At 36.6% G+C, this 72,089-nt stretch overlaps 4 protein-coding genes and 1 non-coding gene across 6 annotated transcripts; 3 read left to right on the top strand and 2 right to left on the bottom strand.

The window, feature by feature from the left end:
- Positions 1-3,301: 3,301 nt before the first annotated feature.
- Positions 3,302-3,826, bottom strand: LOC139197279 (uncharacterized). Its single transcript, XM_070824267.1, has one exon. The coding sequence runs from the start codon at positions 3,824-3,826 to the stop codon at positions 3,302-3,304; it is 525 nt and encodes a 174-aa protein (XP_070680368.1).
- A 6,852-nt stretch (positions 3,827-10,678) lies between these two features.
- Positions 10,679-11,594, top strand: LOC103448553 (uncharacterized protein At5g65660-like). The gene is made up of 2 exons (XM_008387847.4): positions 10,679-11,073; positions 11,359-11,594. Exons 1-2 carry the CDS (start codon positions 10,843-10,845, stop codon positions 11,524-11,526), a joined length of 399 nt encoding a protein of 132 aa, XP_008386069.1. The 5' UTR covers positions 10,679-10,842; the 3' UTR covers positions 11,527-11,594.
- A 25,995-nt stretch (positions 11,595-37,589) lies between these two features.
- Positions 37,590-43,800, top strand: LOC103448314 (uncharacterized). Of its 2 annotated transcripts, XM_008387665.4 has the most exons (3): positions 37,590-38,016; positions 38,109-39,037; positions 42,858-43,800. In XM_008387665.4, exons 2-3 carry the CDS (start codon positions 38,168-38,170, stop codon positions 43,596-43,598), a joined length of 1,611 nt encoding a protein of 536 aa, XP_008385887.2. In that variant the 5' UTR covers positions 37,590-38,016; positions 38,109-38,167; the 3' UTR covers positions 43,599-43,800. The 2 variants fall into 2 exon arrangements, with proteins under 2 accessions (XP_008385887.2, XP_008385811.2); XM_008387589.4 differs by having other exon boundaries at positions 37,602-39,037.
- Positions 43,801-44,827: 1,027 nt separating this feature from the next.
- On the bottom strand, positions 44,828-46,896 carry LOC103448467 (transcription factor bHLH93). Its single transcript, XM_008387752.4, has 4 exons — positions 45,918-46,896; positions 45,482-45,652; positions 45,221-45,388; positions 44,828-45,133 (listed from the first exon to the last, which is right to left on the bottom strand). The coding sequence occupies exons 1-4, from the start codon at positions 46,623-46,625 to the stop codon at positions 45,047-45,049; spliced, it is 1,134 nt and encodes a 377-aa protein (XP_008385974.2). The 5' UTR covers positions 46,626-46,896; the 3' UTR covers positions 44,828-45,046.
- A 4,437-nt stretch (positions 46,897-51,333) lies between these two features.
- LOC114826868 (small nucleolar RNA Z107/R87) lies at positions 51,334-51,427 on the top strand. The gene has a single exon (XR_003775876.1). It is a non-coding gene; the product is annotated as a small nucleolar RNA Z107/R87 (small nucleolar RNA).
- Positions 51,428-72,089: the final 20,662 nt, after the last annotated feature.

Genomic DNA, 72,089 nt, shown 5'->3' with positions numbered 1-72,089 from the left:
CATATTTCTCTTTCCATAAATACCCTTCAATAATTAATTGTTTATTGTTTTACCAAATTAAATTATTGTTTATAGACGCCTAAATTAAAAAATTAAGATTAAAATAATGAAAATGCTGGTGGTGAAACTTGGTCGGAGTAGCATCATGAAACTGGCAGGAGTGCTTTCGCACGCTTGGGGGCACAAGCATTCATGTTTTGTGCATGCCACAAAATATTATCCATCATCACCCTAACATCACTCCCCACGTCACCTGCACCTACTACTACTGCTTCTTTGCATTTGCCTACCATTTCAACAAGGGCATATACCAAACCGGTTTATTGTGGCTTGACGTTCTGTATCAATAATGAATTATTACGTATAGTTTACTACCCTAAATTATTAGAATAGAACGTTACGATGCCAATGAATTTGTTTGTTTTGTGTAAGTCATGATTTGAATAATACATTCTTTCGTGTAAACTTTTTCTTATATAATAATACATTATTAATCTGAAATGCTACTAAATGAGTGAACTCGTTTGATGCCATTCAATTATTCATTATGATCTCTTTGCCCTTTTATTCTTGAATTTCTTGAATTTTATTTTTTAGTGTATTTGTTTTGCTGCGGTGTATTAATGGTTGTTTCTGCATGCACTAGTATATAGGCTCTGCAATGGCTATATGTAGGTGCTGTTTAATTAAGCAAACATGGGGTACTGTTACTGTTTGTGAAAAGGACAAAAACATGTTCATTGCTTGTTGGTATGGAGAAATTGTACGTGCCTGGAGGCCTTGTGGCCCTTGTCTGCATTTCCTAGTGAAATACTGCAATAGGAGCTTTGTGCTCTCTTCTCTTCTCACTCGCCTCATCTAATTGGATTGGATTGGATTTTTGTTTAAGATTGGGTGGATAAATTTTTGATCTAGTTTATGTTTGTTAGTTCATAAGGATCATTTTTGTACTACCAACTATGTATGTTTTGGTGAATGGTAGATTAGAACATTCGTCAATCCAGAGACTCGACCGATTTCTGATGTCATGACCTAAGGTTTGAACTCTACATTGAATAATCAGAGTTCAAGCTCTCAATCTTCGGCACAAGAATAGAACTTGAACCTCAAACCTCGAACCTAATGGTCACTATAAAACAAATTGACAATAGCCAATAAAACTTATTGTACCTAATGAAATTTAACAAAACCAATTAGTGACCAATGATGTGAGTAAATATATTACATATTCACCGCTTTACCCATTAATAAGGGTTTACTCACCTTAATATGTACAATTATTATTAGTGGTTATTGCAAAGTGATGGATTGCTCTTGTAGTTAGAGTCTTTTTTTTTAACCTACTGCGTCTTGTGTTCAAACTCTCCCCCTCATTTAATGTAGAATATCGCACACTTGTATTAAAAAATTGTGACTACGGGCGAGTTTTATCTTGATTTGGCTTCAGGATTCAATTTTCGAGTCCCCATTTCCAGGTTCACCGCTCGGAATATGAAACCTCGACTTAGCTCACATTAAAGAAAAATAAAATTGGATGTAAAACTGTAGGCCTAAAGTTTCACACCCCAGTCCAAATCCGGTTTACACACCTCAAAGATTGGGGCCCAAGTTTTACAGATCCCACTTTTGCATCTTGGCGAGTAAGTTGGGACTTTTACATGACCACCCAACAACAATCAAATTCCCTTTTCATCTAAAGGGTTTTCTGAAGAAACACCTACTAGATCAAGAAGCACTTTCAATTTGTTTCTATTAAGCGTTTTAATAAAAGTTCCAACGTTTTTAGTCAAAGCGCTTTCTAAGGGAAGCACTTGTAGTCAAAGCGCTTTCTAAGGGAAGCACTTGTAGTCAAAGCGCTTTCTAAGGGAAGCACTTGTGAACATAAATTCTTTCTACATAAGTAATTCAAATGCCCTTACTTAATGATAATACTACAACATATTACACATTAATTACATCATTTTTTATCCAATCGAAATAGGATTTGATTTATTTATATTTAAATAAATTTTTATTTTCATCTTCTTTGGAAGTATTAAACCCCTATTCATTTTCAAGATACAAGAGAGGACATGTGTTGTAGTATTAGGTCATCTCGAACTGACCCGGTCAAAAGGCTATAGGGTTAAAAATAGCTAAAAATGACATGAAAACTGTCTTCAACCGAGGGTTAGGCCAAAGAGCTCGTGGGCCCCACCGGACCAAAACTACCAAATCAGGCCAATCGGCTGGCCCAAATGAGCCAGCCAACGCCGGCCCCGCCCAGAATTACAAACCAAACGGCTAATTAGCATCAGCATGATGCCAGCTAACAACGGTTAGCTGACGTCAGGTTATTGTTGAATTTGAAAATTTTTATTATTTAAAAAAAATCTATTTTTTTTCATATAACTACCTAAGCCATTAAACAACATTAAACAAAATTAAACAACATTAAACAACGCAGTCTCCACCCTAGTACTACTTGGGGGAGTTATTCAAATTTAAACAACATGAAACTTAAACAACATTAAAAAAAACATTTAACAACATAAAACTTAAACGCCTACTCCATGCTTCTTTTGGCCCAAAGATGTGCAACAAGATCCTGTTGTAGGTACTTGTTTGTGGCATGCGAACGTATCATCCTATGGCACCTCATGTACTCATTTAAAAAGATATTACCAATTCTTGGATCAAAAGGCAAATTAGGCCCATCATATATTTTTGCACGAGCCTCCTTGACCTATTTGGATCATCTTGGTCATCATCAGACTTTCCATCAATATAGTCATCTCGCTCATCCTCCACAATCATGTTGTGTAATATGATGCACGACATCATGATGAAGTTCAATTTATCTTGACTCCACCCTCTTGCCGGTTCCTTAATGATCTTCCACCGTGCTTGTAGAATACCGAAAACTCATGCCTCTTGGTGTAAGGTAAACCACCTTTGGGAGCCATCCATAGGGTTTCCAATTGCTTGGACAAGTGCAACCCACTTCAGGTAGATGCGATCTATTAAGTAATACCCCATATTGTACTGACGCTTGTTGATATAGTAGTCAAGTTGAGGTGATTTACCTTCCGTCAGGTTATTGAAGAGGGGTGAACGCCAAAGTATTGTATTGTCATTTTGGGATCCTAGGACTCTAAAGAAAGCATGTCAGATCCATGTGTCAAACAAGGTAACCACCTCTAACACAATAGTTGGCTTTCTCGATTTTCCGTTAAAGCCTTTTTGCCATCCTGTGGGACAATTCTTCCACTGCCAATGCATGCAATCTAATGACCCTATCATGCCCGAAAAGCTATGGTCTTTAGCTTTTGCAAATGAGCCAATCCATATCTGCTTGATTTGGTTCACGGAGGTACTCCTCTTTGTAAATCTGAACAATTGTGTGACAGAATTCAACAAGATTATTAAGGCATGTAGACTTAGACATACCATATGTATCATCCATGGCATCAGCTGGGGATGCATAGGCCAACATTCGGAGTGCAATAGTAACCTTCTGATAAGGTGAGAAACCAAGGTGGCCTGCTCTATCCAGCTTCTGTCGAAAGTATGGATTGACATGTTGGACATCATGAAGTAAATGCTCAAAGACATAACGCCTCATTCGAAAACGACGTTTGAAATCGGGGTTGAAGTAGTTTTTCATCAGAGTCTCATGTGCCATCTTTCTATTTCGTGGTTTGTAAGAGAAACTAGCAACAAAGCCACCCAATTGAGGTTGTTCTTCAATTGCTTCACATGCCATGACCTCAACCATTGCTGCTATATATGTTATGTTGCGCCATGCTTCATCTTTTTCATCGAACTCCTCATATTCTCGTCTCATTTATACCCATTTATCTTCCAATTCATAATTGGATAAGGACTCCCAGTTGGAATGCGAAGAGGATTAAAAGTTGGAATTCATTGCAAACTTGAATTGAAAAAGATATTGTAGAGGGCAAAGATGAAGATGTGTGAATTATACCCCAATATCCACCCTATTTATGGATATTGGAAGCTGAAGATAAGAAGTGTCACGCATATAAGAATCCCATCTAAAATTTGCACAACCAATTACACCTCAACATGTGGCACTCGAAATACTATCTGAAAAATTATTAAGATTACATATCAACATGAAATCTGGAGAGTTACTCACATATCAACACGTGGCAATCAAAATCCTATTCGAAAAATTATTGAGATGACATATCGACAAGAAATCTGGAGAGTTACTCACATATCGACACGTAACACTCGAAATCCTATCCGAAAAATTATTGAGATTACGTATCGACAAGAAATATGGCTTACTCACTTTAGCGACACGTGTCACTCGAAATCCTATCCGAAAAATTATTTAGGTAGTTTAATTTAAGTAACCATATTAATGCAATTAAAATAATAAATTATGTTTGGCCTATGTCCCTTTGGCTCACTCGGTTGGAGATGGTAAGAAATATGGTCTGACATTGTTCATTAAAATATTAATTTCTTAGAGGGTTATAGGGCTAAAGGGAGCCCTTTGGCTCTCCTTCGATTGGAGATGGCCTTATTGGTCCATTGTAAAAAAAAAAAAAAAAATTAGGTTTTGAATGATTAGCATGCAAGTCTTGTCCAAAAGACTGGTTCCGAATTTTGATCACAATAATTTCAGTTTATTTGGGTTGGTATGAAAGTTTGAGAACGTGATTTGGAGATGGGCGTATCTTCAAAACACTGCACAAAGCCCTTCATTTTTCTCTTCTTTACGAACGAAAAAAAAAAAAAAAAACTACATCAAATTCATCTAAACTGCAAACAAGTGATTTGAATTTGAGTTTAGATGTTTAAGCACACTGCTATAATCAAATTGGTCAACCAAAGCCAAACCTGTGCACACTTCATTTGGGATGATGTTGTCTAGGGTAATTGGATTTCGAACTTTCTAACCCTTTGGAAAACCCTTTGTTACAAAAAGGAAAATAATACAAGGACATGGGCTAAATTACCATCCACACGTATAATATGACATGCTTTCACAACCTTTTTTTTGCCTACCATGTTTGTATGGATGAAATTTGTCTTGAAAGTGAAAGAAGGTAGGAACAAAAATGAAGTTACGAAGAAGTTGCGTCGATGTGAATCATCGATGCTTGCTCTCCAACAGAAAGGAGACTGCGTTTCTTGGGAAGCAAACCAGTTTCGTTAGGTCTGCAGCTCTCTGAAAGATAAAAGCCAAAAGCACAAATGAGATATGACATACACACTTTACATATGTAAGTCCCAGAATTAGCAGATAGCTGAGAGCTCATGGCTTCAAATGTTTTCCAGGTATACGTGAGGACTGGCACTTTGGACAAGAGAAAGGGGTGCCAACTTTCACTTGGTTCCAACAAGCAATAACAAACCTAGTTGCTGATGTTGTTTTTGTTATTGTTGGGTTTTGATTTAAGTGGTTCGGTCTAATAGCATGGTTGGATTAGCACTCTTAATTCAAAATGAACTGTCACTTAGTATTACGGTCTAATGATATTCATCTTAATTTGTAAGTAAGAAGTTTTAACTTCGACTCGTGTGAATGACGAATTTGATACCAATTTGTTAAAGCTAGACCCATATATGTGGTATAGCTCAAGTCTTTCACTTCTTCATCCTTAGACTAGGGTGGGCTCTAGCTCCGTGCAAGTTTTTCATAAACAGAAACTTAGTGCAAATTTTTAGCTTGTCTACTCCACTCACTAGAAATTTGTTCACCCCACAACAAAATCCCATGCATTCTGTCCAAGCAACTCTCAATGCAACGCCAGTTGACCACTCACACATAATAGAAAGAAGAAAAAATAATTATAGCTCACCTGAGTGAAACTTAATTCTACTTTTGAAGATCTCTAAAATGCCGAAATCATATATTTTGTTATCTAAATTTTACTCTCTCGATGTGAGATAATACTATGGTTAATTGTTAATTGAACCAAACTTAAAATTGCCAATATTACTTCATCTTTGTTTCATTTTCTTTCTTTTGAAATTGCATGAGTTCAATTCTTGCTTTTCTTTACTCTAATTCTTCTTTCTATAATGTTTTACAGTTTGCATTATGGGTGAGAAGAACTTGTAGATCAAGTGAACTTTTTTATGGCAAGTGGAGACACAATTATGGAATCAATTGGATTAAATTTTTTTAGCTTCATTTGCGTATTAAAAAGTCAACATCATGGAGAAAAAAATTGACGCAATTTCTCTCTGTGTGTGAGAGGTTTTCTCTCATTCTGAGAGTTTTTTCCACCATAGTGTGAGTGGTTTCCTTGCCATCTAATTATGTCGCCACCGGCCCTTGCTATGGTGGGGGTCGGTGGAAGATCTTTCGTTCTCTAAGTTTCATCTTTTTGTTCGTTTTGCTGCCTTCACCTCCTGCTATCCGTACCAATTTACCCTCTTCTTCAATTCTCATGGACGTCCATCTTCCTCGACCAATTTCATTCCGTTTTGCATTCAGTTTTCAACGCAATTTGTTGCGATCTTTCAAGAAGGTGTGTAGAGTTCCGATGATCACGCTAGCTCGGGTGTTTACAACACCACCTCCTTCTCTATGTATGCCTGTGTTGGCAGTGTTGTTTGTGGTAAATCCACGGACTTCTTTCAATTTTTGGCTGAGATCGGCACAACGTTTGTGGCTGGGTGATGGGATTTTCGTGTTTTTAATCTCTGTAGTGCTGCTTGGTAGGATTTATGGCGTCTGCTGGGGAATGCGAAAAGGATTGATCAGGAAATACTATTGTGGTGGTGGTAGCAGGACTCTAGAATTTTCTTTTGTTTCTGTTTCTAGCTTTGGACCATGGTTGGGCCCTTTTGAGTTTGTTGTGGTGTCCCTTGTTTTGTTTTGTTTTGTTTATATGTGTATATGAGCCTTTGGTTTGTAATTTAAGTTTGGAATAAAAATGTTGTTCATTTCTACGGAAAGGATTTACCGGAAAAAAATAGAGAAAAAAATTAGTACAGACGGATTTTGTTAGTCTTTGTCAAGAGAATAACGGTTTATTAGCAAAAATGTCTGCGCGATGTTGTTAGTTTTAAAACCGTGTAAAGCATGTAGAATGTTCTACATATGAATATGATAGTCAATATTATTTGCATGTGAAAATCTATTTACAACCCTATTTACAATAAGGAACAAAAAGCAACAGTTTCACAGATAAATTCAACTACAAATGAAAATAATAATCACATTCAAAACAAAAAATATGACAATTACAATGAAGATAGCATTAAATGAGGCAAAAATATGAGTAACACGGAAAACATGCTCTCCGATGATGGTCTTTCACGACATATCTCTGCTTCAGGCTAGGATGGTGACGGCGACGCCAAAACTGATGTCATGCTTTCTGGGTTCTGGGATTGGAGCATCGAAGCTCCATGGCTCACGGGGTCGGCTCGGTTAAGCATTGCAGCTCGGCTTCAGTGGCTCAGGCTACTGGCCTGGGTGCTGGTGGCTCAATGGCGCAGCTCGAAGCCACTGCTCGCTGGGTTAAATTTTTTTCTTTTCTTTCTTTCACAACATCAATCCACATAAGGGCAATATTATGAGTATAATGCATGCACAATTTATGTAAAATCTAAAATTTGTAAAATGTAAAGTTGAGTCATGCATTATGATAAAGGTTCATGCAAATAAGGTTGAAAAAATATCTAGATCGATTTTATATAGAGGTCTATAAAGTGATGAGTTTTTGTCTAGAAAATAAGTGTTGTAACTTGTAAGGGGTTAACTCTAAAGAACCATTTTCTTTACCCAATTGCTAATTATAGTCCAAACGATCCCTATAATAAACGGGAAATGATAAACAAACAACCCTTTTAGCGCTTCACACACCCTTTATTTAATCACGTTCGTTGTTTTTGTTTGGTTTATTCAATCTAATTATTGCCAAATGTAAAGAGTGGTGTGTGAAAGACTAAAAATAGTGTATGTAGTTAGCTCCCATAATAACCCCTTCCAATTACTCCATTAATTTAAACAGTAAAATTAGAGCTCAGGTTGAATTTGATTGAAGAGTCTTTGGTCAACAACTAAATTGGTGTTTTGAACCAATTTTTAAGCATTAACGACGCACAACACAAAATGTTCCGACAAGCTAAAAAAGAAACATAAAACGGATAACACACACGAAAAGAAGTATTAGTATAGGTTTGAGGCCTAACTGAGAGGTTCATAGCCAACATTTCAAACTTTCAACATCCGATCAAAAACCTATGAGCAGGCAAAGAAAATATACAATCATTTTGGCAGAATCCATGAAAACTTGATCCTGTTAATCATAACTTTAGTGTTTTTTCTTAACATACACTGAAGTACAATTTTACCTTTATGCTAACCAACTGCTCATCTACAAGACTACACAACACAAGCAACATTTTTCTTGACCTCCAAGAGTTGGGTGACACGTAGGGTGTGCAGCTTTGTATGCAAAAGTTGTATCAGTCTCATAATTGGGAAAACTCACCAACTCACCTACTTGTCAACTTTTGCTCAAAAAAGCTCACATATCATATCATAGTTGCCCGCCATTTTAGCCCAAAAAAGAAAAGCACCAAAGACTAAGTGTTTGCGAAATTATAAAAAATTATGATAAAAAATTTACAATAAAATAATATTGTTTTAATAAGTACTTAGATAATTAGGCTGAGGTGCATGTATTTCGCTCTTTTTAAAGAGATTCAAACCCAATGTGGTTTGACAAATTCCACGAATCGGTGCTACAATATATTCATTAACTTGTCCATTCCAAAATAGAAAAGCCCAACTGAATTGTCCTGTGGCTCAAAGTTATATGCACAAAAGGAAAAGTCCAAAGCTCGACCGCAAGGACATCCTTCTTTGGCCAGTAAGTGAAAACGGAAAAAATGGCAGAATGGAGAGAATAATTGTTGCAGAAGAAATTGAGTAGTGGGATAATAAATAAAAATGATGATGGAGAAAAGGCTACTAATTATAGATTTAGTATCACCCTTAGTGAATAGAGTAATAAAACACAAATTAACAAGAAAAGAGTTACAATAGTTACATAAAATGAAAGGCTAATAGACTCCACCTTATTTTTCCACTAACAACAAATAATGACGACCATAATTTACTCATTTATTTAAAATTAAGAATTCACCAACACTACAGTTCCACTGTCATACTTATATTGCAACAATAGGCTCTTTTAATTTAAATTTGAGCTGAATGTAAGAGGGTTTGTAATTTAAATGGCTAAGAACTCTTGCGCTTGGAATCTTGTTATCGATTGTCTTTTCTTTCATTATCTATCACCGACAAGAAAAATGAGAGAAAAAAAAAACTGTGGAAAGAATTAGCCACCAACCTCATGCATCAACGATTGGTGGAGTGAATTTTGGTTCCCCGTTAATGCTTTGCACATGTTAATCACCAAATCCTTGAGCCATATTAAAATGTGAGCTTTAATTATGAATGCATTATTTCTTCCTTCCACACAGTAACATGCAGCACAGCCAGCCATTCATGAACACAAAATTGAATGGTTTTGTGCAAAATATCAAGCACGCAATGCAGCCAGCTGAAGGGCAACTTTCTAACTTCTTTAATATTTTGATTCAATATTTCTCAACTTTTTATTTCCACCTTTTTTTTTTTTATCATTTTGTTTCTTTGTTTGGAAGGAAACAAACAAAAGCAAAAACGAAATGTTCTAAGTCCCGTTGGGATACAGGTTTTCTACAAATATTCACCGAAATTCGAAGCTAGTTGACTATTGAATTAAATGGTAGTCATATTAATCGGTTTATCAAATTTGGACCGTATTTGAATCATTAGATATGACTTGTCGATCCATATTTGATTAGCATTGGGTTCAAATTGAATACGATCCTTATCGAATCTAATTTACGACCTAAAAAGATTAAAATATCATTGCTAAAAATACAATATTTATTAATAAAATGAAGGTATAAGTTTATTTTATATTCATAATAGGCTTAAATTACTCACACAAATATGATAGTTATAAATAAAAATAAAATAAAATAATATGTCAGATCAGGTTATTATCAAATCGGATCACTCTTAATTTATATATGGATACATTTATAATCAAATTATCTAATTCGAATAATCGGATTAGAAATCTCCATCCATATTCTATTAATTCGGATTTACTATTGGTAAAAATCTGATCAATTGACAGATGACATCTCTATAATTGTACTATAATTGCTTCCACATTTAAATTCAACATTTTTTTTCCATATTTTTCATCATTTTGTTTCTAGAGGGAACAATATAAAAAATAAAATATGATTGTGCTCCACGATTAAGCGACTTCTAACATCAATTTGTTTCTTTATTACCAAGGACACAAGCAAAAGTAAGAAGCCAAGAGTTCAAATCCGCTCGTTATATGCTTGTGTGAAAGTATTTTTAAAATAAGTGGAAGTGCTTAATAAAAAATGCTAATAAATGTAGTAAAAGCACTTAAAATACTTTATATAAAAAAAGTACTTTAAGTATTTTTAAAACCTAAAAATATATTCTCTTAAAATATTTTCTACTATTTTAAAAATACTTTTCAAACAAGCTTATCTTTAGTAGCACCCAGTTTAACTAACCCCACCATCATTCCGTACCAAGGACCTGGGTGTATCTTTACACGTACTCACTCTCTCTCTCTCTCCGCACTTATTTTTTATAAATATATCCCTCATTTCCAAACGCCCAGACACCAAAACCAAAATCCCAATTCCTTAACCCTACAACTCTGGCTACTCTGGGTCCTCCTCAACACATGAGTGAAGGAAGAGGACAATCACCACCACCGTCACAGCCGCCACCGTTGTTGTTATCATCGGATTCAAGCGATGGAGAGCCCGGATTTTTCACCACCCCACGTGGATGCATCACGGCCGTCCTTGGGCTTCCCTCTTGGCACGGCTCTCCTCTTGATCATCATATTTAGCCTCAGTGGAATCTTCTCGTGCTGCTACCACTGGGACAAGCTCAGATCACTCCGTAGATCTTTCAACCAAGACGCTGACCCCGAGGCCGACGTCGAACCGCCATCTCCCGCCAAATCTAAACCTGCCCACATGGTAACTAATTAATTACTTTCAGTGGTTCAGTAATTTTACTTTATCATTGCTTCCCTCTCTCTCTCTCTCTCCCTCTCTCCCTGCTATGTTACGTTATTAAACTGTAAATTTAAATAATAATTTGGATTCAAGTCTTTCATCATAATACGTCGTAGTATACGTTGCCAGACCGTAAATATGAATTGTTTCTTTCAGAACATGTCGGATATAAAAAACAGAACGTTACCCTGTTTTTGTTTTCTTTTATATTGAAGAGATTAATGATGTTAGTTGTTTCTTAATTAGGATTTGAAGCAGAAGCAGAGGCAAAGCTTGCCAGTGATAATGGCAGGGGACCAGATTCCAAAGTTTATGGCATTGCCATGTCCTCGAGAACCTCCGAGAGATGACAAGATTGCAGTGAAGGTGCAGAAGCAGCCCAAGCCACCTCGATTTCCTGTGCCTCTGTATTAGCAAATTTGTTAATCATTTGGTGTCTTGTACATATTACATAATGATATATAATATCTACCATTCAATTACATTTGTAGCTCAGTTTTTTTTTTTATTAGACAGAGAGATTAATTACAAATTTTCCACTATCATTACTTGCTTTATTTTTATATTTAATAGCGATATTCTACACTAAGTAAAGAGGAAGATTTAAACTTGAAACACAACGGTTAAAAGAGAAAAGCCTTAGCCATAAGGCAATCCCCCACTTGCACCCATTACGGGTTTAATTTATTAGATTTGGCAAAGTCGAATACGATCGCCACTATTTGGCAAAGTAATCATTTTTTATGGTGCAAGTGTGTGTTAATTGAGTGCGTTGCTAATTGCTATACTTTCTTTTTCTGGGGCTTTCTAGCAAACTAGGCATATCCTTTTAAGTACTACGAATGTTGATTAACATTTTCGAAAGACCTAACTGATGGTGATTAAAATGGAAGTGGAACCATTCGGATTCGGCGCTGTAATGATATGCTGCCAAAATATCCAACTCAGACTTGGATTGCCAAGTGGAGTTAACTTGAAGAGGCAGCTTGGCAGGCTTGAAGTTGAAGGGAACACCAGCTTTTGGATTTGGAGAGTAATATGTTGCAGATTGATATACTATATGAATATATGGGAGGACAAAACTAAAATCAATCTACCATTCATACCATCCACCATACTATAATGGCTGTGTGGCGCTAGACTTTTTATTTCTACTAGTTTTAAAATCTTTAGTGTTTTTTTTTATTTTTTATTTTTTTAATACAAACGATATTATCTGCATTAAGGAGAGGGGATGGGTTAAATCTCACAATGAGCTAGCAATAATGTGATTCAAATTCGCTTTTGGAGAGAATCGAACCTAAAACCTCTCATTTACAAATGAAGACGAATACCACTAGACCATAGTACTAAGTGGCATTAGTGTTGCCTCTTAAGTACGGTTGGAATTTCAAACCGAAGGACCTCTTGAACCAACCGAACCGGCCGGAAGTCAAATATGTTCATAAGTTTTGAACCGGTAATGAAACCAAACCAACCAAATTTTAAAAATAAATCAAAGTAAGAGTGTGAGAAATATTTCAAAAGTAAGAGCCATCATTAGTTGGACCGCAAACCACTCTTACATAAGAGTTTAGCACCAAACCACTCACTTATATTCTTAGAGCATCTCTAGTGTATCGGAGATTTAGGACTTAAAGTTGGGAGTATTTTTGTTCACCACCCATTAACTTTGGTGAGTGTTTACCTCTCTTTGATAGCTTTTAATGGTGAGTGTTTACCTCTCTTTGATAGCTTGTCACGTGTTCTCTTACCAAATCATAGTTAAACTGTAATATTAACTGTTTCTAAAAGAATAATAAATTATTAAAAAAACGTTATTTCCCTTGCAATCTGTCAATCCTAATCCGTCATTCTCAAAAGCTCCACCACCGTCCCTAAACTAGGCTTCCGTGGTACATTGCTGGATTCATATCCACCCCAATCTTCTTCTCCTTCACCTTCATCAACTTTCGCGTCAGAGTGGCAGTGGGGAAGATCGCCAATCTCGGCAGCAACCATGCCATCAACGTCCGAATCTGCGGGATCGGTCATTTGGGTTTTACTTTATTGGAGATTTTTAACATGGGATCGACAAAGATCCCACCTTGGAATGTCTCTAGGACGAAAAAGTCGAAGTTTCACCATAAAACTAATTGACGATATAGAAAGTAGTCAAACTACTTATAAGAACATGCAAACCGAGGTGATATTTAGATCTAAGTTTAAGTTTCCGGCCAAAATGAGATTTAAGTTTGAGTTTAATATGAGATTTGAGTCTAAGGTGAAGGCTATGCCAAAAAAGAAACATATTCCACAACCAAGAAGAAAACCAAATTTCTCAAACTCAACACCTTTTTTGGACTCAAATATAAGAATATAAGTTTGAGATTTGAGTACGCTGGAGATGCTCTTAAATATATTTGGGTCTTAAAAGTGTTTTGCGTAATTTGATTCTCTCTTCCAATGTAAAGACTTATAACAAAAAAATGGAATCAACTCAAAATTATGCATTTGGAGGTCTTGGTTGAATAAAATTAATCCTAGTTGGCATAGGCTCCACCTTGACTCAAATCTCATATTGAAACTAAAATATGAGTCACTTTTGTGGGAAATTCAAATATGAATTTTTAAGAGTAACCTGCATTGGGGACATTTTTTTTCTCATATCTGAACTCAAATATGAGATTTTGAGTCCTAAATCCCTATGTTCTTTCTTAAGTGTGTATACAAAATATATTTAAAAGTAATCTAGTGAATATAACTTACAAATGGAATTAGTTGTAGGGCCTAGACCATATCGAACTTCAACGATCCGAACTGTTTATTTTAAAAGTCTCGATTCATGGATCATCTTTGCAAAATTTTAATTGAATCCGAAACCATTTGCCTATTTAATTGTCACGATGAAATTTTAATGTTTCTTAGAATATAGTGTTTATTAATTTCTTTGAAATTAATTAGATGCTTGGAATATTTCATATTTGGCTAATATTTTGTAAGGATAATCTATGAGGTGCAACTTGAAAAATAGGCGGTTTGGATCTTTGACGTTCGATGTCGTGTGAGCCCCACCACTAATTCCGTTTTTTTTAATTTGATTTTATTTTTTAATGGAGATATCTTCCATTAAGGGTTTTGTATATGTACATGTCCTGTAATGGAATGGATCACTATTTTTTGAAAAACAAAATGGAGATTAGTTGTGGGACTCAATCACATCGAATTTTAATGATCTAAACTGTTTATTTTGCAAGTCTCATCTTTACAAAAACTCAATTTAATCCAAAACCAGTTGCCCTTTTAATTGTTACGATAACATTTCAATGTTTCATAAAACATAGTGTTCGTCAATTTCTTTGAACTTAATTAGATGCCTCAAATATTTCCTCTTTGGCTAATATTTTTCAAGGATGATGTATGAGACGCAACTTGAAAAATTAACGGTTTAGATCGTTGAAGTTCATTTGAATAACGATAAATGTACATTGAGTGAGAGATTTTGACTAAGCCATACAATGAGACAATCATTTGATATCAAACTTAGCTATCCACATGAGTCGAACTTTGGACTTCTCAGTTACAAATAAAAAAAATCACTAAATCGTAGTATTAAGTTTCCAAAAAACTCTTTTCAAACTTGATGTGAAATGTATATTATTTGCATGAGTAGAGATCAAGTGGAGACAATTATATAAAATATATAAAAACCCATCTCATGATTAAAGTACATCCAGGAGGATCCTCTTTAGATCCTCTTTATGAGGATTTTGGAGATTCTTAAATCGTGTCCGTTCATTGTGTATCGTGCGATCAATTTTTATCAAGTGCTATTCATATTTAATTTAAAATAAAAATATTTAAAATGATTTCTGATCGCACGATATACGATAAATAGACACAATTTGAGGATTCTTAGGATCCTCTCCGGAGAGAATCCTCCTTCAAAGTACATATAACCACATTCCAGGTATAAATGATAGAAATGGCCGCTAAATAAGTATATTCGGCCAATTGAAGAATTCCATGTTCTTTGGAAGGTTTGCTTTGTTATTGGGAGCACGCCATGGTTAAATGTCAAGCATATTTGCCTTGTTAATGATGGCTGACAAGTGATAAGTACATCAAAATCTTTCAACGACTTGGTCTAGATGTACGAGGATTCTTTTCAGATTCTTTTTGTGAGGATCTTAGAGATTCTCAAATAGTGCCCGTTCATCGTAAATCGTACAGTCAGAAATTATTTTAAATATTTTTATTTAAAATTAAATATAAACAATACCTGCCAAAAACTGATTGTACAATGTACGATAAACGGACACAATTTAAAGATTTTCAGATCCTTACAAAGAGAATTCGGAAAGGATCCCCATACGGTCTAGATATCCTTCTAAGCATAAAGTACATTGGTGGTCTAATTAAATCTTACACAAAGGGGGAACAAATCAGTAGTTTACTTTTGTTTTCAGGACCAATATTTTACTCTTCAGTCACTCAATTTACATGGCTAGAGGCGACCGATTTTAAGCCGAAAATTGTATTTGTTGCACCATCGTAAAAGCACCCAATCAAGACCAACAAGCACCACTACCAGCTTATAAATAATAAACTAGACAAAGCATACAATTATGTTGCAATACAGGCTAATGTATAGTGACAATCTGAGAGGGCTCTCTCCAATTCGCTTTCTTCATGTCCTTGATTCTCTTGTTTTTTTTTGTCAAAGTCATTTAGGTATGGATCGATGTGATCTAGGGCTGGGCACGGGCCGGGGCGGGGCGGGCCGAACCGAAGTTTGTAGGAACCGGAGCTTAAACGAAACGGGCCGGGACGGGGCGGGGATTGGATTTTCTAGTATAGGAACCGCACATTACCCGGCCCGGTTGAAACGGGCCGATTCGGGCCGGGTCCACGGGTACCCTTTTCTTCAACTCGCTCATCGTCTCGTCCAAGCCCAGCCCGACCCAGATCCAGACCCGCTCCACCATCACCGTCGGATTTGCCATCACCACAACCTTCCTCTTGCACTTGTCGAGCACCTCGAAGCTCTCCACCCTCACATCTGCCGCATAAAACCTAACAATCATTTCATAAATACCACTACCACACTCACAAATTTAATCGAAGTATTCTAAAAACTCCAGAAAATAAATACTAAATCTCAGATAGAAACGTCAAAAAAACCCATAGGTTAAACGAAGAACCCTCAAAAGCTCAGAAATTTAAACGGATTTTTCACAAATTTGAATAAGATGTTCACATGCAATGGGCCTAGAAGGTACCTCGGGTGTTGATGAGTCATTTGAGACCACCATCGAGGCCTGACATCACCGGAATCGTCATTTGCAGCAGCATGCTTGATTTAGATTAAAGAAGTCAGCGGCAATGGTAGTGGTTTGTGAAATTGCGAGAATCCAGTAGTGCTTTGTGAAAATTGGGGAAGACGAGAGGAAGAAAGGGGTTCAGCTGGGTTTAAGGCGGGTGAGATGGGGGGGAGAGAGAGAGACTGTGGGAAAGAGAGAGAGAGATGGAGGAGATCGATAGAGATGAGATCGAGATGGAGGAGATCGAGAAGGATGAGATCAACAGAGAGGAGATCGAGATGGAGTGGATCGAGATGGAGGAGATCGGGAGGAGATCGAGATGGAACAGATCGAGAGAGATCGAGAGATGAGGGAGGAGATTCGGAGTGGACGGGGGATGAGACTCGAACAGATCGAGAGAGATCGAGAGATGAGGGAGGAGATCCAGCCAAATACACTAGATACGGTTCGGGCCGGGGGCCCGTGTCTTCAGGAATTAGGAACCGTCCCGCCCCGCTTTCTACTTGGACCCGGCCCGCCCCGCTTTCTACTTGGACCCGGCCCGCCCCGCCCCGTTGTGATATAAAAAAATATGTACCCGCCCCGAACCTGCCCCGAACCGCTAGTACCCGCCCCTACCTGCGGGTCCAGGACCCGTTTGCCCACCCCTAATGTGATCAGGGTTCAGTTTGAGACATAAACGTCCAACTGTACACATTAAAACACAAGGGATAATTATAGATACAGAAGTGTTCACTTGCGCATTTGGGTTGTGCATAGTTTGTGGCCGTGACTTGTATGTGTTCAACATATTAACAGTATAATAACAATATAATAACTATACACTATCTATATAATATTTATATGATGAGAATATGTTGTGAATACATTATCTACCCAAGCATGCGCAAACCACCCAAATTGAGCAAACACTACAACAAAACAGGGCTTTGGGTACAAAACTAAGGACACAAATGAAGAGTATGTGTCTCTATGAACACCAATACAATGGAACAGTGTCCATTCAATAAAGAGCACAATGCATTGTGCCCAATGTAAAAGAAAATGGACACAAACACATTAGGCTGACAACTTTTTGATAAAAAATACACACAAAGGGATATTTGTGTCCATACATAGACTTAAGCGCACAATTGTATGTGTCCTACTTTTATAATCGCATAAGTATATGTGTCTTACTAAATAAATCTGAACACAAAATCGTTTTAATATTATTTTGTATTGATCAAGGCCCACCACCGCACCCCACTCAACATTTTCACTCTCTTTCAATCTCTCTTCCACGGTTCCGCTTACCGTCCCTCTCTCGTCTTTCTCTTTTTCCCCTTCCTCTTACTCTCTGTCTCTCTCTCTGTCTCTCTTTTATCTATCCACTATCCCTTCCCCTACTTTCTTCTTCCGCTCCGCCTCCCTCAAACTCTCTCTCTCTCTCTCTCTCTCTCTCTCTCTCTCTCTCACCTATGTCTCTCTCTCCGACCCCTTTTCTCTCTCTACCTTCCCGGATTCATCCATCTCTCTTTTCCTTCTCTATCTGGTGGTTTTTGATGAACCAATCCCATATTTGGTCCATCTCGCTTCCCTTTCCCGATCTGGTGGTTTTTGATGAACCAATCCAAGGCTGCACATCAATAAAAATATCGTGGGTCGCAGGGGTGGGGCAAAAAAATCTCATCAATCCGCCACTTCGCCGCTAGATGGGTTTAGGCGGATGTTTTCTGTAAGTTTACAGGTTGTAATTAAGAGTAAGATCCTTCTTGGCACTCTCTTCTTCAAGTATTAGTTAATTTTTAAGTTTGAGTTTCTTTCGTGCTATTTAATTTTTGGGATTGTCTTCTTCAAGCTATTTTGATCTGGATTTGATGAATTCTTTGATGGATGGATCTGGGATTATATTTTGTATCTCTTTCTTGCTCTCAGTTTCCAGCCATAACCTCATATAGATGGGTATTTTTGAAACTTAAAGCTGCAATTATGATTTCAGATTTCTTTTATTCTATTTCTGAATATGTAGTTTACTTTTGGGGTGATTCTTTGGGTACAGTGCATGTTGATTCTAAAAGAAGATTTGAATATGTGAAGTGCAGGTCTCCGATTGCTCCATTTCCTCAGTGTAAGTACATCTCTGCATCTTTATTTAATCAATTATTTTTTATTTTGTTATATTGAGTTCCCAAATTACAGATCTTGCATTGACTTTTCGAGACTACTGAATTTGGAACATGCCAAACAACGTGTCCTGCATTTTTCAATTTGCAAAAATCCACACTAATGGTTTGGGGTTTGATAATCCTGGGTTAGTCTTTCAATCAATGTATTTTGATTATATGGTTATGTATACTGAGGAACAAAAATAAGGAAGCATTTATGATTCAGTTAATCACTAGATTAAGAGAACTGTTTGTATATTTTTCCAGGGTAGGGGCTGGTTTTAAAACAACTGAACCTTCTTATTATTTTCCGCTTCAAAATTATATTTTTATTTGGTTTGATACAAACAGCAACAACAACAAAGCTAGATAGCTTATGAAATTTATCATTTTTACACAAAAGAAATAGTAGCTTATTTGAGATAATTGCAAACTCATTTCACTTGTTACTTTCATAGCTTTTTTTTTTTATCTTACAATACAAGGTAAAAGTGTAAAATACATTAACGAATGGGAAAGGTTAATAAATATCCTTTTATTTCCCACTTGTACCTAAACATTTAATTAACTCATGTTGAGATTCAAATTTACTAGGATGATTAGTCTTTTAGCTCTCCCATATGTAGAATGAAAATAGCTAATATTAATTCGTTTTTGACAGAAATTTGCGATGGAAGAGTTTCTGATGTCAGAAAGTTTTACTTTATGACCTGGAGTTGAAGAGTGAGTTTCTGATTACATAAAATTTGATTGGATATATACTGAGTCTAAATTTCTTCTTGATATTTTTACCTTCTTCAAATATGCATATCTTAGACCAAACCCATTTGCAAAACCTCTTTATCTGTACTCATTTAGTCATTCCTGGCTCAGCTATACTTTTCAGAGTTTCCGAAATTTGAAAATAGCTCAAAACTATATAGAACATGGTATGAAAGTTTTTACCAGACCAACATTTGGTAATTCGGCTAAAGTGTTGCTAAAGAAATGATGTGACATCGAAGCTAGCTTGCTGTTATTTCATGTCAAATATACCAGACTTTTGTTCTCAGAAGTTTTGGCTTAGACTCTGCCTTAGTTTTGCTGGGAGTTTATTTTTGATAAATTTTCAGAAGTCTCTTGGTTGATAGTCTAGATGAACCAGTGATCCTAAATCTATATGAAGCCAGAAGTGATGAACCATGGACAAACACAAACAAGAAGACTAGAAATAATCAGTTGACTTCTAGTGGGATTTAATATGCATGTCAATGCATGTCAATGCCATGTTTAGTTGTATATCTTTCTTTGTGCTAATATATGTTTACTGATCTTTAATTTTACCTCAAAAATGTTATCACCCTTTACCCACTAGAATTTTAGTTATAAAACTCCTCAGACTAAGTATCTTGGTGGTTTCATAATTGGATTGCTGAACAGAAAGTTTGTGTGATCAAGCATGTATCACTGTAATTAGGAATTTGTGGCATGATACTGTTGTGTTCATGCAGTGTTTCAATGAATAAATTTTCCATGTCATTTCCATTATGATTAGAAACTAAAAGCATACATGATATTAATTTCAAATAGGGTCTTTAAAGTCTCTATTTTAGACTTGGGCAGTTATGATTTTGATTCACACTGAAATGATCCGAGTTTGTTGTATGTAGTTGAAAAATTAGACCTTTGATAGTAAGGTTTGTGTAATTGTTCTATTTATGTTTAGGTAAAATTGCTGAAATTAGTTTAGTTGCCTTGCAAGGTTGTGTTTATTTGGATTTCTGGTGGGTGAATTTTAGTTTTCAGCTCTTTGGGCACCAACACTAGCAGTTGCACCATTTGGTTATAATCTTTGGAAAACTAAGCATTGGGGTATTTGTGTTTTTGCAAGAAAAATTGAAACTTTTTGTTGAGGATGAAGATTGATACTGATTGAGAGAAGGATATACATTTTTATGGTCAAATTTTTGTTAGAGATTGCTATTTGAGATTACTATCAACTTAAATATTTGTTTTTCTTATGATTTCTAAGCTTATAGATTAAAAATGTCAGCTTCAATAACTTGTTATATGATCAGGTAGAAGATTGGGGTAATGGCAAATTTAATGTTTGCTTTCTACAGTTTTTTATATTGCTCCATTGTTTTAGGCTGTATATAAATTGTAAAGTGTTTATGCTTACTGAGTAAAATTAAGAAGTTAATTAGGTCCTCTTGAGGAATACAGGGAATAAGCCTATGTGGGTTAACTTAGGGGTGGTTTGGGAGTGAGGTGCTTAAAAAAAAAGCACCAATGAAAAAAAGCTGTGAGGGTTTTAAGTGTTTGGTAAACTGAAAAAAAGGGCTTATTTTGGAAGCTGCTGTGAGAATAAGCTGAAATCAAAGGAAAAAGCTGAAGCTGCTATTTGCAGCTTTGGAAAACTAGTTTTTTTTCAAAGCACATGGAGCTACAGTGCTCATTTAATGAAAAGACCCACTATCAGACTGTTTTTTTTCTTTCCAAAAGCACTTTTACAAAAAAGTTTACCAAACACTTTGCTGATTTATTTCACAGCCGCTTATTCTCACAGCAGTTTTTTTTCAAAACACAGCAATACCAAACCAGCCCTTAGTTCTTTGATTGTTTCTCAAATGATAACATCAAATTTGAATGTTTACATGCATCTGCAAAATATTTGATGTCATCTGCTAAGTACTAGGTTGCATTCAAGGAAGAAAATATCGGTAATATCGGAAATATCGGTAGTCCGAAAACACGGAAATATCGATGGAAATATCGGGATAATATCGATATCTATAAAAATTACATGGAAACCACGGAAATTGTAAGAAAAACTTGGAAATTTTTAATGAAACTTTGTAGGATGTTTATTTAGTCAATTATCTATTAGTTTATCACAAAAAATTGGAAGGAAATGCATTGCATGATGGATTTAACTGATTTAAGTTGATTATATAGCGAGCTGGCAAACATTGTGAGTGTAGAAAATATGTAGTAATTAATGAAAGAAGTTTAAACACACCATAATCATTTATATATAATTAATTAGTACAATATTTGGAGGTTTTATTTAGGATATTAAAAAAAAAGGGAAGTGAATAAAATGATGAAGAATAATGTGCCGAATTTGACACTTTAAATTTCTTACACATAAGAATAAGACTAAACTTTAATTTGGATACCGATTATGTTTTTTCAAGTTTATATAAAGTAAAAGAATTGAATTTTGGAAGCCAGGAGTGTGTCAATTGAATTTTGGCCGGCGTGCAAGGTATCAATCTCTTCGTCTCGTCGAGTAGTACAACTTTCCTTTTTGTTTCACTCAATTTCGTTGAGTATTGAAAAAGTTATACTCATTTGAATCTTACCCAGTTTCCGGCGACCTTAGTGGCTTTCGAGGAAAGTTCCGGCCAAACCACAATGAGTCAGAAGTCGTGTAAGGTACCATTCTCTTCGTCTCTTCGAGGGCTACTACTTTCCTTTTTGTTTCACTCAATGTCGTTGCGTATTGAAAAAGTTATACTCATTTGAATCTTACCCAATTTCCGGCGACCTCAGTGGCTTTTGAGGCAATTTCCAGCCAAACCACGGCGAGTTGGCCGGCGTGAAAGGTATCAATATCTTCGTCTTGTCGAGTAGTACAAATTTCCTTTTTGTTTCACTCAATTTCGTTGAGTATTAAAAAAGTTATACTCATTTGAATCTTACCCAGTTTCCGGCGATCTCAGTGACTTTCGAGGCATTTTCCGGCCAAAACACGACGATTCAGATATCGTGTGAGGTACCATTCTCTTCGTCGCTTCGAGGGCTACAACTTTCGTTTTTGTCTTGCTTGATTTCGTTGAGTTTTGACAAAGTTATGGCCGTTTAAAATGGGTGTAAATTTTCGGCCGAAATTCTGATTTTCTCCTATTGGGAGAGTCCCACATCGCCCCCGCTTGCTCACTACCCTCGCAATTTTTCCTATAAAACCCACATTCCCCTGCTCAATAAGCCAAATCTTGTTTGCCCTTTGGGCTATGATCAATTGAAGTATATGTTGAGTTTTCTCAACATAATTAAGTATTTTTTAGTATTATGTGGCGATATTATCGATAATATCCCGATATTTTGAAGAAAATTATTTGGATAGTTAAAAAAATATCGGATCTCTAAAAAAACGATAATGTCGGCGATATTTTGCCGATATTATCGATTTTTTCTTCCATGGTTGCATTGCATCTTTGAAAAATGATTAATCAGTGGACATATTAAATTTATTCATTAACTCTTGTTATCAAATTGTGAGTTCAACTGTAAACAAGTGCCAAACAGTAGAAGCAAAGATAACTGAAAACTCCAAAACAAGCCACCTAAAGATTAATAAATATATTAATTAGTTAAATTTGCAAGTATTATTTCTCTCAGCAACTGAAAAAATGGATGCGCCGGTATTACTATTTCGTTTTATTATATGGTATTTGAATTTATGTGTTTTTTTTAATATTTGACCTATTGGGCACAATAATAAAATTTGTGCTAACATTGGATGAGAAAGTACTCTCACAGCATTGTCAGAATTGAGGCACAAAAGACCCTTAATTTGTGCTTGCATCTTTAGCACAAAACACGGTATTGTGCCCTTTGACAAATGGTGACGCCCATAGAGGGCACAGACAATATTTTAGTTGATGCACTGTTGCTATTGGTCTATGGGCACAATTGTGGGTGCTCTTTGACCTCAAAGGGCACAGATAATTTATTGTCTGCAATGCCCATATTTGTTGTAGTGAAACCAATTGTAGATAAGCTACTTTGAATTTGCAGTAATCACAGTTTGTACACGAGTCAATGGTTTGATCGAGAAAAATGTTCTCTCCAAAACGCAATGAGCATGAATCTCACAAAAATATGCGTGGAACTTGTTGTTTAGGGTGGATCACACAGTGCATGAATATCCAATTGCTTAGGGCACAAGAATTCCCTTTTTTTTTCCTTTGTAAGTATTAAATTAGTGATTACGATTGAAGAATCTCTCCAACCGCGTTTGGTACGCGTTTTATGCTTTATAATTTTTTTTTCAGAGTACGATAGTTGAGTCACACTTACGAACTCCACCTATATTGTTAATATCTAATAAGATCTAGGCATATATGTGAGATTTCTCTTTACATCATTACTAGTATTTGGAATATGTGGTACAAATACATTAGTCTTATTCGTTATTTTAATGTGAGTAATGATATGCATGCCTAGCAATATATTAAATGTATGAATCATGATGCTTATAGTGGTTATTTTTTAAGAATAAACTCCACAACCAAGAGAAATTTGAAGGGGAAAAGATTTTCCACATTTTTTCTTCGTGCATTCTTATTTATTTCAGGCATTTGAATTTAATAAATCAAAAGAGAAATAAAAGACAAAATAAGCACAAATATGTGGAAAAGAGAAAAATGACGTGTTTGTTGCTGTCATATTAGATTAGTAATGTGATTGTATAAATCCTAGTAGATATGAGAATGTATCTTATATTCCTATTAGGAGTAGATTACCTATTAAATATTGTAATCTTAAAGGGTAAGAAATTAACCTTCCATACTACTATAAATAAAGGCACAATGGGATGGAATAACACACACATCAATTACACATCTCTCTCTTTCTCTCTATGTGCCGCACCCCTTCTCTCTCTATGGCCTCCATAATCGTTCAGTAAATTATGCCTACAACACGTTATCAGCACGCTCTTGACGCTGCACTACCAAGAGAGTTTGATCTTCAATCAGGAGAATATTACGCTTTAATCATTCTTTTTGTGATTAATTTATTATTTTGAATTGATCTACATGCTATTGATTCAATTTAATTTTTATGTGTTGAACGTGATACAACGCATTGGAGATGAAATTTTGGCTTTTCGAGATGGATCTTCTACAAATTCAAAGGCTTTTGTTGTTTTCTGCCAATCAGGTACAATTAAAATAAAGTAAGATATTTGAAACGACCATGAAGTATGAAAACATTCCCCATGATGCATGAACCCCCTATATTTATACTTTCCTTCCGATATATATATTGTATATGTTTATATATTTGTCAATACATATATTTGTTTCATGCATTGCACAATTAAATTGTTATGTGGAATATGTGAGTCAAAGTATAAAATTAAATTAGAAGCATATTTAGGGTTTCCTAAAACCTTAGGGGATTATGAAAAAAAATAGGGGAACTTGGACATGGTGCGGCACACCCACCGCACCACCGTGGCACTGTGTAAACAACCAGGCCGTGTGCCTGGTTTGGGTTCCTTCACCACGGGCTTGCAGCCCTGCCCACACTAGCGCCCGCAAGCCTTTATGCTTGCTGGACCTCGCTGTTGCCTCGGTCCACAGCCGATTCCACCAGCCCAGTCGGCTGGGACCTCTCCCACAAGCCTGCGTCAGCTAGCCCACGGGGTTGGGCCTTGTCCCACGTGCACAAAGCTTGCAACCCAGTTTTCCTGGGCCTGCCCGTGACCTCTACCCTTTTTTTTCGATCCAAACAAAGAACCCAGCTGCGGCTGAGTTTCCTCCCACTCCCGTAAGGACTTTGGGCCTATTTTTAATTGGACTTGTGGCATGTAGCCCACCCCCGAGGCCTTAGGGCCTTGCCTACTCACGACACCTATCCCAAATATTTTTGAGGCTATGTTTTCGACCTAATAATATTATTTAGCTTCTACAATCGATCCCGTATGACTCGATTTATTGAATTAATTAAAAGTGACCTGCAGTCCATTAATCTGATAATGGATCCAAAATTATTGACATGAATATCACTTTTGGATATTAACAATTCAATAATTTATTTTTATACTTTGAACCGTTGACTCACTTTCGCAGTCCCGAAGCACTCACACTTGAGTTTCTGAAGCAACCTAAATCCACTACACTTAAATTAGCATATTGCATTTTGTGTTCTTACATGAACCTTTCCTTTATGAACTAAACGTTCATAAACTAAATTGAACATGTAGTTTCAAATTTAGTGCCTTTGAAACCCGAAGTTTTCATAAAACAATACACCCATGAAAACTCGACGTTTTTTTCATGAAAACTATGTCTTAGAACTTGAATGTTCTAACTTTGATGCATATGGATGTTTCATTCCCATAGCACCAATCATAATCTTGTTCCTCCAATTCAGTGGATTGTTGAACCGACACAAGTTTGATTTTCCTGATTTAGACTTTTTCTAATAGAAACCACTTTATGTGGGGTACAAGATGTGAATCTCCACTTGACTATCAGGAAGCTAAGAAACCATTGTAGCCAACAATGGCATGGAAGAGCTGAATAAGCCTCCCCCATGATCTTCATTCGAAGACTTATACCCGAAGCATTATAAATGGAAGTACCACCTGTACGAGGATTCCATGGCTCTTTGGCTCGCTTCTATGGACTGTCTAATCATGAATGACATTGCCTAAAGCATACCATGATTACGTCCATGAATGAGTACAATCCGATCGAATTTTGACTGGAGAATACTTTTCTCATCCTTCTATGTTTTTAAAGCAACAAGTGTAGAAAATGGAAGTTTACCAAATTTTCGAATCTGATTACTACCACAAACATGAGAGAAAGGTATAGACCTAGTTTGGCTGGAGTCTACCGAACGGTATAGACTCAGTTCGGCTGGAGTCTACCTAATGGCTCGACCCAGTTCGGTCAAAGCCTAACCGAATGGTGATACACTGCTTTGGCAAGGATACACCGAATGGCATACTCTCTCACAATCCAATTTTGAGTTTTTTTTTACAACATATGGTAGAATCAGGGCCTGCCAAGGTATGGCATCATGCCCGAAGCATGATCCTTGGTACCTAAGACCTAAAACTTCAAGAATAAAGGATAATATTTCCAAACCTTAACCCTGCAGAATCTACTTCCGTCTCGATGGAATAAATCATTGGTTATGCACCTATTCATGCCCCTACCAATGTTGTTGAAGAGTACCATTCTAGTAGTCAATATGTGAGACTAATTTTGCTCCACCGAACATTGTTGGAAGAGCAGAATTTTGACATGGATGGCCTTGTTGGCCGAATCCCCTTAGTAAACCATTTACTTTGTGAACATTTTTCCATGTTCTTGGATTCAAGTTTGATGTATGTTTTACTTATGGATAATCTTATTGATATTATCCTCGAATATGAGTTAATTGAATCATGTTTCTTAATACATGTGACCAATTCAATTAAACACGTGATTAGGTAGGAATGTGGGAAAGTTAGTTGTTTGGATGAATGCGTACTGCGCACACCAACTTTACACCTAAATCACATATCTAACAATGACTTTAGGTCTAACCAACTTGATTAAGAGTATTGGCAAGCTCCTCGTTGTATGAATGGTACCGAATTACCATTTAAGGGACCTTAAATTCTCCATGTCGTTGAGTTTTAAGGATATTCGAGATGACAATGATCATAAATGAATCACTGAAGAAAATAGAGTGAAATATCTTTGCACCACCTCCAAAAATGAGTCTGAAGCTTTGATTTGGGGCCAATGGGTTGTCTCCCAATTGGGAATACACCACATATGGCCGGCCTTGAGCCTGGTGATTGAGCAGTTTACTTGCTTTGGGACGAACTTTTAGGACACTTAGATCGAACAATAATGCTACGACACATCTTTTTACTTAAAGTAAGGATCTTGTGCCTACAAGCACACTTTGCCAAGCTTGCTCATTAGGGAAATTGATTTTATAAATCATCTTTCGCAAAGATACGAAATCACCCTTCTTTTCATAGTAGATTCAAGAGAATATATGTGAACTAATCCAACCCAAATGCGGACCATATAAATACTTATGGTTTTGGTTGATGAATCAATAAACTGGTCACATGTGTGTCCACACACATTACTGCTAAACCCCCGGCCGATTAAGGGTTCACCACCTTACTTATCCTTTAAGGTTCGGGAGACTGGATAATGCCGGAGAGTTTATATCAACGATTTTTGATAAAGTATTGCTTGTATTTTGGGTTTATAATTGAACATCGAATTCCCATGTTCACCCTAAATAGCCTCGCCTAGCGATCATAAAACGCAATTTAAATGATCGCCCAAATTTTGGTAAGCGTACCAAGTTTTTGGTTTTTGCCTAGGGTTGTGCAATCTTGTACGCAGTTATGTTGGTCTGCCTTGAGGCCCATTACCACCCAACCTATATGACGTTACAGTTGGTTATTGGGTACGAACCTGATGATTTTCATATTTATGCATTTGGGTGTGCATTCTTTGTGCCAAGTTGCGCCGCCACAACGTACCAACATGGGTCCTCAAAGAAGGATGTGAATCTTTGTCGATTATGATTCTCCTTCACACTAGTTCTCTTCAAGCCCTTGCATGTGATCTCTTTACCACTCATTTGGTTGTCATTTTAATGAGACAGTCTTTCCGCCGTTAGGGGGAGATAAGAACGTCAACGTTCCTGTAGAACGACACGAATTTCGTGGACGTTTCCCACTATGTCTCATTTCGATCCCCATACCGCACAAGTGTGATAAGCAAGTGCGATGAATTCTTGCTTTTAGAATGTTGCTCCAGACACATTCCTCTGATCTAGTTAAAGTGACGAGATCATATACTAGTTGCAAACATGCTTGCAAGGATAGATGTACTTAACGGACGTCGAGTTAACATTCCTGGAGGGTGTGCCGCCCCTGTTGGGTGGTTTAGACACCCATGTTGGACGGTTCTGTACACTGGCGGATAGCCCATCAATCTGTCTTAGCCTGGAGCACAACAGATCACTCGGTTCGTAGGATTCACTTCCCTAGAAGAGGAAGACGCGGCACAATAATGAATCCATACTTGATCCCTGTCTCAAATCATTTCCATCTCATGAGATTAATCTGGATTATTCCCGAGACTTGAAGTTATTGGTCTAGTATACTAGTTTGGATGAGCTAAATGGAATTGAAATGAGATTACCATCGATGATGTTTTCACTTATATGGTAGCCACCGACAAAAATGAAAAGCAATGATATCGAACTGTGTTCAATTGATTAAGTGACAACGTAGAATTGATTGAACAATTGAAATTACAATCCAGGTTAAATTCCTTACCAAAGTGTGTTTGGACCTGTCGTTCCTACACTACCCAAGGTAACCCTTTTATGTTACAAATAGGAAAGGAAACGTTATGAGATGAATGAAATAGTGTAATATGACGCATGCTTTACGGCGCAAGGTTTCTCTCAAACGTCCTGTGATTGATAGTAGCATTATGAAATGTGGTTAGTGTTTTCTCCATGGAGATATAGATACGAAGATTTACATATAAGTTCTCGAAGAATTACATGGACTTGTTCAAATAGTTCCAAACCACGGAACACCCTCTTAACTTGTTTGAGGCATTCATTTACAATTCGATTGATATGGTACACCTGTCTAAGTGATTATTTGATCAGTCATGATATGAATTATGCCCTTGCGTGTTAAACTATGAAGTCTTATTCCGAATTGCTAGAGTTACATTTTATGTTGTTGACATGCACCTCACTAAGACTCTAACAGAGCTTGAGAAAACTACCTCGCACCTAAAAATGGAATTTGAGATTAAGGATATTAGGAAAACTCGTTTATGCTTTGACCTGAAGTTCAAGCGTTGTTCTGACGGTATTTTGGTCTACCAGTCGAACTACACCCAGAATGTGTTATCTTTAAGTATACCTATGATTGTCCATACATTATATGCAAATGAGACCCTTGAAGAGGTTATGGAATCCGAAATTCCATATCTAAGTTCAACTTTGTGCTTCGTTGTACTTAGCACATTGTATTTAGACATGACATCTCTTTCGCTGTTGATCTAGGTAAAGATGCAGCACCGCGCCTACACGCATCCACTGAATTAGTATTAAAGATGTACCCTGAAGGTACTATGAGGGAAAATCCCAACATAGCGGATCCAACCCCCTTGATCCTTGAAATGATGCTTGCCTTGCTTGTTATACTGACGCAGCTTACTTATCAAACCCTCACAAGGCAAAATCCCCAAATGGTTATGTCTTTACCGTTAGGGGTATCACAATATCTTGGAGGTCCACAATATGACCTTAGTTGCGAAATCTTCGAATCATTCCAAGACTCACCTTACTTCACTACGCCACAAGTGAGACATGGTTAGGAGTTCTTGTTGATCATATTTGAAACACTTGCTGTGTTTTCATCCATCGTTGAGTCTCGATGACGATCCATGAAGACTATGTCGCATATATCAACCCGACCAAGCCATGATACATCAACAAAGTCAACACCAAGACATATTGCGTCTACATCTACATCAGCAAAGCATCAGGAGATTGAAGTCATGCAAGCCGATCCCATACAACCTTGATGACCTCTACACGACGCCATAGCCGAAGTCAACCTTCCAGAAGCTTGTCCGAGGAATTGGTATGCCTAACTATTCATATGCAATGCTTGTAGTTCTCATTTGGAAGTTATGTCAAACTCAAGGAGAGTATCTAGAAGTATACTCACTTGATCTTAGTGTATTCTTTTTCCTTACTATTAGGAGCATTTTTCCCACTGGGTTTTTGCTACCTAACTAGATTTTAACGAGGCACCCATCCTGGGCTAATCATACCCTTGTGAGCTCTTCTACTTGCGTCCAAAAGACGTATAGTTTTGACTTAATGCAACTTCTCACTTTTCTCCTTAGACTATGGGTTTTTCTCCCACCTTGGGCTTTACCATAGCGAGGTTTTGTGAGTTTTACTTTTTATGCATTCTTCCATTGATATGAGACTCGTATTCGCTCATTGTGCCGACGACTTCATCAACTGTACTTACTTCATCGCTAAAGACCTGATGCGCCATTTACTTGAGTATTTACACACTCAAGGGGGAGTGTTGCAGTCCTATTAGATTAGGAATGTGATTGTGTAAATCCTAGTAGATATAAGACTGTATGTGCCACACCCTTTCTCTCTCCATGACCTCTATAATCGTTTAGTAAATTATGCCTACAACAATGTTAACATTGTTGAGAGTATGAATTTCACATCAGGAAAAAGAGGAACCTTGCGTGTGCTTATAAGTAACTGGGCTACTCCCATATTGCTAATTAATTTTATTGTGAAACGTCAACTTTCTTTATAGCATCAAAGCAGATTGTTTCATGTGTGAAATCCAAACAACCATGCGTGCCTCACGTAATTTGAGTTGACATGCAACATAAAGCGAGAAGTTTCAAGGAAATTAAACAATTTAATTCATTAGCCGATTAATTTGACGTCACGGAAAGTGATATTCCAAGACGCCAAAGATCATGATAACCAACAAAGACCATCTTACATTTCATTCTTCAACCACTCAACTTTTATTAGCCCCACACTGATCATCTTTTATTTTCATGTCCTAATTTCACTGTTTCCATGGACCATGGTGCTTTCGAACTTCAAATATATCCATAATATCCATGACAAACTCACGACCTTTTTCTTCTCTGTACTGAAGCTTTGTACACACACACACTCTCTCTCTCTCTCTTGTTGTTGTCGTCGTTATTGCCAGAGCCATCTCACTTTTCCAGTTCATTTCGATCTTTCAGCAACAGTGCCATTTTCAAGAGTGTTCGTCGCAATCACAAACAAGCTAGCTAGTGGGCAAATACTTGGTGTGTTGTGAAAAAAAACAATTCCATCACATTCTTTAGTCTTTACACAAACAACGTATCTCCACCCACATTCTCTCCCATAGGGCATAGGGGATTTTTGGGGCCCAAATAAAATATCTCTGCACCCGTACCATATGAGAAATATCACATTTTCCCACTCTTTTCTATATTTTTGAAATGTTGTGGATCCGTATATATTTGTCGTAAACTTGAGTCTCGTGTTTGATTCTCACTCGTCAGCAGTCAACTAATATATTTTGCAAATATTGTATCTTTGATCTTGTGTGCTGTTATGTCGTGGTGTGCTAATTTTGTGCTTATTAGTGCATGAATAATGTTTTACTAGAGATGAAACTTTCAAACCGCTTTGTAGCTTTGAAGAAAATGCACTCGGATCAAAACTCACCGTAAAACATGACTCCCACACATTTTTACATTATTACATATATAGTTTTGGTAAACTTTTTTATATGCCATGATGATCCAAGTGACTTCTTTCAAACCAACTGCTCAACACACCAATTTTTTTCTTAAGATATCTCATTTCAGATTTGTCCTTCCATACCACCAGATATATATACTCTCTCGAAGAAAATCAAGTGAAAAATAGTAGGGTTTTAAACGTACGGATGATAAGCAAGCTATATATATATATATGCATTCTCGGGTCCCAAATTGCACTAAAATCACATGGGGACAGTACATAGAAGCTTTTGATGGACAATTGTTAGTGGAATCCGTAGTGGTTTTATCTCAACAGTGCCTGCTGATGTAACGTGCATTTTTTGTTTTTGTTCTTATATATAGGCCATCACACATGAGATTAGCCATCTCCTGAATCAAATCTTTTGTAATCACTGCTTTAAACATGGTGGGAGTACTGGGAGATGGCATAATTGAGTCAATTGACGGAAAGGAAAAGGAAAAGATTAAAAGAATGGCTGATATATTCTTGGATTGGATTGGATCTCGTTAATGTCTGCTATTGTACAATTATCATAAGAAAACTAATGAAAAAGTTTAAAAACTTTGAGTTTTAACAATAAGGACAAAATAAAGAGTAAAGTAAATAGTATCAAGATCATGGACGGAGCCATTGAAGGCTCACTGGGGGCAGATGCCCCCACTCAAGTAAATCGTTTGTTTAGTTATAGACTACAATTATATAATATACACGGGTTATTTTTGAAGAAAATATATGTATCTAATATCCATATCAAATATTATATGAGCAATAATGCTCTTGTTTTGTCATTCAAACCAAAAAAACCCCATCCTGCTTATCATGTACTTATATTTTTCTCATCACTTTGTCATTTTCCACTACTATATTGAAATTTTTGTAACATTGGAATTGCGATATATCATCATTTGAAACTATTCTTAATATCATATTGCGTATAACCATACTATAATTAAGTTTCTTAGTTGTTTTCGGTTGACCCCACTAAAAAAAATTTATGGCTCTGTCCCTAATCATGATTGACTTTTTAATGTAAAAATATGATTTTTCATTAAAGTGAACAGTACCGGGAGCTTTGAAAGTTCCCATTATTATATAGTAAAACATGGTCCATGGAAATTAAGAGCTGCATGCATGTTTCACGACTACATGAATAAAGAAGTTGCTTCAGCAGTACATCCTTGAAATTAGTTCAAATTTGTATCTTGGTACAATCAACAAGATTAAGTAATCAAAATTAAGGAATTGAACTACATTCCTTCATGAACTCAAACGAGTCTTCCATGAATTAAAAAATCTCCTCATAAGGGGAACGGCACGGATCTCTTCTCACTCTTGAACGGTCTGAATTTCTCGATTTGTAAGTTCCGAACACAGAGGTCGGGAGTAAATCTTATTCCTAATTAATGCGCGTAAAGAATCGACAATTATTGATGCATGTTGAAGTTGAGTACAGTGAATATGAGCAACTAGCAACAGTTAAGACTTTTCCTTTTGACATTCATTTCATGCTAAATAACGCTCGCCTTTCTATTGCGAGGTTAAAAGTTGGATTTGAAAAGAAAATGAAAACAAGCCCTATTAGGACATCACTGCATCAAGAAAAAAGGGCAGAGAACATTACCATTTGGGAAAATTAGGTCATTGCTCCTTCAAGCTCAACTCAATAAGCTGATGTTGATGTAGTGGGGCACTGCAGGCACAAATAAACCATCATGGGCTGCTTTGTCCAAGGATCAGTAATAGTACTAATAGTGCAAGTCCATGTACAAAGTTAGGTTTTAGTCATAAAAAGAATGAACACTGAACGTTTTCTTTCTTTAATTTTCTCTCTTGCGATTTTTTTTTTCTTTTCGAAAGAGATGTGGATACCAACCAAAATGCTCTCCTGGCAGCTTCCAATCTGCTCTGGATATCTTATTTTACATGGGTTGCCCGGATGTTGACTTTACTACTATGCATCACTTGCTGCGAGTGTTTTAGTTGTTATAATTAATTTTCACAATTTTAGATATTCTACTTTTAATCTTTACTATTCATTTTCCGTATTACTCAGTACTACTTCCTATTAAAGAAAGTATGCATATTCTCATCAAATAATATTTTAATAAGAACTTATCAAGTTGCATGAGTGGGACACTTGGTCCTACATAGACATCCTCTAATTTCTTGAATCCGCTTGGATGAAGATTCTGAAAGTTGTACATCTTATACCTTTGTTTTCAACTCCCGTTTGAAGATGTACTCCCCATACTTTATTAACTCAACAAGTAATAAACTAATCACTTGCAAGTTTGGTGAGCAAATCCACATTATTTAGCCCTTACATCTGCCTTGTAATGGAGAGCATAATAAGGGTCCATCCAAATGGAGAATCTTAATCCTAAGATTTAGATGACATTATAAGATTAATGGTTTGTTTAAGTAACAAAGAAAATTTTTGACCCCGTTTTTTTTTCAAACGATAAGATTTCTACATTAAACTATGGGGAGGAGAATTCTAAAACACGGGACCTCGAATGTAAGGGTGAATGTTCTTAACCAACTAAGTTACAAACCATTTGCATTTTACCCCTCCTTTATAAAGGGTTTTTTTTTATTCAGGGAAGATTTTCAATGACATGAATTCGTGCACGATTTTTTTAGTTGATAAACTAGAAAATTCATGCACGAAAAGTTAAAGCATTCAAATTCACACTATCAAGTCGAGTCACATGTTCGAGCAACATTTAACATAATTTTTAACCGAGCACCAGCCACATCAAAAGATTGAAAACTTGCAAGTAGGGACAGACTTAGGATTTTAAAAGGTTGGGATAGATACCTTATGTTTGTACCATACTTGACCAATCCCGAAACTACTGAGCACCGATCAACGTTATACCGTCAAGGACCCATAAGACTTTCCTTCCAACCAGGAGGCCAATCACATTGCGACACGTGTCGACATCAGAAGCCAATCATAGCGCCACACGTGTCAACATCAGAAGCCAATCACAACACGACACGTGTCAATGTCAGAATGAAACTAGAAACTCTCTTATATAAATAGAGATCATTCTCTCACAATATTTCCTAATGTCATTTGTACTAAATCATTCACTAGTACTCTCTAAAGAAGAGCTTGAACCTATGTACTTGTGTAAACCCTTCACAATTAATGAGAACTCCTCTACTCCGTGGATGTAGCCAATCTAGGTGAACCACGTACATCTTATGTTTGCTTCCCTGTCGCTCCATTTACATACTTATCCACATTAGTGACCGGAGTAATCTAGCGAAGGTCACAAACTTAACACTTTCTGTTGTACCAAAGTCCTCACTAATTTTGTGCATCAACACCTTATATAAAAAAGTAGAAGAAAACTTGACGATACAAGTGAATTTGGAGCATCCTCACAACCTTAAGAGAGCGACAAGACATTGACGACTTTGACGATGGCCCGATTTGTGCAAGCCCGCAAGAATGTCCAACTCTAAACATATGGTGCTATAACACACCTTATAGTCGGCGATGCGTATGTGAGGCACCATTCCATGAGCCGTTCCACTTGCATATCAAATGAGGCTGGAGTTGGCAAGTGCCGGGCGACAGTGTCGGAGGTATAGGTCCCATGGTTGTACCTGTTGTGAGGGACTCATTTTCCTTTGAATTAGCTTCTCCTTGCAAATAGTTTTTGCAAAATCAAGGCCCGATTTGCATTTTGCTCCATCTGGACGGGATCTTGGGCATTTCAGCATCATCGAAACTCTTGGATCAAGCAAAAAATAGTTCATGGATAAAAATTGAGTTATATGGGCCCAAAATGAGGCGAATTGCTAGTTTTTATATACTAGATATCCACCACAGTCACTATGGATGCACTTCTCCATTGACATGTCTAAAGGAATCAATGTTGGACTTATAGGATCCTTAGCTTATCATTCAAAAATTGGTTATTGAGTGTCTCTTGAAAGCCCGTTTTGAGAGACAAAACGAAAAGTACGAATGCTTTATTTATCACCGATTAGAGGTGAATACTATATGGTAACAGTAGAAAATTGGCGTTGAATTGAGGTATTTAGAAGAATAGATTGTTCCAGCTCGATGCAGTCAAGAATTCTTGACTATTGAATGGGAACAAGTTCATATTCGAAGTATGTTTTCCTTCCAATATTCTTTCATTGGAGCTTACCTACATCGTCAAAGCTCTTGGACTCGGGCTAGACCTTGATAAGTGAAGGATAAATGAATTCCGTACCACCACATCATTGTTAACAGAAGAATTAACAGTCCAACTAACAGAAGCAAGGAAGTGATTAGAAAACTATAGTTTAAGTATATGATAGTGAGACAAAAAAAGATAGCAAAGTCTCTCTCCTCCTATGAGAGATATCCTCTCTTATTATGAGAGTATTTGTCACCGCCTCATGTGAGCAGTCCTCGGTTCTATCGCTCTGCGTCACCGCTGTCCCTAGCTATTGCTAGGGTCGGTGGCAGTCCCATGCCTCTCCTGTCTTTTCTTCATTTCTTTGCTTTTTTGGTAGCTTGCAATTTTCCCCGTCCATGCCTTTCACGATCTTCTCCTCCCTTTTCTCTTTTGGCCTTTAATCTTACAATTTTGAGCTCTAATTCCCAATCCTCATTTTCCTCAATCCTCCCCAACCCATTCCCCTTCAACATCTTAATCATCCCCTTTCATCCTTTCTCGGCCCATCCTCAATTCTGTTTGGGTACCATCTCTGTTTTTCGTGATTTGTCACAGATCTATGGGAGGGTGTGTAGAGCTTTGGCTCAGGTGTTCGCACCACCGCCCATGTTGGCTCTTGTTGGTCATTCCCGATGTTCACCTTTATTGGCGTTGTTGCTTATGGGTTATGTCTTTCTGTGTGCTTCTTTGGTTTCGTGATGGCGGTACTTGAGATGGTCCTTGGAGGATGTGGCGACTTTGTTCTTCACCACTTCTGGAGTTCTTGATGGCGTGATCCAAGGTGCTCGCGGGAGGCATCAGATTGTGAAGTTCGTTTTGCGGTTTTTGGTGATGGCGACAACGGTTGCAGCTGCAGGAATAATAGTTTTTTTAGGTTCTCTTGTATTGTTGTTTTTTGTGGGTTGGGCTCCAAGACTTGCCTTGTGGCTTTGTCTTTTGTGTGTTTGTGGCATTTTCTTTTGTTGTAATTAACTTGTGTGTGGGCCTTTATTGTACTTGTCTTATTTGGTAATGAATTTTACCATTTGACAAAAAAAAGGAATTTAACGAAAACTCTCGGTATTATTCATTTTAACGAAAAACCACATTTTTACACTAAAAATTCAATCCTGGTACTATTTATTTTACCATTTACTTTGTCCTTATCCTTAAAACTCAAAGTTTTCAAGTCATTTTTATTAGTTTTCCTAAAAAAAAAAAAAAAAAAAAAGCAAAGTCAAAATTTTAGATAATTTGAGGGGTAGTAAAGTAGGCGGTAATTTTTCTCCCACATGCTTTTTTTACAAATAAACTGTTAGGATTTAACTAAAAGATATTTATGACTTGTTTGGAAGTGTTTTTAAAATGATTGAAAACGTTTTTGGTGAAAATATTTTTAAAACCAATCCGTAGTAAAATTCCAAAATAGATCATAGAAAAACACTTTAAATGCTTTATGCAAAAAGCAAATATCTAGTACTTCTTCCAAAGTTGAAATCCAAAATTAATCTCATCAAAACGAGTTCTTAGTTAGATCTCAGCCATTTGTTGTTGTCAAATCATGCCCAGAAGAGAATAACTTGCAAAGTAGAACTTGGTCGGATCGTTTTAAGGTTTCTTGTTTCCGGCCCACTCTTTTTTAATACTTGTCGACTTGTCGACTTACCGGATAAGGCCAGTTTATAATATTTTCCCATTCGGTACTGTTTCTAAAGCCCATTTTTAAAGCCCATATTCAGTATTCTTCATTTCCTATGCAAGAAACCATTGCCCACAGAAACGATTCGTCCTACCCACCACTTCCACCGTCATTCCCAATCACTTGAACCACCACCACCATAGTCACCACCGTCATACCAGCGCCGTCAAACCAACCACCACCCATTGAAAACTAGAAACGTCACCGGAACCACCACAACCCACTTGAATCACTGTCACCACCATCACCCATACCCAATCAAACCACCACAACCACCAAATCGAACCATGGTCGTCAAACCCACTACCTCCCAACTGAACCAGCAGACGGCACTGGAACCACCAAAGACCCGATGAGGAGAGAGAGACCTGGATGGGTAGAGAGAGAGAGAATGAGAAAAGGAGAGCATGGCCTTGGACTCGATGAACTCGGACATGGACTCGAGCGACGACTGCTGAGTGATTTCGTAATGAGATAATGAGGTTCGGACTAAACCTGCCGAACAAGTTAAGAGTATTTTTCCTTTTATTTTCATTGAATACTTCATGAAAACGATTTCTATCGACGACTGCAGAACAGGGTAAAGGTTTGAATTTCAAATTCTCTTCCCTCTTAAAAAAGAAAGTCTCTTTTATGAAAAGAAAGCCCCACCAAGTGTTTGCGAAAATGCCCGTGAGAGCCTCCGTAGTCAAGACAGCACAACAGAGCACAACTGTCCGAAGATCTCCAAGATTTCTCCAACCCCAGAAAACTCAAGAAGCAGAGCCGTCCACAGCGATTCTCTGGAAATGTCAGAGACTTGTCCGCCCGGAAAAGAGCGCTGCGGAGTCTGAAAATCCGAAAACCCCCAAACCCACAGCCAGAAGCAACCGTGTCGTACGTCCTTCGAGTCTCCCACTCAGCTCTAAGAAATCGAGTGAATCCTACGATGGGTTGAGGAGATCTCCGAGATTGAACAATGGGGTTGAGGGGTTTCAGAGTCTTAGACGTTCTTCAAGGATTTTGAACAAGCAGCTCGTCCTCGTCCATGAAGGTAAGGGTCCCCCAAAGAAAATCTCGAAGAAATTGGGCGAATTGGAAAATGGGACGGCTAATTGCGGAAATTTGAGTTCTGGGTCAGAAAAATGTCGAAGAAAATCTGTCAGGTTGTGTATTGAGCAATCTGTTGTGGATCAATGCACTGATAAGGCAACTGGTTCTCGATCTAAGAGTGGAAACAACAGGTCGTTGAAGAAAGATGAGTTCTCAAGTGTTGGAAAAGATGGAGCTCGTATTGATTCATCAAAAAGAGTTCTGAAAAAGTGCAAAATGCAAGAGATAGACGGTGGAAATAAAGAAGCGACGGTTAGGAGGAAGAGAAAGAGGGAGGAGGAAGGGGGGAAGAGGGAGGAAGAAGGTGTTGGGGTTGTTCAAGGGTGGACAAAGGAACAAGAACTGGTATTGCAAAGAGCTTATTTGATAGCGAAGCCAACACCCCTCTTCTGGAAGAAGGTTTCTAAACTGGTGAGTTGCTATTCCTTCTATGATCCTTAAATTCTGAAAATCTTGTTTTCATGTCAAGCTGCTTAGTTTTGTTTCATATTACTAGCTATAAGAAGATTGAATTATGTTATGCCCAATTGTTCGGTTTTTGTAGTTTAATTTAAAGAAGCAACCTTATAGTTTGCTAAAGTTTTTAATATGGTCAAAATTACATTTCATCGTTGTTTGATGAAAAGGATGTTCCCCTGTATTTGCTAAGCTGGGAAAACTAATGTGACAGCAACATAGAACCACACCACACCACGATGAAGAAATTATCTTCCCCTTTTGATTGTTTTCTTAACGAATGTGATGGAAATGTATACTCTGGACAACATTCAAAACTTACCAAATTACAAGGTGAAAGTGGAGTCAGTCCTATACTATCGGGATCAAAGTGGAGTCTGGACATTAGAACCGTAAGATTAAAGTGGAGTCAGTCCTACGCTATCGGGATCAAAAGTAGAATTTAGCCTCTTAATATTAAAATTAAATTGAAAAAGAGTACTAATTTTGTGTGTGTCTTTAAGTATGATTTTTGAAGTCTGCAATCCGGATTATATTAATAAAAATGGTAAACTTTGTCACTGATATTGAGTCATTGACAATTACTCCTATGTTTTGTTGATATAGTGGGACTGGAAGTACACATCTTGTTTTTGTTTTTATCTCAACAAGTCTTTTGTTATCTAATTCAACTAAAGGCCAAAAGAGCGGAGGGAAAGATATTATACTGTTTGAAATTCATGTAGTTCAATTGTGGAACAAAACATCACTCTAACTTTCGAAAGGAGGATTTTTAAGATATAGGTAGATGATGCATTTCTTTTCCCAATGAGTGACAATGCTGGTAAGTTTGGTTGCATACTGGGAACTGGTCTTAAGCAGTTCTTCTCAAATTTGGTGCGGTTTTGGATATTTCAGATATATGGTTTGGAGCTGATACGGTAGTCCACCTTATAGAACTCAACAGTATTACTAGCCTGAGAAGGTTTTATGTATGATATTTTATGAAGGCTTATGATTATGCAAGTAGGTGATAGGCCTGGTTGATAGACTAATAGTCCTCTTAATTGTCAGGAAAGATTGTACTGGTGAATGGTGGTAGGCTAAAATTGGGCTTACTAAGAACTGAACTTTAGGTATGGCTTTTGAGAATGACCTGGTATGAAGTTTTTTACCTCAATTGACCTAAGCACTTACCTTGTAGACCCAAGCACTTGGGGTTTTTAATATTTGACTGTAATACAGACATGAGACTCAACCTGATAGAAGAATGCCTGTGTTCGCTAAGAACCATAACTTCTGTTGGGTAGGGGCTAGCCAAGAAGAGGACCCTTTTCGATATTCCTTGTTATGAACATCATAGCTTTCTTCTCTTGCTTGAGAGTTTAATGACCAAAATTTTCTCGAACAAAAAAACTGATAACAATAATAGCTACAAAGTCTCTAGGCAAAAGGTTATTTTTTCAAATGACATAGTACAAGCACAAACCAAGGAGAAATTTTTTAGGTTACTATAGTTTCTGAGTACAACCACTTCTCCCTCTTTAGCTAGGGGTATTAAGTTAATGAGTCATACAATGAAGCTCTAGCCTCTGGCAGAAAGTAATTGAGCATAGACTGAGGCAAGAGACACGGGTCTCAGACAACCAATTTGGGTTCATGCCAGGGCGCTCAACCATGGAGGCAATCTATCTTTTACGAAGATCGATGGAAATATATAGAGATATGAAAAAGGATTTGCACATGGTCTTTATAGATTTGGAAAAGGCGTATGATAAGGTTCCAAGGGACATTAGAGAAGAAAGGAGCACGAGTAGCATATATCCAAGCTATAAAGGATATGTATGATGGAGCAAGGACTGTCGTAAGAACTCATGAAGGACAAACCAAAAGCTTCCCCATAACTATAGGGTTACATTAAGGCTCATCTTTAAGTCCTTACCTTTTTGCATTGGTAATGGATGAGTTAACGGGACATATTCAAGATAATATTCCTTTGTGTATGCTTTTCACAGATGATATAGTGTTGATAGATGAAACTTAGGAAGGAGTAAATGCGAAGCTTAATCTTTGGTGAGAAGTGTTGGAATCTAAAGGTCTTCGCCTAAGTCGGTCAAAGACAAAGTATATGGAGTGCAAGTTCAGTGCAAACGGAGGCTCGAATGAGTTAGGAGTGAGGATTGGAGATTAAGAAGTGCCAAAAAGCAACCGCTTTCGCTACCTAGGATCTATATTGCAACAGAACGAAGAGTTAGAAGAAGACCTCAACCATAGAATACAAGCTTGATGGATGAAGTGGAATAGCGCATCCGACGTGTTGTGTGACCGTTGTATGCCACTGAAGCTCAAGGGAAAATTTTATAGGATGGCAATAAGGCCAACAATGCTTTATGGCATGGAATGTTGGGCGGTGAAGCATCAACACGTACATAAAATGGGTGTAGCAGAGATGACAATGTTTCGTTGGATGTGTGGGCACATGAGAAATGATATGATTAGGAATGAGGATATCTGAGGTAAAGTAGGAGTAGTCGAAATTGAAGGAAAGATGAGAGAAAATCGGTTACGGTGGTTTGGACATGTGAAACAAAGGCCTGCTGATGCTCCGGTTAGAAGATGTGATTACAGGACAGAGGTTCAGGGACCAAGGGATAGAGGAAGACCTAGGAAGACATTGGAAGAGACTCTAAGAAAAGACTTAGAGTACTTGGATCTCATGGAAGAAGTGACACAGAACCGAGCGCAATGGTGTTCTAGAAATATAGCTGACCCCACTTAGTGGGAAAAGGCTTTGTTGTTGTTGTTGTTGTGTATAGTTTTTGAGAAATTTGAGGGATGGAGAAAAGTAAAGAGGAGAAAGGTGCATGGAGATATCAAGGTAACAAAGCCTTTCAATAAAATTTATAGACGTCATACATCGAACCAAAAAGACTTGGAAATACTGAAGACTTATTATTTATTAAAGGCCAGAAAACTCTTTAAAAGCTAAAAGACAAGGTCAATAAGATTCTCTAAGAACCAAATAGAATGACTCTTAGTAACTGTAAGATATGTTTAAATTAGACCGAATGCCAAAAGGAATTTTAAATTTCTATGGTTGCCACACTCTTGATAATCATGGGCATTTCTCTTTCAACCAAATATTTCTTATTGATTAACTTCGGCAATGGTTTAGTTTTCGTTGAAGAAAGGATTCTTTTGTAACCAATCTTTTGATGTTGCTTAACATGGTTTTCACCTTATTGGGTCTCCTTAAGTTGTTTTTTCTTTGGCTGTTAAAGCATCATTCTGTTGTTTGAACTTTGAACACTCCATTTAATTTTTCATAACAAAAACCATATTACTTGCAGCAAAGTGTTTAGTAGGAGCAGTAAATTCATAAAATTAAGGATAGCTATCAGACTGACACCGCGTTCGTTTCCATTGGAGTCACTTATAAAATCTTAATGTTCTTCTGCTACATGATACAAATATGAGATAGGGATTACATTCAACCTTTAATTTTGCATGGATAACCTTAACAGTTGTTCATGTTCCTAAGTTGAAAAGCTTTTTAAACTTAACCTTTCGTTACTTACAACCAACTGCATATTTCTCTCCATTATTCTATCCTGAACAGTTGTTTGAATAGTTAGCTGGCAGTGAAGTTTTTAGCCATGAATCAATGCTTTGTTTTAAAGTTCCTTGTGCATTTAGCGGCCTCATTGGATTGGTTCTTGAGACAGTAACCATGTATCATTGTCGTTTGACATGCATATATCCATGATAACTTATGTTACCTACAAATTGATCTCAGGTGCCTGGAAAATCTGCACAGGAGTGCTTTGATAGAGTCCACTCTGAGCATAGAACTCCACCTCAACCTCGTACCCGGTCGAAGGCAAACACATTAACAAATTTGTCTCCCTTTGGACAGTTTTCACTCTCTGCAAGTAAACTGCTTAAACCCACTGAGCCAAAGTCTAAAAGGCCAGCTTGCAGTAAACAGAGGAGTCATCTTGCCCAGAAAACTGTCCGAAAGTTGTTACAAAAACATCAGCAAGTGTACCAAGATTACGAGGGAGATCTATTTTCAGTGCTTGAGCCCAGTCTAGGTTCATCTACCGAGAGTCAAGCGAGTGTTATACCTTCTACCCCAAAGAATTTACAGGTAAAAAAGGGAATTCTTCAAAACCGTAGTCAAAGATCTTCAGGTCATAAGAAGCTGCTGTCGAGATTTAGTAGCTCATGTGGCAGACCTCTCGTTAGCCCCCTGGTACTGAAGCAGGTCCGAAACAAGGTCTGGCATGAGAAATATATTGATCAATTACATACCAGGGAAGCAAAGAGAAAAGCTGCATCTACATGCACTCAACAATCCACTTCTGGAATTGATGAAGTGGATGTGGTAAGAACTGCAAAAATTGCCCTGGTTTCTGATGCAAGAGATGCTATCAATAAACTCCAACATCTGCAGGCCAATGTCGCCGGCGACTCTTCTGATTTCGACGATGATAGCATTGTAAGTGATGATGAGGAAGGTGAAGATGATACTTAGAAGTGCAACTCCTCTCTTTTCCTTAAAAATGTACCATATGAAGAGAGATGTAGCATTATTTTTCTGCAATTGCTGACTTCAGAACCTGTACTGTTGTAGTCTATCCTCCATATTTGGAAAGTTAGAAATTCTGTGAAATATTTACCTTTTTTTTCTTTCTAATCATAATCCAAGTTCTTGGATGATTTCATTATTTGTTTCATATCCTCGTGCAATTCGTTTAAAATTCATATCCAAGTTCTGTAAATTTTGAAGTTCTGCTATGCATTTAAAATTCGAGACTAGCGACAATACTTACAGGTATTTAGCACAATTACCATCTTACTGCCAGGTATAATTCATGTGACTCTGTATTTATACTAGGAGTCCATATCTGATCGTTAGACGGAGATTGTACTAAATACTTGTAAGCATCATCTAATTTTTAGTTTAGCTAACACATATCTTAGAAGTAACAGAATGGAAGACAGTGACGGTTGAGATATGTCGGCTAATATTTGACTAACATGAGCCTATCAATCTGATTTTGTGTATTTTTGCGTCAATTTGGGCTTAAATTCTGCTAATCTTTGTCATTCTAAGAAGGTTTGCCCGCCCTTGTATGATAGCAAAATTTCAACCTGTGAATCTAAATCGCACGTTCAAAACAAAAATGGTCGAGAAAACATGGTCCTTATCATGACACTCGTACCGACGAAACGAACCCTGATTGGTTTGATTGGGAGTAAGGGATTGCGTCCGATTAAGGCAATCGAAGGGATGTGAAGCAGATCCCGGCATACAAAAGTCCAAGCAAATGATCCGAATCCGAATCCGAATCCTTTGTTAATCTGTTCAACATGTACCATCCTCATTTCGTCACAACATCATGTCTAGTGAAAGAAAAAAAACCAAATGTTTTGGCCTTAAGCCTTGGACATGATGGGAAAAGAATATTTGATGACATCCTGTGAGCAAGATGTGTTTTTTTTCTTTTGTGTTGGTGAATGGAATTCTTAAGGTTGCTGTGGCTTGTGTGTAGTTTTATCATTGCTGGCGCTTTAGATATTCTTCGCATATTCTTTGGCCAAGAAGACAAGATTTGTTCACATGTGCCTTAATTAGCGAAAGTTTTACTATGCTCTGATGTATGACAAACATGATGAATAGAGCATTACATGTGCGGCCAATGATACAGCGGTCAAAAGATCCAACCACCGTAGATGTCACACTGATGCAATACGAGAAAATCCCCTAAATTGAAAGATATATACCTCAAATTGAGTAGATAATACAGAATAGGCTGCAAGATGGATCATTTGATAAATGCATAATTATTGGAAAATAGACAATGTTATTTGGAAAATCTCATGGAGTCATGTCAAAATCCATCTCCCTCCTAAGTCCTAGATCCACACCTTAATTCTAAGCAACCCCTTTTTTCCTTGTGCAATTTGCATCCCTCGTTCCTACAAACATCTTCCTCCATATCCTGCATTTCTGAACAATGCTTGCTTTATATCCTGAGGACTTAACAAATTTCTCTGCTCAGCTCCCTAAATATCATTAGAAACGCTTGATTAATTATTAAAAACCAAAGATTAGTGGAAAAAAATTGTAAAAAAATTAAGTTACGGACAAACCTCAGAACATGAAGCTTGCATTGAAAAATCATTGAAGCAACTTATAACACACTGTTTAATCTCAAGCCCTAATGCTTCTATAGTGTTCACTGTTGACAGCAGCAATCCTGGCTTGGCTGCACAGCATATGTCTATCCTGGTATCTCCATCTCTCCTCTCCACATCAAACTGTATATCCAATGAGGCAAAAGTTAGAGAGAGAGAGAGAGAGAGAGAGAGAGAAAGAGAGAGAGAGAGAGAGATTGAAGTAATGGATTTTACCTTTGGGGAATTTCTGACTAGTACCTCACTTGAGCTTAGGTCCTTGGAGGTGCCCATTAAGTTGATTTGATTGGTACCCTCTTCAGTTCCTTCTTCTTGCAACTTATTGATCCTTTCCAAAAGCTCTTTCATATAATCTATTGTGTCTCCAAGTATGGATGTTCTGTCCATCTGCCATTTTTCACAATAATTAACCCTTCAACAAAATTCTCAAAACTAGTAGGGAGAATTTGGGCAGCATCAGAAGCAGATAAAAAGTAAAGTTTAGTTAGTGATTTTCACGCTCTCATCTTTCAAAAAGATAAAAACGCGAGTGCAAAAATCATTTCCCGAAAGTTAACATGATTGAAACAACAAAAACAATGAAATGCCACCATTTTAAAACATAAAAATAAAAAGAAGATTGAAACTTGGACAAAGGCAAAAGTTGGATCACCTTGCTAATCTTTGGGACAATTGATCTGAGCATGGAAAGGCGGTCATTCAAGCGCTTCCTTCTTCTTCTCTCTGCCATAAGATTCTTTGAAGGCTGCCCTTCTAACTTCTTAGACTTACTGCTTCTCTTTTCACCACACAATCCCATGGAAAAAGCTGAAGGAATAATGTGATGATCTGCTGCTTGCTGGTCCATCTCAACTTTGCAAGTACCGAGATTATCTTTGTTCTTGCTTTCTTCCAACTCCAAGCAGCTGCTGTGGTTTTCACTCCCAAGAAAATTACCAAACTCTTCATCTTCCACCATTGGAGGGTAATCTTGATGATCTTGTGGTGGAAATGGAGGAGGGGTAGTAGTGCCATTGATCTCTGGGACTGCACAGAGCCCATCAACAACAAAAGGGTAGGAGGAGGAGGAGGCAGTAGTGGTGGTGGTGAAAGGGCATTCTTCAAAGCTTGATTGTGTGGAGAACCCAACAAATTGTGGATTAAGTGAGGAAACCAGAACTGGGTTCTCTTCAAAAGAATCTAAACTCCATCCATTGATGGGAAATAACTCATTCAATCCAGAGTTGAGGCTGCTCCAACCGTCTCTTCTTGGAGCGAGTAGCAGTTCCTCTAAGAAACCATGTTCGCTAAGCTCCATCTCTCTCTCCACACTGCTCAAGGAATAGTTACTAGGAAATCTAGAGAAGAGACTTAAGAACATGAACTAGTTGCACTTAAAAGTTGTAAGTATACACATATAAAAATATATATATATACACACATATATATTCCGAAAATAGCATATATACTCCTATGTTTCATTGGACACTACGTTCGTCAATTTTTTGCACTTAATTAAATGTCTCCAACGATTTGAATTAGGTAATATTTTATTAGAATAATTTATTAGGTGTAACATGACAAATAAACAATTCAAAATGTTTGAATTGATATAAAGTGAATCTCATAACTAATTTCTCTTAAAATAAAAATCTCTTTAAATTGGGTATGCGTATCCATATATATGTACATATGCATGTGCGTACTCATTCCACATCAAAGAGAGATTGTCATGGGTCGAGCTTGCCAGTACCGTGACGTTGTGGACTACTACTAACACCAAGCTACATATGTCTTTTAAAAATAATGTTATTGTGAAACAGAAATATTTCAAACTAGTAATAAAATTATGTATAAATCTTCTACCCATGACATTTTATTAATAACTTCAGATAATAACAAGTTACACGTAAACTTTACACACCAGAATGCATTATAAAAATATAATGCATTACATAGAGCTTAAGGCTATAGCCCTAAAGATTGAAATGGAATCTGCTTTTTCCTCTCTTCATTCTCCTTCTCTCTCTCCAACTCAAATCTCAAGGTGAATTTATGTCCTTTTCATCGAATTAATAATCAGACAAATTTATAATTTAAAAATCCAATACCCTGAAAGTTTGACCCACAAATCTGTCTGATTCGAAAAGAATGCATTAGCATCAGATTGTCAGGCGTTTATTTTTCTATAAGTTCTCAATAGGACTGGATGAACATGCAGATGGGTTACGCAACTTGTCATGGATAAATACGCATAATTGTCCCTAATTGAAATTAACAATTTAATTTGTCTGTTTGTTCAATTTGTTCTATGTGATTAGTGCAAGTAACCTAATTAATTATCTATCATGTCCTGGCTTAAGGAATAATCAAGGAAACAGGAAAGTAGGTTTGCATGCGCACACGTTTCCTCTTACGAAAATAAATATAGGGATATGATATCTACACATTCATTTTTTACTTTTCACACACCATTTTAATTTTCAGCCATCAAATCAAATGAATTGAAGAAAATCAGTGGACAAAAATTAATAAGAATGTGTAAAAAGTAAAATATAGTGTGTGGATAGCACATCCCATAATAAGTTCTTAGCCCCCTCATGTACCTTTTCCCTTTTCACATGATTTAATTGTGATCATTCAAATAAAAGAGAAGAAAGTGAAGAAAAAAAAAGGGGAGAGAATTTCACTTTAATATTTTAACGTTTGTTGGCTCTTTTGGTATGATTGGATTGGATACAACAAAGAAAAAGTTTTTATTTATTTTATTTTTATTCAGAGAGAGAAAGACTTGGCTCTTTAAGGATTAAGGAGAAACTCCTTTATAAAATATCTCGTAATTTATTTACAAAACTTTGTGTCTATGATCAGAACTGTTTATTTATATGAATTAGTTTATTATTAGGTCATTATTGCTAATCCCTCCTTTTGTACTACACCTACTCATAGGACGAGAAGAAGATAAGAAAACGCGAAGTGTTCTCTATGTAAAGATCATCTCAAAATGCAATTAAAACTAATATCATTTAGTCATCGAGTTTTATAAAAATAGATGAACAACTTTGGAAAATCATTATGAACTGTATATACATTTGTTACAATTGATTGACTAAACAATCTTAGTTTTAATTTATTTTTTACAAAAAGGATCTTCAGAGTGATTTATAATATGAATGGTTCTGAACATCAACACGAAGTTCTAAGAACAGGCTACGAAGTATTTTAAGGAGGAACTCCTCCTTAACCTTAAGGAGCCAAGCTCTTATCATATTAATACAGACAATACTAGAAGGGAAGTGTTATTGGCACTCCAAAAATCTCATTTTACATTCCTCACAAGTGTATTTTTCTTTCTAAATATAGAAAGTTCGAAGTGTAGAATGAGAATTTTGGAGCACCAAAACAATTCCCAGGATGAATTGTGTATAAGACTGCTAGTGCAAAAGCAAATGCTCTTGATCATGATTGACCATGCTTTAGTGGGTTGTCACACGTAACACCAATTCCATATCAATGACCCTATTTGATTTGATTTGGGTTCCAAAGATTTTTCAGGTTCAATGAGGTCTAGAGGCGGCCCATTATGATACCATGTCAGAGTTTTGATCGATTCACTACTAATCCATATCAACATTGTTCTTAACTTAATTAGATATGGTACAATTTAATAGGTGTAGGGTTTTGTACAAATAGTTCTCGATACAATTAGTAGAGGAACCATGAGATTCCAATTTTGTCATATATATTATGTGTGAATTTATGTACTTCAACACTACAAACCCCTGTGAAGTATTTGTTGAAAAATTAACTACATGTAATCGTGAAGTAGTACACAATTACCGCAAATCATATATAGCAAAGAATCATAGTTTGTTAGACAAAATAAAAGGTACAAAATCATCGCTTGTAACATGGGTAAGATCTGTTAATCTAAATGAAGGGTGCTAATATTGCTAATAGCCTTGCCCATCAATTTTTGGAATTAATCTAATTCTCCACCGATAGTCAGCAAATCAAGAATTTGGGACATAACATCCAATGTCAATACTTTTTTGAATTTGGTGGAAAACATAAATGGCAAATAGCCGAATACATACATTATTCTTTTTACGGGAAAACAGAATTCTTGCATGAACATGCATGTATTTCCTTTGCAAGCTGTACCTGTATATATAATATATGCGTATATCGATCCAAATTATAAAACGAATTGAAAACCTTAAGACTAGCTTAGGAATTGATTCTTTTCACTAATCAGCATAATAATTTTTTAACACTAGCACTGCGGCGCCGCCCCAATGTACATATAATTACGATAAGCACATGTCAAAACTGTAGGTTTATCATCCTGGACTGGAGACTACGTAATGGATTAATAATCATTAATCTTGTATTAAGAGTCAAAACTATTCTCTGGGGCGCATCTTTTGTCTTATGCTTTGTCTTAGGTATCAAGATTGGATGATCGTGTCCTTTAAGTATTTGTTAGAAATTAATGAGCATTAGTTAATTGTTAACCCACTAGGATTGTACGTTAATCTCACATATTAAATTTTGATTATAAATTTGATAACTGGCGTTTACATAAACGGTGGAAAACTAATTTACACGTTGCAGAGAGCAGACAGAGAATTCGACAATAATATTATTGAAGTTGGAGGGAAGGGGAAATGTAGCCGCGCCGTTTCGAGGAAACATCGACTAATCCTACCTTTAGTTGGCACTTGGCAGTGGCACATTCATTAGACTAGTGGTGTGTGTGTGTATATATCTATACTATTATTAAGAAAATCCTCGTCAACTTTTTGTCATTTTTTTTTCTTTTGTTCTCACCTTTGATACACACTATTTACATAAGAAGGACAAAACAGTAATTATGTAATATTAAAAAATATGCATTTATTAAGAGAAATTGTTCATACACACAAAATGTGTGCTCTCTGATATATATATAAGAATAAATCTGGAATTTCGTATGGTTGACATGGTAATGCCATTGTCTTAATTTAATTATTTATGCATGTTAAAGTTGTACGTGACACATTATTAATCTTTCCATTTGCGCTAACAAGAAAATATTATTATAGGAAATTTCATTTTAATCTTTGGCAAATATGACTTTTAAACTAAAATCATGAGTAAGATCAAAATCTAATTTTAATCCCTTGATACATTAATCACCTCATTTATTTCATTATAATTATAATTTTCATTTCATTCATCGTAATATATTTTTGTTGTAAACATTTAGATACATTAATTTTTATTTTACAATATATTTCAATATACTTTGTTTTTTTTTTCATTTAGGTACATTAAATTCATTATAATGCATTTCGATGCATACATTTAGGTACACACATTTTAGTATATACATTTCGATACAAACATTTAGGTACATTAGCTCAACATAATACATTTCGGTACATTAGTTTAATATAATACATTTCGGTACACACATTTAGGTACATTAGTTTAATATAATACATTTCAGTGCATATATTTGGGTACATACATTTCTTTACTAACATTTAAATACATTAATTCAAGGTTTTTTTTATTAGCACCCCACATAATGTTGAATGCACCCCACATTAAAATTTAATATTAAATAACTTATGTAACCTATTATGCAATAACAATTTCGACCTTATAAGGTTTAAAGAAAACAAGAAATTTCTAAATACACCCCAAATTACTTTTAACGTGTTATTTATCTTCTTCAACCATCAAATCCCCTCTCACCCTCCACTCCATTGTTGAATAAAATTCTAACTATTGAAATTATAAACACGTTGATTGAGATAAAAATTAACAAATGGAACACGATATCAATATTTCAGAAGTTTCACATGAGGTAAAATTTCATATTTGTAATTGTTTTAATTATTCAACGACATCGGTAATTATTTAAGCCCACTTATGCCTTCCACACTACCCAATTTCATAGGAGGCCAACCTTGCAATGCCCTTTCCATTTGTATTCATCTTCTGGGGTTTACTTTTGCTCTATTAGGTTCTCCCAGTTGCCATTTTTTAGCAGAAATCATTTTTTGTTAGCAAAAGGCTTAAGAGATAGAGAAAAGGAGATTGACTGTGATGACCTATTGAAACTCAAGCTCAACATACCGGATTGTAGACTTCTCTTTTTAGAGAATGTTAAGGTTTTAATCCTAAGTCAATTTAATTTATAAAAATTGAAAATAAGTATTATAAGATTTGAAGAATGTAACATCCCACATCGCCTAGGGGAGTGATCCTTAAATGTATATTCACATCCCTACCTAGTACGAAGCCTTTTGGGAGCTCACTGGCTTCGGGTTCCGTAGGAACTCCGAAGTTAAGCGAGAAAGAGGCTAGAGCACTCCCATGATGGGTGACCCACTGGGAAGTTACTCGTGAGTTCCCAAAAACAAAACCGTGAGGAAATGGTAAGTCCAAAGCAGATAATATCGTGCTACGGTGGTAGAGCGGACCTGAGATGTGGTGGACTCGGGCGGGGATGTGACAAAGAATGTGGGGTGTGTGTGTGGAAAATATTAGGTGTATGAGAATGTAGGGTGTAAGGGTATTATGATAAAGTATGTGTGGTGTATTAATATAATTTTGAATTGAAAAAGCAAATGTGGGGTGTATTAAGTATGTGGGGTTTAATCAACAATATGTGGGGCTGTTAATAGAATAAACCTAATTCAATATAATACATTTCGGTACTAACATTTAGATACATTAATTAAGTTTTTCGAGTTTGAAGAATGTTAAACAAAATTAATAAATTTAAAAAACTTTGGTTTGGTAAAAAACTATATTAAAATGTGTATATTAATAAATTTAAATATTTAATGGGAGACATTGAATAAAATACATATTAATTATTTTGAATTAAGGACACATCAAAGGACTATAATCAATATATAATCTAACACCAAATTTATTTTAAATTTCAATCACCTTCAAGGATTAAAGTTAGAAAATCCCATATTATTATTCTTACGATAACCTTTTAGGACACTGTTTTTGTGTAGTCTTTTCGTTGTCTTTCCTTCTGTTTATAGCATAGCAAACTCAAATAATGAAATCAATAGATGAGTCATTCAACTAGTACATAAAGAAATTCCATTATTTATTATATATAACGATGGAGACGCATTCGTGGCAATATTTTTTTTTTATGCAACTTTTGACACATATTTTTATAGAGCCCACTTAGAAGGTAGTATTGTATTTCAACAATTTGAATTATCTATCTTTTAGGTTTTTCTTCAAAGATTATGTCTACCAAAATCACCCAGATGTGGAAACCGTATGACCGCTGGATTAAAGGGTTTAGAATTTCTTTAAAAAACAATATTGTTTATTTTCTTTACTACAAATGAATGTTTTAATGATTTTGAATTGTATAATTTTTTGCAAGGATAATCTATTAATGATGTTTTAAAAAATAGACGCTTCAGACCGTCAAAATACATTATGGAGTAGGCCTTATAAAAACGTGTGTCAACAGTTGTGTAAAAGAAGTAGTATCACTATCTGCCTCATGTAACGATATATTAACACTAAAAGGATTTAATAGATATCGAACTTGCTATCTATGAAATTCAAATTTAAGACGTTTCACTTACAAGTGAAAATAAAGAGCACTGCATTGTAGTGAAGAGGAATACTACTACATTACAACTTGTGGAATATTCTTTCTAATATTGGAATTACTAAACCATCTGATGATATAAATTTGATTTCTTGTATCATGTCAATTTTGAATAATGTCTTCCTTTATTTAAAAAAAAATGTCATACAGTTTGCTGAAAAATATGGAATTTATGTAATAAAGTAATTTAAAATCAACAACCTAATATCAGGCTTATGTCCTACACATTAAGAGCTATTCCTTAGGTTATTGGCAAGCAAATAAAATCACTTTTAATAATTGGAAAAAGAAAAATATTCCTTCTATGGTTGGAAACCAGTTAATAATCATTGTTTTAAACTATTTCCTTTGATGATCAGTAAAAGCTAATGGTCAAGCTGCTGCGGGTTTTTTAGTAATAAAAATATAACCGTTACACCAAGAAACCCTCAGCTTTCCCCCTTGTACCAATTTTATTAATAAAAATATGTGAAATTAAATATATAATTGTAGCACTTCAACCATTTCTAAACATGACTAAGCATGGTAATATAGAAAACTCGATTGTACCTAAAGAGCCCAACATTATGGACGATTGAAAACAAACCAATTTTCGCCAAATTTCCACACGGGTGGTTGCCGGATCGTCTAGAAGGCAGAAAAAATGCATGTGAAAGTTCTTTGGAGACCCTCCGAAAATTTGATACAGGACTTTTTTTTGTGTCTATTAAGTGTTTGACGAAACGCCTTCTAAGAATATCTCGTTAACATTTGACAGGACATGTCGATAACGCTCGACATGGGTCAATATCACTTGTCAAATTGCTTTGGCATTTGTTGATATGATTGCATATGATGATAGGTTCACCAAGTGCTCAACAAATTTTCTCCCTCAAATTTTGGGCGTCATACAGAAAATGACCATTAGGAAAATATGTTTGTGTAATGCAGTGAATTATGTTTATAAAATGAAAATGACCTTTGGAAAAGTAAATTAACAAGGCCTCTAACATCACTCCGCCTATGCCACTTAGTATTATGGTCAAATGATATTTCACTTTACTTGTAAGTAAGAGATCTCAAGTTCGATTCTCGCAAAAATGAATTTGAACAATATTATTGCTAGTTTGTTGTGAGACTAAGCCCACCTCCTCCCTCTTGATATAGATAATATCGTTTGCTAAAAAAAAACATCACTCAGTCTATATGTTATCTCCTTCAACGTTTGGAAAAATACTATGAATTTATTGAATATTATTGAATATTCTTTAAACCCTAATAGCTGTAAAGCTGTGTTTAGCTAGGGTTTAGTGAGCTGTGTTATTCCCTCTTCTGTGTAAAGCTTGTTAATAAGCTGTAATGCATGTGTTAGAGAGTGTGGAGGTCATCATACTCTCATGCTTGCTTAGTTGACTTGCTTAGCTGCCATTGTCCCCTACTCTCCTCTCTCTTTCCCGATTATTCTTCTATTTATGCTTAATCTTGTAAACTGTTTGATATAATGAAATATACATTAAGGTTTTCTATATGGTATCAGAGCAGTGATCCATCGTGGACCTGCATCTGTGTTCTTCCGAAATCCTACCAAATTCAAACCAGTTAAAGCCATTATGGCAACATCATCAGAGAAAGTTTCAAAAAACGAAACTATGGATACCAACCCAATTCAACGTTTGAGCTCAGTGCTCCTAAACGAATTCAACTATCTGCCTTGGTCACGAGCTATTTCTCTCGCTCTTGGAGGACGTGGAAAGCTCCAGTTCATTCAAAAGGATGATATCATGCCCGAAACAACTTCACAAGATTATGCAGCATGGGTGTCCCAAGATCAACTTATCATGTCTTGGCTGTTGAATTCTATGGAACCAAAGATGGCTGAGATTTTCAGTTATTCAGTATCATCTCACCACATTTGGATTTCTGTACGAGACATGTATGGAGATCTAAACAATGCTGCACGAGTCTTCCAGCTGAAGAAAGATCTTACAGAATTACAACAGGGAAATCTCTCTTTTGTTCAACATCTTGGCAACTTGAAGGCCAAATGGAATGAATTGGATCTCTACAGACCTCATACCACGAACACAACCATTCTTTTAAAGCGTGCTGAAGAAGACAAAGTGTTCCAGTTGCTTGCCAGCATCGGACCAGAATATGAGGACCTTAAAAGTCATCTCCTGATGACACCTGAACTTCCCACCTTCCAGATGGTCTGCAACGTTATTCAACGCGAAGAAATAAGGAAGAAGGTCATGAATGCAGTCGTTGTCGTTGGAGAATCAGATCTTAGGCCATCAGAAGCAAGAGCCTTCACCTCTTTCAGACCATACAAGGGAAAACGACCAGACTTAAAGTGTTCTCACTGTGTGAAAATAGGTCGTCCAGGCATTGGACACATAAAAGAAAAGTGTTGGATTCTTCATCCAGAACTTAAACCCAAGTTCAATGATGATAGAAGAGCACCAAGAAACCAAATGAAGCTTGCCTACACTCCTCAAGGAAACCTTGTTTGCGACAATGTCTCCAAAAATGTGATGAACTCTTCTTCTAGTCCCATTACTCTCATAAATGAATTTGCTAACTTCTTGCAACAGAAACAAGGGACAACAAATCATGAAAATCCTGCAGCCATGCTCGGCAAGTTTGCTGGCTTCCTCGAACAATCAAGCTCAGTGTCACAAAATGATGTGCCAGGTATTGTTGCAACTATTTCCACTGCATTGGATCTTAGTAGTAGCCGTGGTTTTTGGATAGTCGACTCAGGAGCTTCTGATCACATGACTAACGATGCATCTTTACTAAATGATTTTCAAAACTTCTCCACTCCTTCTTTTGTCTCCGTAGCTAATGGCACCAAAGTTAGTATAGTAGGCATAGGAAAACTCAAAATCTTCTCAAGTAAAAAGGAATCCCTTGTCATGCATGTCCCTTCCTTTCCTTTCAAGTTGCTGTCAGTAGGAAGAATAACACAATTGCTAAATTGTCTTGCAATTTTTTCCACTCACTGTGTGATTTTCCAGGACCGAGTTTCGAAGGAAACAATTGGTAAAGGTTTCTTCCTCAATGGACTGTACTATGTCAACTTCTCTTCAAGTTTTCCAAAAGGTTTCTACGTAAACTCAAACACAGTAAACAAGGAGCAGCTGTGGCACATGAGATTAGCTCATCCTTCTTCCCATGTTATGTCTTTTATTTTTCCTAGTTTCTGTAAAGAGATTTCAGATTGTGAAGTTTGTCAAAAATCTAAGTCCACCAGGTTACCCTTTCCCCATTCTCTCTCTAGAGTTACCAAAGTTTTTGAAATTGTCCATTCCGACATTTGGGGACTTGCAACCTTAGAGTCTTTTGATGGCTACAGATTCTTTATATCTTTCATTGATGATTTCTCTAGAACTACCTTTGTGTATTTACTTAAATTCAAGCACGAAGCTTTCCAGTGTTTCAAAAATTTTCATAACTTAGTTCAAAATCATTTTAACTCTAATATTGGCATCTTAAGGTCTGATAATGGCTCTGAGTATACTTCCAAAATCATGACAACTTACTTAAGTGAGCATGGAATCTTGCAACAAACTAGTTGTGTAGGAACACCACAACAAAATGGCATTTCAGAAAGGAAGAACCGAGATTTGCTTGAGAAAACACAATCACTAATGTTACAAGCAAACCTTCCAAAGAAGTTCTGGTCTCAAGCTATACAAACCGCTGCATACATCATAAATCGACTTCCTAGCAGAATCTTGAAGTTTAAATCTCCTTGTCAAATTCTCAAGGGGAGAGATATTGACATAAGTCATCTCCGTGTGTTTGGATGTGTGTGCTATGTGCATATTCAAACTATTCACCGAGATAAACTTGATCCAAGGGCTATCAAGTGTGCATTCGTAGGCTACTCAACTTCCCAAAAGGGATACAAATGCTATGATTCTAAAACCAGAAAGGTATTTGTATCCAGGGATGTACGGTTTGATGAGACACACTTCTTCTTTCAGAAGCATGATGATGAACCTCAGGGGGAGCTCTCATATGAAGTGTTTCCCACTCCTCTCGTCCTTGATGATCCAAGACTGTCAACACCGCACAATGAAGCAATTGAGATAGAGCCAGCTCATGAAAATATGGAAGCAAATAATGAAGAAGTCCTCCACGAAAGGAGAGAGCCCCTTGAACAACCTACTCATCCACGAATGAATCCTTCTCGAAACAGACAACCTCCAGCCAGGCTTGATGATTTTGAAATCTACATGCCTAGATATCCTATTGGACAAATGGTTTTACATAGCAAGACATCCCCATCTCATGCAGCATTTGTCACTAAGTTATCTCAACACTCGGAGCCTCGATCCTTCGAAGAGGCAAACCAATCTCCTGTATGGAGATGTGCTATGCTTGAGGAACTGAAGGCACTCGAAGAAACTAAAACTTGGAGCATTGTTTCTCTGCCAAAAGATCAACGTGTGGTTGGGGCAAGATGGATTTACAAGACAAAATTTAACTCAGATGGAACCATCCAGCGGCACAAGGCAAGGTTAGTTGCAAGGGGCTTCACGCAAACCTACGGGGTAGATTACAAAGAAACCTTTGCCCCGGTGGCAAAGATGAACACAGTTAGAGTTCTTCTTTCGGTGGCTATCAATTCACAATGGTCTCTACATCAAATGGATGTAAAAAACGCTTTTCTTCATGGAGAGTTGGAAGAAGAAGTGTACATGCGCCTACCACCTGGTCATGAACGAGAGAAGGAACAAGGAGTAGTATGCAAGCTTCACAAGGCCATTTACGGTCTCAAACAATCTCCAAGGGCTTGGTACTCAAAACTAAGCTCTGTCCTTATGTCATCCGGTTTTAAAAGAAGCAATGCAGATTCTTCAATGTTCACTAGGCTTGGCACACATGGAAGATTGGTGGTACTTGTTTATGTTGATGATCTCATTGTCACAGGAGATAATCCAGAAGAAATCAATGCTCTCAAAGCCACCTTACATTCAACATTCTCAATCAAAGATCTCGGCAGACTTAGATACTTTCTCGGAATCGAAATGGATCAATCTCCAACGGGGTTGTTTCTAAATCAACACAAGTACGTTCTCGATCTTTTAGAAGAAGCCAATATGATGCACTGCAAACCTGCTAAAACACCTCTACCAACAAATTTCAAGCATGAAACCTCAGGCATCCAGCTTGAAAATGCATCGGAGTATCAAAGGTTGGTAGGAAAACTTATCTATTTGACTATAACTCGACCTGACATTGCTTATGCTGTTAGCTTTGTCAGCTAGTTCATGCATTCTCCCACATCTCATCATCTGCAACTAGTTAAAAGGATCCTTCGATACTTAAAAAGCTCAATGTCTACCGGGATTTTCATGCAAAACAACGGACACTTCACCATTGAAGGATACACAGACTCTGATTGGGCAGGCAACGTCCTTGATCGCAAGTCCACAACTGGTTACTGCACTCTTGTAGGTGGTAACCTCGTCACGTGGAAGAGCAAAAAGCAATCTGTTGTAGCACGGTCCAGCGCAGAAGCTGAGTACCGTGCAATGGCATCTACTGCATGCGAACTAATTTGGCTAAAGAGTTTGCTACATGATCTTGACATCATCTCTTCCAAGCCAATTCTCCTCCACTGTGACAATCAAGCAGCGATGCATATTGCTGCCAACCCCGTCTTTCATGAACGAACAAAGCATATCGAGGTTGACTGTCATTTCGTCCGCAACCAAGTCCAGTCCAAGCTGTTACAAACTGCATTTGTTCGCTCCAGTGATCAACTAGTCGATGTGTTCACCAAGCCCCTTCCTTCTTCTCAACTTGATCGTATTCTCTTCAAGCTTGGATCCAGAAAATCTCTCGATCCAGCTTGAGGGGGAGTATTGAATATTATTGAATATTCTTTAAACCCTAATAGCTGTAAAGCTGTGTTTAGCTAGGGTTTAGTGAGCTGTGTTATTCCCTCTTCTGTGTAAAGCTTGTTAATAAGCTGTAATGCATGTGTTAGAGAGTGTGGAGGTCATCATACTCTCATGCTTGCTTCGCTGACTTGCTTAGCTGCCATTGTCCCCTACTCTCCTCTCTCTTTCCCGATTATTCTTCTATTTATGCTTAATCTTGTAAACTGTTTGATATAATGAAATATACATTAAGGTTTTCTATAGAATTGACATTTTTTTTAAGAACTATTAATAACTAACATAGGATAAGCATGTCAAATGTGAACCTACGTGAATCTCAAGCAAATTTACCCATTAAAAAAAACAATTAAAATAAAGGTTATTTAGTCAATTAATTGTAGCAAATAAATAACGGTTCTGAATGTTTTTACCTAATCCGTCTATATGTTTTTATACAATTAGATGACTAACAATTTCATATTTTACTATTTTTGTGCAAAGATAATCTTTACAAAGTATATTATAATATGAATGATTTTGATCATGATAATGAAATTCACTAAATTGGCGACGTGGTGAATTAAAGATGAGCTCCTCCTTATTCATTGAGGAGCCAAATTAATTTCAACAATTCTTACGCTACATAATTTGACATATTATGTAGCTTATCAGTTATTTTGTTAGGTTGTAACATCTAACTTTAAAGAGAGAAATAATTATATAAACGGATGAGCAAATTTGACAGTTGGGAATATGTGTATATCCATAAAATTAATGAAGTACGGAAACAATTATGTGCATAGGATATATAGGTGGTAGGAATCGGGATTAATAGACGCATGAAACAATTTGTGTTGAGCGTTTTCCAAAAAACAATTTGTGTTGAGCTCGCATGGAACAATTTCTGTCGAGCTACAAAATCATCTAAAGAAAAGCGGTTTTGGTTGTGAGGAGTGACAGAAAGCGATGTTATTAGTTAGTGGTATTCGTACGTGATTGTGGCGTTTGCATTTGCATGAATTCAAGAATCCAACGTCGCCCACAATATCATCTCACTTTTTCTCAGTACGATACCAAAACCGCTTTTCGTTCACTTTTCCATTTTCTGCATGACCTTTCCAGGGTCCTACCCACAGACTCCTCTTTCCGCGAAGAATATCTGTATGGAATGAATTCATCGCAATCATCGCGTTTCATTCGAATAAATAATGACATGTGTAAATTTTTTATCCATGTTATTGTTTTAATGTGATATTTGATGTTAATATAAGTTGTTCTCCTCCTTCTGCATGTTGATTTTGCGCTGTATTCGAGAATTGTGCGAGAGCTCAGCTTATTAGCTGCTGAATGGCTGATGCACGTTTGGCATGAGAGTAGCTGTGTGTTGGGCTCATGAGTGGGTGACTCACTCTGAAAACATGTTAATCGTCCGGTGACACCTTAATTAGATAATATACAGATAAGTGGTGAGAAATTTACACGTTATATTATATCACTTAATGTTATGTTATTAGTGTGAAATATTACAGTTGCGAAGAACTCGTTTTATTTAATTTCACATCCACAGTCATTAAAAATTCATTCAGTGTGAGTGCATGATGCTAGAAAATGTATTGTTGTGTAGTCTAACTAAATCACTTAGATTATAAAATGTATATTTGTCATAAGTTATACATCGTTGACGCATAACAAAATTAACGTATAAATTAGTTATGCGACTTGATGGTATTCCAATCCATACAATTAATACACTTTTCTATGTCATTGTAGTTGGCTTTTCGTGAAATGAAATCAATGGATGCATGATAGGAAATGGGAAGCTCCATATTTCTCTCTCACTTTCTGTCACTCTAATCTTGCTTTTCTTTCCTATGTGATATGAAAGGTAGTAGTAGCACAGTACTCCTCTCTTCTATTCTACTTTCCAAACCGATCTTCGCATTCCAAAAGTTATGGTTGAAGATCATATATACTAGTTAGGGTGGGTTGGAAAAATCGAAAATCGAAAAAAACCGAACTGAACTGAAAGTTATTGGTTCGGTTTCGGTGATTCAAAAATCAAATTAGACCCAAGTTTCACTAGTAGAAAAAACAGCTTGCCCGACGAAACAAATTTTGTCGCCTAATTGGCACTTGCGCGACGAAAAAATATATTCGTCGCGTAAAAAAGGCCAGAAAGGAAAAAAATATATATATTTATGCGGCAAAATTATTCGTCACGCAAGAAAACGCGGGAAATTTTTTTTACCAAAAACTGTTTGCTCGACGAAAATTTCCACATATTCGTCGCGCAAAGTTTCACTGAATCGATCAATGCCTTCAAACGCTCCCATTTACTACGCATTTATGACGCATGTTGCGCGACAAATAAAGCAGTTTGCACGACGAAGGTGTTCGTCGCGCAAAGTGTTCCGAGTGCTATATAAACACAATTTCAGAATCCTAATTTTCAAAGATTTTGTTCAAAGGCATTGGCCGATTCGGGAGAAGGTTCTAGCAAAAAGAAAGTTGTAGTGTGAGTAGAGAGGTATCGATGTAAGTAAGTGCCCTACTTTGAAGACAAAAGTATGGCTGATGCGTATGCCAAACTTAGGTTTGAAATTGGGGGTTTGGTGCAGAGGGAATGTTCTGCCAAATTTGAGTCTTGGAAAAAGGTGCCTGAGGAGTTGAAGAAGTCCATGCTAGGGGAGTTATCGGTAAGTTTGTATTAAATAATGTATAATTATTTTTGTTAAAAAGTAGTATTTTTTAAATTACAAATTTATTGTTATTGGCATTAATGTAGGTTCATTGGGATGCTGATGAAACCAATGAGAAGCAGCGAAAGTATCTGGATAAGCTTTTCAAGAAGCATTTTTGGCAGTGGAAGTTTGATGTGCTGCAAGATGCGGAGCGAGGTCCTGCTGCCCCGGAGGAGAAAGATTGAAGTTGAATTGTATATTATTTTATTTTTTTATGAAATAAGATTTTTAGGACTTTATATTTGATTTTAATTAATAAATTTATGTTATGTGGATGACTATTAATATTTACATTAATTATAATATGTATTTGGGATAATAAATTAGTTTTGTTAATTAATTTGGTAATGTTTAATTAGGTTTGAGTTTTTTTTATTTAGATTAAAATAAAAATTAACATTAGATAAAAAGAAAACGGAAAATAAATAACTAAATAAAAAATATGCATTTTTCGCGACGAAAGTAGTATTTGTCGCGCAACTTGTTTAAATTAATAAATTAGAAAGTAAACGAAAAAAAATGTAAACTTGTGCAACGAAAATATATTAGTCGCGCAAAGTGTATTTGCGCGACAAATACAATATTTGTTGCACAAAATCATTCGTCCAAAAGTTAACTTTATAATCTGGTTCAGCTGCAGATGCTGAATCTGCAGTTTTACTACAGATTTTCTTCAATCCGACATCCATCACTTCGATTTTCTCTCAATTTCATCATCCAATACTCCTTCCATCTTCTTCTCTACGTTGATCAAGCTATCTCGCTGTGTCTGGTCAGCGTTTTTTTGTTAGGGTAAAAGTATTAATGTAAATTCATACTAACACCATGAAATTCGTTGTCTACAGGGATATTGCGTGTGATTAGCTATTTGTCACAGCCCGTCCCGAATGTTCTTATTATTTTATCTTTGATAGTGTGAAGTGACGGTTATGCCTTTAATCGTTGAGTTGTGTATGTGTGTATAGGCTAAGGTTTTGGACCAATTAGTTCTATTCCTAATTAATTGGACCCAATTAGAACTAAAAGACTTAAGGTCGTGTTCGATTGGCTGCAAACTGGACACACACACACCCACTCAACTCGTTGACCTCTTTCTCTCTCATTCTCTCTCGACTTCTATCCATTTTCCGTACGATTGTACGGATAAGATTTCAACCAACCATTTCAGTCACGGATCGACGTCGAAGAGGTGGTTTTTGTGTTCCTTGTGAGCTCAGGAGTCGAGTTGTAGTGTTGGTTGGACGTGAGACCCTCGAAAACCTAAGAAACCAAAAACCTCGATGAGGTGCATAGTGACCCCGTCGTGATCGCGGAGGTTTCATCGAGTTTTAAGGTTTTTGGGAGCTTTAGAATGTCTTTGCGAAGCTTAGGGAAGAAATTTAAAGTGTTTTAGACGTCAAGAAGCTCGAGCTAGTGAGTTGCAGAGGTGGTCGGACTATCGTGGGTTTTTCCGGCGAGTTTCAGGTGGATTTAAGACCTAAGAGTGGTAAGGTTTTGTTCCTCTCATCTCAAGCTTCATTTTGGTATAAAATTCGTGAATTCGGGTTAAGAATTGAAGAAGTTATAATGATTATAAGTTTTTCCAGAAATCGGCGATCGCAGCAGCGTTACGCTAGACTCCAGCGAACCAAGGAAGAAGAAGGAGAATATTCTGTCAAAGTTGACAGAATATTCTAACGGCGTCATGTATCTTTAATGACATATTCTATATTTTAACGGAATATTCCCTAACGCCATTAGGGATTCCGTCAGTGTGCCAGACATGTGCCTACGCGTGGGCAGCGTGTTTGGTCGTGCCTTGGCCGGCGCGTAATGGCGCGTGAGTGGTCGGAAAATTTTTCTAAAAGTATGAGGATGTTCCTGAGGTTGAGTAGGTCACAGTGGTATATTCAAATGCCCCAATTGAGCAATGTATGAGAAGTTATTACCTAGTTTGTTTATGTGCTTAAAAATAACATTTAAATAGTTGTTTCGCATATAGGTGAGACCTATCCTGAAGACGAGCGCAGTCAAGCAAGACTCGGGGGTTACGAATCTTCCACATATCAGTGAGTGGGCTTTTGGTTTTCAGTATATATCTATATACTTGATATTTTTCCCAGAAAACTTAATTAAATGGTTTGATACCTTGAAATGCCATGTCAAATGCTCTTTATGTTTAATTGTGCATTATTATGGTTATATATATATATTGTTGCTCGACGCTGTGGAGGCTCAGGTAAGTTTCAAGTGAGTATATTAATGGTAGTGAATACTTTAGTGGCGAGATATATTTCGAGATTTTTATCATGCACCTCGGTGTTAGTGCTCCGCCTGAGGACAATGCCTAGCCTTCACATGATCGTTCACCTCCTGCACCAGCAGAAATGGACCTCATGCCGGTTAATCCAGTTGATCCGGTTGATCTGGTTGGTCCCTGGGTATCCCAGGTGTCGACGTCATTAGCCTATTAAGTGGCGCTACCTATTAGCGCCAGGCGTGGTCACTGCCGCCCCCGTACGCCCGACACGACATTGACATCCACTACTGATGCCTTGGGATCACAATAAGGTAAAGTTAAATAACTCCCTTTTATTGCCTTGTGAATTTAGTTATTCATATATTAAGTGCAATCAAAATTTTTACATACTGCAACTGTGCGTTAGGTCCAAATTTGGCTTATTCAACTAATGTGATTGTTGTTGGATATCATATATTATTCATCACAATGTCCAGGGTTTGGGAATTGTTATAACTTTAGGGGAGGTTCTACTGAAATTTCAGTATAATTTGTAGTGTTTGTTTGACTGTTTTTTAATTTTTTTTTCAGCAAAGAAAAATACCAGGGGACCTTGTCTCCAGTTGAAGACGGCGAAGGTCACCCGGGTGACCAACGGACGTATCACGATCGGATATGACGACGGACATCAGGCTGCACCAATGCTGGAGCAGCATAGTGCATTGACCCACGACATTGGTCACGTCGTTCGGACCTATTACCCTATGCGCGCTTATTTGTCGGTAAGTATCTTGCCTTTTATTGCTTTTCCTTTAAATTTTATATATTTATATTAATTAATGTATGTAATTAATTTGTTACATTGCAGATGAACTACAATTTTGACGACATCAACGACGATATGTTGGCATACATTAACATGCTCTTCGTTGAATGGTACAAGTAGTGGAAGAGCGACATGCACCAATATTTTGAGACATTTGATGATCCGCATGTCACTTTTACTGAGGGTTGCTCGAAGGAGTTTGAGGATCGGGAAGGTAATTGGGGTGGCTTTGCAGTCATTTTCAGGAGCCTGACTATGTGGTACGTTTTTTATATTAAGTCTAAAAGTATTATGCGTTTCTTACTAATGTTTATTGATTTTTTTTATATTTCTATAACAGAAGAAGGCGAAAACCAACATGAACAACCGGGAGAAGAAGACTCTTCTCCACCATTTGGGTTCAAGTATCATGGTTATTATTTGAATGTTATTATTAATATTTCATGTTATATTACACAGGCGACGATGATGGAGAAGAGGCAGTTGGTTCTTCAGGAGTCTGCCTCCTAGCTTCCTCCCAAGACTCCACTTGAGTCTGTGGATCCTGCCGATGATGCGGGGGTTCAGATCCTTACAGACACCTTGGATCAGACTCTTGGACAAAGGCCGGGGACGTATTGTAGGGGAATGAGAATGCCCGGCGGCAAGAACCTAGACCCTCTTTATCCTCACAGTCGAAGGGCAAGGTGACAACTTTGAGAGCAGAGGTGGCTGACCTTAGGACTAAGCTCATCTCGTATAAGAGCCAAATGTCACTGATCATACAAGACTTCAGTCAGTCCAGTATTCGTCTTCCGAATATTCGTCCCTCGTCAACGTCTGAGCCCCTCAAACCCAAGCATGCCCAGAACTCCGCCCCTTCGACCTCTGAGCCCGTCCTCAACCCCAAGACCTTTTAGCCACCTGCGAATGATGACCCCGTAGATTATTCCACATTCTTTTCTTAGTTTTTTACTCCCTTACTTTTTAAACATTTTCCTTGTACATACATTTTATATTTATTTTAAATAAATTATCTTTCTCTTCATTACATTTTTTAATTGCAATTTTATTTTATTATTTTATTACAAAATTAAAACCAAAACAAAAAAATAAATGAAAAAATATATATTATTTTCTTTTTGTGCGACGAATACCTTCGTTTTGCATAATTTTTTGCAACTAATCCGTTTTCGTCACACAAGAATAACTTGTCATCACACAAAGTTTTTAGAGACGAAGATTAGTCGTCCCATGTATGTATCCTAGAATTTTGTGTGACAAATACATTCGTTCCTAAAAATTTTGTGCAACAAAGGCTAAACTGTCGCGCCTTATTCTTTGCGACCAATGCTATTATTCATCGCACCAAGTCTTTCTTCATGATCTTTGCGCGACAGATTCTACGTGACAAAATTTTCGTTGTGCTGACTGTTGTGCAACAGAAATATGCTTTGTGCGACTAATTTGTGTTCGTCGTGCTAATAGTTAAACGTGGTAGTGTTTTAAGCTTTTGTTTTAGGCCAACCATTAACCCATAATCCCAGTCATTTTTCTTCTCCCCACCCAACCCTCTTCTTTCTTCCATTTTTTTCTCCCCATCAAACCCTCTGCTTTCTTCCTTTTTTCCTCCCCACCCGACCCTCCCTGCATCTTCTTTCTCTTTCTCTGTTTTTTTTTCTTCCTTTACTTTCTTTGAAATGGAAAAACTGTAACCAAAGTTGTAGAGCATAGACCAATTTTCAAATAAATAAAAAAAATTGGTTTTATAAAAAAAAAACCGAACCGAACTGAAACCGAGCTGAAATTAAACCGAACCAAATAAAAACTGAAAAAAAATGAACCGAACCAAACCGAAAATTTGGTTTGGTTTTGATTTTGGCAAAAAACCAAACCGATTGAAACCGAACCCACCCCTAATACTAGTAATTAAAAAACTAGCATATTTTTAAGGGAGGGGTGGGAAACAAAAAAAACCCCAATTTTTGGGCTTAAAACCTCTTAAAGGCTTGTATTTTGGAAGTGCAAATTTTGGAATTTTGAGTATGGTGGTGGGAATTTGGGACTGGTACCCACCCCTGATGGAATTTTGAAGATGTCGCCTTATACTTAGTTTGGGTGTCAATCGCCCAAGATGAATTTGTTGGTCGCTTTCAAACATTTAATACGGTATGGAGAAGTATTTACAAAAAGTTTCTCACCAACAATTTAGGCACTGTAAGGAAAAATTTGAATACAAGGAGAATGTAAGGCTCACTTCAAAAATCCCAACCAACAATGTCAACTATCGAGTTCATACCCACCGGGGATGATGTGGGTGATCCACAGTGGTAAAAAAAAAATAAGTACAACAAAATGAGATAAACTTATTCTAACACTTCCCCGGTGATTTCATTTATCTAACCATTTCAATAGATAATTCTCATATTATCATACACCAAAACTAAGTGACTAGAAGTCACAAAGGAAGCTAAGACACATAACAATCAAGTACTGTAACCAGGAACCCTAAAATATAAAAAATTAGTACTCAATACAAATAGGAAACATGTGAGAACAAATAAAGTCTGGAGTATATAGTCACCCCATGACACAAAGAGATACTTTCATGTAACCATCATATGCAAAATGGATAGTTGAAGTAATTAATGAATATGTGGCAAACATTCAATTGATCAGTAACGCCATTACGATTATGCATTCTAGAGAGAAGTTCTCCTACGATTCAAATGACCAACTCGTTTAAGTTTCGTCATGATGGTTCCTCTCTTGAAACAAAAACGGCCTTTCAAAAATTTCCAATTTAGAACTCAAGCAAAATTTTAATCCATAACACGTAACTTTGAGCTGCTATTTCAATACAGAGGGGAGGGATGACTGATGAGGTCTTCATTTGGCAGAGGAAATGGAGGATTGTGCGACTTGTTATGACCAAGATTCTAAAAGACGCTAGACGTCATACGTTAGTCGGGCGACGAGCTGGAGCTTAGCGCCTAGGCAACTAGGCGGAGCCCAGGCGGCGGATTTAAGTAGATCTAATGTATTTCATGTAAATAAATGTTTGTTTATACTTAAAATATATAAAATTTCATCATAAACTAAAAAAAATAGAATGACATGTATATTATGAAGTATTTGAACATAATGAAAAAATAAGGAGCAAATATATAATGTGTGTTTATTTAAGTGTTCAATAAGTCTCTTACAACTTATTGGAAACAATAAAATGCAAAAGGAAATTTATCTATTTTCTATCTAAGTGAGTCGCAACTTAGGCAGGTGTCTAGGCGGATCTGGGTGGGCGCCTCAGCAGGTCTAGACATCATTTCTTAATTTTCAAATGCTTAAGCATTAATCAAGACGGTGGCCAACCACCTAATGCTTAGGCGGCGCTAGGCTGAAATTTTTAGAACAGTGGTGAAGACTGATGAGGTCCCCAATGCATCACATCAGCACAAGAGAAACGAGGACATTAAAAATGTGTAATTGACCAACAGTATTGACAACCATTTTTGTTAGAGAAACTTACAATTAAGACAGATCCAGGTTACCATAGAGCTGTGTCAATTATATAACTATATGTATAAATATAATCTTCCGTATCATGTTTTGGTAAGCTCATGTTGCATTTGAAGGGGTTCCTCATGTTGTGCAGATGAATGCTACTTCGAATAATGTTTATTTCGTACCCTAGACTTAAAGCATGATCGATCCAACAAGACAGCTCATGTGATTATTGTTTTTGCCTCTAATTTACTTAGTTCCTCCAGATCGATTGTTGTCCACGGTAAATGTATTTGGAAACAGATAAAAGAGCTTAATTTAGAAAAGAAATACCCTCCAAAGCAAATTCGATTGCCTGATAACACCTTTTCTCTTTCACGTTTTCCTTCACAATTATGTATATTTATATTTTATCTTTTATTTCCGGCTCTCCACTGTCTTCTGCTTTGAAATAAAATAAAAAATGTGTTATCAAGTACATCCTAAACATATATTATCCGAATGATATTCAACATTAACTTAATTTAAAATAAATATGATATATAGATTCAAACTTAGATGCAAATAAACAACATTGTATTGGAGTTAAAATTCGGACGGAGGTTTAACTGGTTCAACATGTATTTGCCCTGAGTGTTGATTTTGTTCTTAGAACAACATGATAGCTCGAGAGGAAGAGAGAATAGGTGTGCCCTGTTGGAGGCTGCCAACATACAATGTTGGTGTTTTAAGTATGTAAAAGTTTGCACGTAAATGTGATTTTTTAACCAAATGATAATGCATTGAGTGGGACGCTGGTTCAATTAAGTTCTTTTGTATATCTCAAGTACACTATAGCATAAAAATTCAGTGTAACTTCATGTATACTTGCCTAAAAAGTAAATGAGAGTGACACAGAAATTAAAGAGAGAAACAGAATATAATCATTTCATGATGATGGCAAGATTATAAGTGTTTATGAAATAAAAATATAGGCCGATGGGCCAAACGATATGACTTGAAATGTACATTGATTGGAAGATGTAAAGAAAGCAATAAAACTCTAGCAAGTTTCAAGCCATGAAGAACAAGATAATGCTACAGGAGTCCATTGAGGTCACTGGTGTTAGATTGGACTTAGTGCAAAACATGTCTCAGAGAAGAAACCAAGGTGGTTGGGATGACACATTAACCGAATCATACCACAGGGTGGTAGAGCTGTAATAGTTTTAGATATTAGGGAATGCAGGCGGTGCTCTTTTTTTTTTTAAGGAAGACTTTGATATTGTAGATGAAACACTAAAGGTTTACTAAGAGCAATTGGGTTTATACTGAAAAGTAGTTGGATTGATTGAAGAATCACTCAAGGTTTTGTATAATTTTAGAGATTGAATTTGACAAAGGTCCTGATCATGAAGAGCTTTGGCTCTATTTATAGGTAGTGGAAAATGAGCAACCTTGATCATATCACTGAGTAGGAGCAGAGTTAGATCGATCATTTGGCATTGGCAATGACTATAATTCTTGGTAGGTAGCATTCAGCTATGCCTTGAGGGGTATCTCACGATTGCAGCTTTGACATTAGCATGTCGGATGACACGCGCAAAGCATTTAAGAAGGTGAGATATTTTCGGCTTTGGTCGGTTGTGGTTCGGAGATAACCTTGTATGAGCCCTCAGACTGGTTGGGATGGTGTTAGGTGGTCATTCGAGCCTGAATAGGATTCTAAATTAGGTTTCGAAATTGGGAGGTCGAAGTCATGCGACTTTTGCGTAAATAAAATAATTTGCCCCGATAGCATGCCTTATTTTTATTTATGGCCCAAACAAATTGAGCACACTGATGCAAGCCATGGACTTAACTCATTATTACATGAAATAAAGGCAACTATGGAATAAAGAGATTTAAGTGTTATAATAACGTACATGCATTTTTGGAGCCCTAATGCATGTTTTCGGCTTTAAGTTTGTGGCTTATGAGATCTCTATTCACATTATCTGAATCTTTTAGTTTTGTACGAGTTGTATTTCATTTGTCTTTTCATATTTCTCACTTTAAGTTGTAAGCCTATAAATATAATACTGAAACTTGAGTTGTAAACTCATTTCTTAAGTGCCTTGCTCTTATTTAAGAGTTTGTTGTTTTGTTCTTCTATTCTCTACGTCGTAGGGTAGTGCTAGAATGGAAGCATTTGTGGTTTTCAAGTCTCTCCTTGCACTTGAAAATAGTGGACCCTACCTATATCATATCTACTCAATTTGGGAGAAGGATTCCCTTCTTTTTTTCCTCCCATTTTTCTCTCCAAATATTTGAACGGTCACGATTAACCTACGTCAACATCTTCTATTAATATTTTTTATAAATAGAGAAAGACAAAATGGAAAGTGTGAGAGGAAATGAGGGAATGAGAGGGGAATAGGAGGGGAGAGAATCCCACTCCTTTTATTTTCTAGCACGTTGCTCCCTGCATCACACACTAGTAGCGAAGCTGGTAAAGGACAAGGGTAGTCATGGGCCTATCTTGCAATTTTTTTCCCTTTTCTATATATAAGATATAACATAACCTCCTTTTATTTCTGGTATGTGTAGTTGCAATAATGAAGTTCATGAATTTGGGATCCTCTTATTCTAGTTATAATGATGTAGCTTCTTTGATTTGTTAATTACTTCACATTCATCTTTGGGAGGAGGAGATTAATCTGGATCGAAGTTTTCGAGCGCGGTAACTAAACCTAATTGTTAGGATTTATCACTTACTGGTTTTAAGCTAAGAATGTTGGCTAATATTTATTTATTTTTTTGTTTTGTTGGCTTGAACTTCTAGTCCATTTGCTCTTAAATATTAGTTTGATTAAGTGACTATATGGTTGATGCGGTATGAAAATTTTAATCTATCTCTATCTTGCATATTAACCTAAGATGTCTCTCCATCTTAGTTGAGATAAATAAATAGAAATACAATCAATCTATACCATATTTTAGGCTTTAAAAAATAAAGTTTCATATTTGTGAAAGGCCGCCCCCCGCGGGGGTTATGTAAGAACTTGACTCTGCCATTTTACACATTGTTCTAGTCATCTTGTTTTAGCCAACTTTGTTAAGCCGAAATATGCTAATAAAAATGAAAATAATTTATCAATACTTCACTTTCCCTTTGTACTTTTACTAACGTGCATGTCTTAAAGAAAATATGACTTGACTAATCCAATATAAGAGAATTCTAGCTTAAGCGGGTAAATATTTCTCCCTCATCCCATTATCGCTCGTATAAGAAAAATTCATAGTTAATCAACGATTTACTACGCTAAAAAAAAAAAAAAAACTAAACCTTATTTTATTGAGAGTAAATTGTAGCAATGGTTCCTTAACTTTAATCAAATTGAAGCAATGGTCCCTAAACTAAAAATGTATTACCATTGGTCCCTCAACTTATCAAAATGTATAGCTATAGTCATTTTCATCAATTTCATCAAAATTTTGTCAAAATAAGTTATGTTGAAATAACCATTTATATAATTAGGGTCCCTCAACTCATCAAAGTGTGTAATTATGGTCATTTTCGTCAACCAAGTCAAAAAATTTGTCAAAACGAGTTATGTTGGAAGGACCATTGCTACAATCGGGATAAAGTTAAGAGACAATTTCTCCAGTTGAATTAAAGTTTAAGGACCACTGATAATGAATTTTTAATTGAGGGACCAGAGTTGCACGGTTTGATGAGTTGATGGACTAATGGTAATGAATTTTTAGTTGAGAGACCATTGCTCCAATTGAGTTAAAGTTGAGAGACCATAATTATAATTTACTCTTTATTGATATTTTGACAATTGGTGAATGATATAGGATTCCAAATTGGGGAATGATAAATACTTATTATATCTATTTGTAGGAATTGCTTAAGGGGAGGGATCCCCATTTTTTCAAAAAAATGGGGACACGCTCCCCACCGTTGGATTTGAATTAAATGAAATCATGTGGTTGAGATTCTATGGCCTGTGTTTTAATCTCAACCACACAATTTTATTAAAATCAATCTAACGGTGGGGAGCGTGTCCCCATTTTTTTTGAAAAAAT

The sequence above is a fragment of the Malus domestica genome, chromosome 01 (assembly GCF_042453785.1).
Source record: "Malus domestica chromosome 01, GDT2T_hap1".
NCBI lineage: Eukaryota > Viridiplantae > Streptophyta > Magnoliopsida > Rosales > Rosaceae > Malus > Malus domestica.
Note: the sequence above shows the minus strand (reverse complement) of the source record. Positions and strands in the feature narration are given on the sequence as shown.

What these genes read in the sequence shown, in the direction of transcription:
- LOC139197279 (XM_070824267.1), bottom strand. Translation starts at nt 3,826, where the DNA reads ATGAGACGAGAATATGAGGAGTTCGATGAAAAAGATGAAGCATGGCGC.
- LOC103448553 (XM_008387847.4), top strand. Translation starts at nt 10,843, where the DNA reads ATGGAGAGCCCGGATTTTTCACCACCCCACGTGGATGCATCACGGCCG. An exon ending in AATCTAAACCTGCCCACATG is followed by an intron (nt 11,074 to 11,358) that starts GTAACTAATTAA and finishes TTTCTTAATTAG; the next exon opens with GATTTGAAGCAGAAGCAGAG.
- LOC103448314 (XM_008387665.4), top strand. Translation starts at nt 38,168, where the DNA reads ATGAAAAGAAAGCCCCACCAAGTGTTTGCGAAAATGCCCGTGAGAGCC. An exon ending in GGAAGAAGGTTTCTAAACTG is followed by an intron (nt 39,038 to 42,857) that starts GTGAGTTGCTAT and finishes AATTGATCTCAG; the next exon opens with GTGCCTGGAAAATCTGCACA.
- LOC103448467 (XM_008387752.4), bottom strand. Translation starts at nt 46,625, where the DNA reads ATGTTCTTAAGTCTCTTCTCTAGATTTCCTAGTAACTATTCCTTGAGC. An exon ending in TTGTCCCAAAGATTAGCAAG is followed by an intron (nt 45,653 to 45,917) that starts GTGATCCAACTT and finishes GAAAAATGGCAG; the next exon opens with ATGGACAGAACATCCATACT. An exon ending in TAGTCAGAAATTCCCCAAAG is followed by an intron (nt 45,389 to 45,481) that starts GTAAAATCCATT and finishes TTGGATATACAG; the next exon opens with TTTGATGTGGAGAGGAGAGA.